Here is a 67,292-nt window from a genome sequence, read left to right as displayed (position 1 = left end):
CCTGGGTATATGTGATGTGCATAACTTAAGAAAGCAGCTCCTAGGCCTTGTATAAGGAAAGCAAAACAAACAACTTCAGTTAGTTTATCAATACTTTTCCATTGTCTCTTTTAAAACACTGTTTTGGATACTTTAACATGATTTAGTTTAAAAATTACAATCATTTTCTTCTTTGTTTATGCTTAAATTTTGTAGATTTATATATAGAAGTCTTTGGCTACTGTGTATTTTCTATGCACCATGTGCTAGAAATGGAGTGCTCAATCCTTTGGAACTGGAGTTATAGACAATTGTGAGCTGCCATATGGGAGCTAGCAATCAAAACTGAATGCTCTACAAATAAAACTAGAGCTCTTACCTACCGAGCCAGCTTTCCATAATATTTATGTTATTTATACTATGTTATACATAATATGGAAAATTTTATCATAAGATCTCTTGTCAATTTTAAGGCAAAAAAGATCACTAAGAAATATTAGATCAATGTGATCCATGTTTCCTAATAGAACAAACAAAGACATTTTGAACTGGAACTATGACCCTGCTCCCCTGTACTCAACTTGAGTACATGTTGTGTGTGTGTTGATACACATGTGAAGGACAGAGACTGACATTGTCTTCCCCTCATTTTCCTGTGCCCCACACATGTGGAACTAAGTGTGTGGTGGTCATAGGAGTCACCACTTGACAGTTCTCTCCTGCCACATTGTGGGTCCTAGGGACTGAGCTCAGGCCACCAGGCCTCCCTGTGAGTTCCACTCTGTGCTCCCTCAGTTTTGGGGACACATTCACTCATGCTGATTTTCAGCCACTGTAGCATCATGGATCAGACCACTAACTAACTTTGTTTTGTTTGTTTGTTTGTTTGTTTGTTTGTTTGTTTGTTGTTGCTTTTGGCGTTTTGTGAGTTTTTATTGGATGTTTTATTTATTTACATTTCAGATGTTATCCTCTTACCCTACTGCCCCTACTTAGAAACCCCTAATCCTGCCCCAGTCCTGCTGCTTCTATGAGGGTATGCACCCATCCATCCATCCACTACCCCCTTTCTGCCCTCAAATTCCCCCACACTGGGGCATCCCGCCTTCACAGTATCAAGGACCTCCTCAGGTACCAATGCCTGACAAGGCCAGCCTCTACTACATATACAGCTGGAGCCATGGGTCCCTCCATGTGAAATGGTGCTGGTCCAACTGGAGGTCAGCATGTAGAAGAATGCAAATCGATCCATTCTTATCTCCTTGTACAAATCTCAAGTCTAAGTGGATCAAGGACTTTCACATAAAACCAGATACACTGAAACTAATAGAAGAGTAGGTGGGGAAGACCCTCAAATACATGGGCACAGGGGAAAAGTTCCTGAACAGAACACCAATGGCTTATGCTCTGAGATCAAGAATTGACAAATGGGACCTCAGAAAATTGTAAAGCTTCTTTAAGGCAAAGGATATTGTCAATAGGACAAAATAGCAACCAACAGATTGGGAAAAGATCTTTACCATTCCTACATCTGATAAAAGGCTAATATACAAAAAAACTCAAGAAATTAGACCCAGACCATCAGATAAACCTATTTAAAAATGGAGTACAGAGCTAAACAAAGATTCTCATCTTAGGAACCTCGAATGGCCAAGAAGCACCTAAAAAATATTCATGTTGCTGGAGAGATGGCTCAGAGGTTAAGAGCACTGACTGCTCTTCCAGAGGTCCTAAGTTCAATTCCCAGCAACCACATTGTGGCTCACAACCATCTGTAATGGGATCTGATGCCCTTTTTTGGTGTGTGTCAAGAAAGTGACAGTGTACTCACATTCTTAAAGTAAATTAATAAATCTTTAAAGAAAAAAAAAAGAAAAAAGAAATGTTCATTCTGAATCATCAGGGCAATGCAAATCAAAACAACCCTGAGATTCCACCTCATACCAGTCAGAATGGGTAAGACCAACAACTCAGGTGACAGCAGATGCTGGCAAGGATGTGGAGAAAGAGGAACACTCCTCCATTGTTGGTGGGATTGCAAGCTGGTACAATAACTATGGAAATCAATCTGGTGGGTCCTCAGAAAATTGAACATTGTATTACCTGAGGACCCAGTTATGCCATTCCTGGGCATATACACAAAAGATGCTCCAACATAAAACAAGGACACATGCTCCACTATGTTCATAGCAGCCTTATTTATAATAGCCAGAAGCTGGAAAGAACCCAGATGTCCTTCAACAGAGGAGTGGATAGAAAAAAGTGGTACATTTACACAATGGAGTACTCAGCTATTAAAAACTATGAATTCAAGAAATTCTTAGGCAAATGGATGGAACTAGAAAATATCATCCTGAGTGAGGTTTACCCAGCCAAAAAAGAGCACACATGATTTGCACTTACTGATGAGTGCATATTAGCCTAAAAGCTTAGAATACCCAAGATATAACTCTCAGACCACATGAAGCTCAAGAAGAAGGAAGGCCAAATATGGGTGCTTTGGGTCTTCTTAGAAGGAGTAACAAAACACTCAAGGGAGCAAATATGGAGACAAAGTGTGGAATGGAAACTGAAGGAGAGGCTGTCCGAAGAACTGCCCCACTTGGGGATCCATCCCATATACAGTCACCAATGGCAAACACTGTTGTGGATGCTAAGAAGTGCTTGCTGACAGGAGTCTGATATAGCTGTCTCCTCAGAGGCTCTGCCAGAATCTGACAAATACAGAGGGGGGTGCTCACAGCCAACCATTGGACTGAGCATGGGGACCATTCACTAACTTAAGTGTGCTCTGAAGTAACTGGCAGGGTCCAGTGGAGACCACATAACTTGTATGGATGTTGATCTTTTGCCTAGTTGATTCCTCAACCATAAGAGAAGCTCTGTAGGTAGTTCCCCATTGTCTAGCATAGTTCATATTCCTAGAACAATGGCACATGTCATCTCTGCGCAGATATTGGATGAAAGGAGAGTGTGTGGACACTGCCCTGACATGTTACGTCCAGTGCCAAGCAGCAGGCTGGCCTTTGCCTAACTCTCCTACCCTGCAGTTTCTCATTTGCCTGTGCTCTACTTCACCACATATAAGTCCTCATGATACCATAGTTAGAAAGTATCACTGGAGCTAAATCCTCAGCAATGTGCCTCATGCTGCGATGGTAGTCATGAATATTTAGTGAGACAATAATGTAATGTATATTATCTATACATAAGAAACATCACTCGAGACAATTTACAAGCTTGTTAGTGTTCATTGAAAACCTGGTGTTTGCAAAGAAATATGTGAACTTTATGCCAAAGCAAAAGATAGTAAAAATAGAGAGACAATCAAAGCTCCCTGGAGCATGAACAGAAAACAAGATTCCACTAAGACAATCAGATGAGTGAAACATAGAAGGTTTTGTGTGTGGATACTTCAGAGTGAGAGTCACAGAGACAATTCAAAGAAGGCTGAGCATACTGAGCTAGGTCTAACCTTAACTATTACAATGGGTGTGACTTTAATGTGGCTTCATAAAGTGCATGCAGGGGGGGAAACAAGATCACATTAGGGTAGAATGTTCTTACTGCAGCTTTGCACTGGCTCCTTGCCAGGCCGACCTTTGTAGGAGGAGCTAAGGTGGGAGGAATAAGAAAAGGAAGAGGAGGAACTAGGGAGAGCAGAGATGTAGAAGCGATGGAGAACCATGCATGTGTGGAGAGCAGTCGTGAGTAACAACTTTTATTTAGGTTAGCTAATTATGAAACAACTCTCTTTGTATGGGCATATTGTTTTTGAGCACTACTAAATATATAAGCCTTTGATTAATCTTTAATCATTAGAGTCCCTTTTTTTTTTTTTTTTAAACTGGGCCCGCATGTATGGTGGGATGGTCTGGGCAATGCCCAGCCTTGTGGAGACAGCCTGGAAGATTGACAGAGCCATCTCCCATGCTGGCTTCTCGTGGGTGGCAGGGCTGGTTTTTCTGGCTGTCAGTTTCTAGCTGCACCGTGCATGTGCCCTCCGGCCACAGAACATGGTGGCTGAGCTAGGCAGAGCCACTGCAGCTTAAATAGTTGGCTTGACTGGTGGCCACTTTTTAAATAATTGCTACAACAGACCTTTCTTCTTTAAGTTCACTTGGATGGGCTACATTCATTTTCCTACACAAGGTTTTGATGTTCTTTGCCTGGAACATACTCTTTTGTCTCTTTCCCCTGATTCATACAAGTTTCCTTTAAGTTCTCCTTAGAAACATTACTCCTTCAAAAATAAACTCCCTGGATCTACTCTATTCCTCTCACACCAATAACCACTGACTTTATTCTGCCTGGCCAGCTTTTCTTTACAAAACTTCCTGGGATATTTATCATAGCTGTAATTATAGGTAGTTACAATGTATTTTTAATCTATTGTTTATAATCTTAATGTTTTTATCCCTTTCTGATGGCTATCCCAGCAGGCCCACTGATGTCCACATCCTAAAATTCCCTAATGGAACTAAATTCCAGTATACTTGGTCAAGCTGATTGTACACTGGAGAGTCTTTTAAAAGTGGAGGGTCAGTCCTACAAAAACTGAAAATCAAGGGAACTAAATCGTTTTCTGACAGCAGTTTACAGAAGTAAATGGTGGTGGAAACTTTAGAAGATGCTAAGACATCTCAAAACATTCCACTTTGAATAGTAAACAGAGTTTTGTCTTCTGAATTCTGAAGTTCACACTTTTTACCTGACTGCCACCATTCTTTATCCTGTAGGAGAGTGAGGTCCACCTAATTTCTTCTCTATCATGCTTACTGATCAAGAAAACAGCTCTGTCTTGTTAAATTCCCTATGTCTATGAGTCTAGAACAAGTTTGTTGTTTCTTTGGTTGCAAATACTCCATCCTCTAACACTCCTATGCAACTCTGAGATTTTCTGTGTACTTTTAAAATTGATCCTATAGTATTTTATCCTTTAAATATTTTAGGACTGGAGATATGGCTCAGTAGTAAAGCCACTGACTAACGGCTCTTCTTCAAGACCTGAGTCCAATATCTAGCTCTACATGGTAGCTAACAACTGTCTGTAAGTACAGTTTGAAGGAGAGCCAGCATCCTCTTCTCAATTCCATAGGCACTACATTCATGTGGTACACAGAAATATGTGCAGACAAAATGTTCATACAGGTCAAAAATCAAAATAATAAACAAAAGTTATTTATCCATGTGTGTCTGTGTTTGCCACCTATGTTACATCTATGTGACATTACCGTGTCACAGTGTAATCATCTTTTGTTTCCTTCCATGGCAATTGGAGCTCTTCAAGATGGCGATATGTCCCAGGTCAGACTTTCTGGCCCCTGAATTTTTCAATTAAAAATGGGGTACAAAGCTAAGCAGAGGATTCTCAACAGAGGAATCTCAAATGGCCAAAAAGCACTTAAAGAGAACTTCAAAGTTTTTAATTGTCTTGAAAATGAGAATCAAAATGACCCTTTACACTCCATTTACACTCCTTAGAAGAGCTAAATCCAAAAGCTCAATGATAGTACTTGTTGGTAAGGATGCAGAGTACAGGAAACATTTTACATTGTTTCTAAGAGTGGAAACTAGTACAATCAATTAGAAAATCAATTTGGAGGTTTCTCAGAAAACTGAAGATAATTTTCCCTTAAGACCCAGCTATACCACTTCTGGGCATATACACAAAACCTACTATAACCTACTATACAACAGGGACACTTGCTCAACTATGTTCATAGCAGCTGTGTTCATAATAGCCAGAAACTGGAAAGAACCCAGATACCCCTCAAACAAAGAATGAATAAAGAACATGTGGTACATCTGCACATTGGAATACTATTCAGCTATGAAAAACTAAGACATCATGAATTTTGTAGGCAAATGGATGGAAATTGAGAATATCATCCTGAGTTTAATAACCTTCACCCAAAAAGACATGCATTGTATGTACTCACTTATAAGTGGATATTAGCCATAAAATACAGGATACTCATGGTGCACTCTATAGACTCTATAGATGCTAAACAAGAGGAAGGCTCAAGAGAGAATACTTAATTTTCACTTAGGAGGGAGAATAAAATAGTCATAGGAGGAAAATGGAAGGAGGAAACTGGGTAGGAGAGGGTTAGGAAGAGGAATGTGGAAGGGGTTCAGTATAAGATGTGAGTAGAGATGGCCAGAGAGCCAGGAGAATGAATGGGAATCTACAGCTGGCATGTGTGTATGCATGTGTGCCTGTGTGCCTGTGTGCATGTGCGTGCATGTGTGTGTGCATGCGTGTGTGTGTGTGTGTGTGTTTATGTGTTTGTGTTTGTAGGGTGGGGGCATCTTGAGGATGTGCCAGAGATCTGGGTTGGTGGGGGCTTCCAGCATAAATAGTGGTGGCATTAGCTGATACTCATACACTGGAGGTATGGAAGCTGAAGAGGCCATCTTCTGTTGCTAGGCAGGAACTCCACTAGAAGGATAAGGACACCAACTCTCAAAAGGACACAAATTTATCCAAATTTGACTCCAAATTTATCCTTCCTACAAAAAAATGCAGGGACAAAGATGGTGAAGAGACTGAGAGAATGGGCAACAAATAATAGGCCCAACTTAGGCCCCATCCCATGGGCAAGCCCCTAACACTATAAATGATACTTTGTTATGCTTGGAGACAGAAGAATAGCTTAACTGTCCTTTGGCAGATTTCAACCAGCAGCTGAAGAAGATTCAAAAACCCACAGGGAAACATTGGATGGTGCTCAAAGACTCTTATGGAAGAGTTGGGGGAATGATTGAGGACCCGGAAGTGGGATAACAACTACACAGGAATACCAACAGAGTTACTAACCTGAACCTTTGGAGCCTCTCAGATTCTGAACTACCTATCAAAGAGCATCCATAAAGCAGACCTAGGCCCCACACATATGTAGCAGATTTGCAGCTTAGCTTTCATTTCAGACCATAGAAGTCAAGTGGGAACTGTCCTATTGTGGAGAGATGTTTCTGATGATGAACATCATGAATTTTTTCTAATAGCTTTATAAAAAGCAATCTAGGGAATGGAAGAGAAAGTCTCAACTCTCAACATCTACGCTCCAAATGAAAGGGCACCCACATCCATAGAAGAAACTTTACTAAAACTCAAAATACGCCGGGCGGTGGTGGCGCACGCCTTTAATCCCAGCACTTGGGAGGCAGAGGCAGACGAATTTCTGAGTTCGAGGCCAGCCTGGTCTACAGAGTGAGTTCCAGGACAGCCAGGGCTACACAGAGAAACCCTGTCTCGAAAAACCAAAAAAAAAAAAAAAAAAAAAAAAAACCTCAAAATACACATTGAACCCCACACTGTAACAGTGGGAGACTTCAACACCCCACTCTCATTGATGAACAGGTCATTGAAACAGAAACTAAACAGAGAAACAGTGAAACTAAAAGAGATTATGAACCAAATTGATTTAACACATATCTACACAACATTTCCCCCTAAAACGGAAGAATACACCTTCTTCTTAGCACCTCATGGTGCCTTCTCCAAAATCAACCATATAATTGGTCACAAAACAATCCTCCACTGATACAAAGAAGATTGAAATAATTCCATGCATCCTATCAGATCACCATGGCCTAAAGCTGGTCTTCAAAAACAACAGAAAGCCCACATTCACATGGAAACTGTACAACTCTCTACTCAATAACAACTTGGTCAGAGAAGAAATAAAGAAAGGAAATTGAAGACTCTCAAGCTGATAAGCAACTTCAGCAAAGGGGCCAAATATAAAATTAACTCAAATAAATCAGTAGCCTTCCTTTATACAAATGATAAACAGGCTGAGAAAGAAATTAGGGAAACAACTCCCTTCACAATAGCCACAAACTTTATGTTAATAAAGTATCTTGGTGTAACTCTAACAGAACAAGTGAAAGACCTGTATGACAATAACGTCAAGTCTCTCAAGAAAGAAATCGAAGAAGATCCCAGAAAATGGAGAGATCTCCTACGTTCATGGATTGGCAGAGTTAATATAGTAAAAATCACCACCCTACAAAAGAAAATTTACAGATTCAATGCAATCCCCATCAAAATCTCAACACAATTCTTGAAAGACATGGAAAGAGCAATTCTCAAATTCATCTGGAAAGGGAAAAAAAAAAAAAAAACAGAATAGTGAATACAATTCTTAACAATATAAAAACAGCTGAGGGAATCACCATTCCTGACCTCAAGCTATACTACAGAGCAATAATGATAAAAACTGCATTTTATTGGTACAGAGACAGACATGCTGATCAATGAAATAGAATTGAAGATACAGAACTAAAACCACACACTTACAGACACTTGATCTTTGACAAAGATGCCAAAAATATACAACGGTAAAAAAGAAACACCTTCAATAAATGGTGCTGGTCTAAATAGCTGTCTATATGTAGAAAAAATGAAAATAAACCCATATTTGTCACCTTGTACAAAGGTCAAATCCAAGTGGATTAAAGAGTTCAACATAAAACCAGATACACTGAATCTAATAGAAGAAAACGTGGGGAAAAGCCTTGAACTCATTGGCACAGAGGGAAATTTCCTAAACAGAACTCCAATGGCTTGTGCTCTAAGATCAAGAATTGATAAATGGGACCTCATGAAACTACAGAGCTAGCCGGGCAGTGGTATCGCACACCTTTAATCCCAGCACTTGGGAGGCAGAGGCAGACAGATTTCTGAGTTCGAGGCCAGCCTGGTCTACAGAGTGAGTTCCAGGACAGCCAAGGCTAACAGAGAAACCCTGTCTCAGAAAGAAAGAAAGAAAAGAAAAGAAAGGAAAAGAAAAGAAAAGAAATGAAACGAAACTAGAAAGTTTCTGTAAGGCAAAGGACATAGTCAATAAGACAAATCGGCAACCTACAGATTGGAAAAAATCTTCACTAGCCCACATCCAATAGAGAGCTAATATCCAAAATGTATAAAGAACTCAAGAAACTAACCACTTAAAAACCAAACAACCCAATCACAAAATGGGGTATAAAACTAAACCGAGATTTCACAACAGAGGAATCTTGAGTGGCTGAGAAGCACCTAAATAAATGTTCCAAGTCCTTAGTGATCAGAGAAATACAAATCAAAATGGCCCTGAGAGTCTCACCTTACACCAATCAGAATGCCTAAGGTCAAAACCTCAGGTGACAGCACATGTTGGCAAGGATGTGGAAAAAGAGGAACTTCTCCATTGCTGGGGGGGTTGCAAGCTAGTAAAAGCACTGTGGTAATCAATCTGGAGGTTCCTCAGAAAATTGGAAATAGATCTAAGTGAAGACCCAGCAATACCACTTTTGGAAACATATCCAAAAGATGCCCCAACAGGCCACAGGGGCAGGTGTTCCACTATGTTCATAGCAGCCTTGTTTGTGATAGCCAGAAGCTGGAAACAACCCAGATGTCCCACGACAGAAGAGTGGATATAGAAACGTGGTTTATCTACACAATGGAATACTACTCAGCTATTAAGAAAGAGGACGTCCTAAGTTTTGCAGACAAATGGATGGAACTAGAAAATGTCATCCTGAGTGAGGTAACTCAGACCCAAAGGGATATGCATGATATGTGCTCACTAATAAGTGGATATTAGCCAAAATAAAAAAAGTACAGAATACCCAAAATATAAGCCACAAAACTCAAAAAGGTCAATAAGCTGAAGGGTCCAAGTGAGGATTCATCAGTCCCACTTGGGAGGGAAAAGAAAGCAATCACAAAAAGGGAAGAAGGGGGGACCTGGGAGGGAAAGTGGACTAGGATGGGGAAGAGGGGAACCTGATCTGGTATTGGGTGACGGAAAAGGACTGAAGCCCTGAGGGCCAGCAGGAAGAGTGGAAACAGGCAACAGGAGGTAGGAGGTGGAGGGACTCTCCAGAATGGGACAGAGACCTGTGAGGTGAGAGATACTCAGGACTTGAAGGGGGGAATCTTAGATGAACTGGTTGACAGTAGGGAGGGGGAACTTACAGAGCCCACCTCCAGCAGAAAGACTGGGCATCAAATGAGGGAGGGTGTTGCCATCCCACAGTCAAAACTCTGACCCATAATTGTTCCTGACTGAAAGAACTGCAAGAATGGAAATGGAGAGGAGCCTGAGGAAAAGAAGGTCCAGCAACAGGCCCAAAGTAGGATCCAGCTCAAGGGGAGGTCCCAAGGCCTGACACTACTACTGAGGCTATGGAGCACTCACAAAAAAGGACCTATCATGACTGACCTCTGAAAGACTCAACAAGCAGCTGGAAGAGTCAGATGAAAATATTTGCACCCAACCAATGAACAGAAGCTGCTGACCCCTGTGGTCGAATTGGGGGAACGTTGAAAGAAGCTAAGGAGGAGACCCTGTAGGAGGACCAACAGTCTCAATTAACCTGGACCTCCAAGATCTCTCAAACACTGGACCACCAACCAGGCAGCATACACCAACTGATATGAGGCCCCCAACACATATACAGCAGAGGACTGCCAGGTCTGGGTTTAGTCAGAGAAGATGTACCTAATCCTCAAGAGACTGAAAGTCCCAAGTAGTTTATAAGTCTAGTGGGGTAAGGGGTGAAGGGTGGGGACATCTTTGTAGAGATAGGGTGGCTGGGAAGCAGTATGGGATGTGGAACAGTTGGAGGGTGGACCAGGGTAGGGGAATAAAATCTGAAAAAAATAAATAAATAAATAAAATATTTTTTAAAAGAAAGAAAATATTCAAAAAAAATTATATATATATATACATATATATATATATATATATATATATATATATATATATATATATATATTCCATGATGGGTAAGGAAGGCATTCTTGTCAGAACAACCTAAGACAGGCTCAGTCTTGTTAATGAAATAAAAAGGGGAAGAGGCAGAGGGCCTTTGGGGCTGCTTGGCAAGAATCTGACATGGACCCAAGACAAGGAAATAGGCTGCTTGGCAGGAATATGACATTGGCCAAGGACAGGAAAGTGGGCTCCAGGCAAGAATATGACATTAGGCTAGAACAAAGAAGTAATTTCAGGCAGGAATCTAAATATTAGGCTAGAACAAAGAAGTAATTTCAGGCAAGAATCTGAATTTTAGGCTAGAACAAGGAAGTAGGCTTCAGACATGAAAATGACTTTGGGGTAGGACAGGGACATTGGCTCAGATATTTTGGTCATCCTGTTAAGCCCTTAGAAACAAAGATCACAGGAATGTTCACGGAATTTTGTTTATTGCCTTGCTTGTTCTTTGACTATTTGTGTTTATTGTCTTGCTTGTTCCTTGACTATTTGCATCTATTGTATTGCTAATCCCTCAACCTAGAACTGACCTTAATACTTGCATGTAATTAAAATGGTATGAAAGCAAAAAGGAAGAGGGGGGATAGGATAGGGGGTTTTTAAGGAGGGGAAATGGGGAAAGGGGGTAGCATCTGAAATGTAAATAAATAAAATATTTAATAAAAAAATACTCACATCCAAAAAAAAGAAAAGACAATGTACTGTACCTACCTACATATATACATACATACATATATAAATATATATTTGAAAATTGCAAATACTTCAGAAACTCTGTAGCATTTATTGTATCATCATAGCTGTTGAGGAGTTTCACTTTGAACCCCTCTCTGTTGTAATCCCCTCACTATGTCCAGCATGCCTTTTACAGATAATACAGGATCACTCATTGCATTTGATCACCCCTCATACCATTTTAGTTTGTTTCAAACTCAAAGATATGCTTCCTTTCCTATGACAGCACAGATCATACTCTAGCCTTGAAACAAGCAGACCATGTGAAAAATAACATCCTATAAGCCACTGCAGAGGGAATAGGTTTGTCATTCCTGCTTATACTCTCTTTAGATAGTTTGTGAACCTGATCAGTCTAGCAACTCCTGTAAAAAGATTTATTTATTTTTTTCGGGCAGTAGTGGCGCACGCTTTTATTCCCAGCATTTGGGGGGCAGAGGCAGGAGGATTTCTGAGTTCAAGGCCAGCCTGGTCTACAGAGTGAGTTCCAGGACAGCCAGGGCTATACGGAGAAACTCTGTCTCAAAAAACCAAAAAAAAAAAAAAAAAAAAAAAGGATTTGTTTTTCACCATATCCCAGCCTACAACTCCAGTGGAAACTCCCTGCTCTAGAAGAGGCCATACTGGTTCCAAGAACCCCAGGTAAGACCCTGCCTACAGACCACCAAAACTGCCTCAGAGCTCGCCAGCATTCCCCCAACAATCCCCCTTCCCATGTCACTAAATTCTTGAAACCAAGGTATTCCATGGCAAAATCAAATTTAAACAATATCTTTCCACTAATCCAGCCCTACAGAGGACAATAGAAGGAAAAGTCCAACATAAGGAGGAAAAACTACACCCAAGAAAAAGCAAGAAATACATATTTTCACAACAAACCCAAAAGAAGAGAAATAATTCTACCTCTAACAACAAAAATAACAGGAAGCAACAATCATTTGTTCCTAATTCTCTCAACATCAATGGACTCAATTCCACAATAAAAAGACATAGACACACACACACACACACACACACACACACACACACACACACACACAAAACCCACAGAATCCGTCAATCTAGGCCCATAAGGGCTCATAGAGATTGAAGTACCTACCAGGGAGCCTGCATGGGACTGACTTATTTCCTTTGCCCACTGTGGCCTTGAGATGAATATTGTTGAATTTCCAAGTTTGTTTAAAAAAAAAAAAAAAAAAAAGATGTTACATTTATCCTGGAACAAATCTTTGGCTTTTAAAATGATGCAAATTTAAAAAAAAACAATTTAATTCCATAAGGATATTCTTACAGAGATCAACTGGACAGTTAGACTTTTAAAAGTAGGTAAGTTACAAACTAGAACTAGCTAACCACAATGGGATGGAACCAAACATTTGTGCACTCAATGCAAACAAATTTGTAGTGTAAAGATAACATTTTGTAAAATTGTCATGTTGATTTCTTTTTTTCACTTTCAAAGTTCTACAGTGAAATCATAGCAGTTTGAGAAAGTTCACATTAACAACAAACACTTTCTGCATAGCTAACAGCTCTGTAACTCACGCCATACTAAGGTTTGTAAATCTCTAGAGTTCACACTTGAGTTCTTCTTGGAATCCTGCATCACCTCACTCCTTGGGCTCTTAAGGCTAATCCAGCAGATGGTCCCAGAGCTGTATCTGTAGAATCATGTTTTATGGGAGTGAGATTTATACAAGCAAATTGGCTCTAAACATTTATGTTTTTCGGGCTTTTGCCTTTTTGTTATTTATTTATTTTGCTTAGCCAAGTTGTTCAAATATCCTTAAGACCTTGACACCACTTAAAAATTCTTATTTCTTCCTCTATCTCATCTACAAATACTTACTGGAGACCTACTGTGCTATGCACCTCTTCCGAGAGTTTGAGAGATATCAGTGAAGGTGACTGAGAAAACGGCTCTACCCTGTAGAGGTTATTGTTAAGAAAAATATACAGATTTCTTAAAATCTTCAAGTTTTGAAGCTGTATAACAAATTACCACGAACTGAATAGCTTCAAACAGCACAGAAACAGTGTCTCTCTGTCTTCCCTGGTTATCAGTTTAAGTGGGGATTAGGTGGGCCTTCTAAGGGGCTGCAGTGAAGATATCAGACAAGCTTCTGTGTTCTGGGGTCAGAAAGGAAGCAGAGGGGCTGGTGTTGATTGAAGGATGAGTCCAAATGTTTGGACAGCATAGAACCACACTTTGGATGGGCAGGCTAAAGCAAATATTGATGGTGACCTTTCTGCTTTTGAGATTCCAACTACAGAATGATGAGACACCAGCTGCGCAAATGATCACATCCTTAGAAGGGATGGAAGACTCTTTTATGAAGAGCCACCACTCATGACTCGTACCAAGTTCAAGACTAGGTGTGAGTCCATTCTCTTTTGTTCCTTACAATTACTCTCTGTGTAGCATTCCATTGTCTTTCCCCACTTGGCAATAAGAAAATGAGTCCTGGAGAGATTGATATAATTTATCAGTTTACATGGGTAGACTCAGTCCCAAGACTATTACTTAATTCATTGTTATACATCTGTTATTAATTCAGAGATAATTTTAAGAAATAAGGAAAATTATAGAAAGTGACCAAAATTGTCTCTTTAGCTCATGCTAGTGAAAAGACCCCAAGTAGGTGGTATGTTCTATTACGAGCGCTGCCACCTGGAGACCTGGGGAATAGGTGTCGTGGTTGAAGAGTACTAGGGCCTTGACAGGTGTCAAGCTTATTCGGGTCCTGGAAAGAATACTAGTGTGGATGGGAAGGAACGAAGGATGTGTGAAGAGGGGAGAGGGCAGGATGAATTGAAGCAAGGTTACGGTAAGAGGCAGATGTCATAGGGTCATCTAGACTTTGCAAATGAGTTTGGATTTTCTCCTGTTTAGAACTGGAAGTTATTGGAAGAGTGAAGCAATGAAATGCGGTGTTCTGGCTCAGGCATTAGAAAACTCACCCTGTGGGTGACGGATTCTTGTACAGGTCAAGAGCAGAGCAGGAAAACCCATTACAGTTGAGCACTCATCTCTGTGAGGAATGACGGTGGTGGTTTACATAAAGATCCTCAGCAACAGACATGAGAAAAGTTCTGATTCCATGTTTCCTGAAGGCATGTGAGACATTTACTAATAGATTGGTGTGAGGAATTGCAAGATGCCAAAGGTAAGCCAAGGTCTGAGCATCTAGATGTGGTGTGGTGTTAATTCTTGTCTCGGGACTTGCCAAGAAGGTGTCATGATGTTTCAGATTTGAGGACTTGCTTTGTACCTGCCCCTGGCCCCTGGCACCATTTAATTATGAATATTCATATTATTGCATTTATTTACTTGTTTGTGTATTCACTAATTTATTAGGGGTGTGTGTGTGTGTGTGTGTGTGTGTGTGATATGCACAAGTATATGTATATAAGTGGTAGCACCCATGCCACAGCACACCTCTGGAGATCAGAAGACAATCTCAGACGTCAGTCCTCACCTTCCACCTCCTCTGAGACATGGTCTCTCTTGGTTTCTTTTCTGCTGCATAGGCTAACTTGCCTATTATCTTCTGGAAATTCTCTCATCTCTGTCACCTATATCTTTTAAGGATACTGGGATTTTACACACACACACACACACACACCTGCATCCAGCTTTACATGGGGTTTTAGGGATTCAAACTCAGGTCCTCTCACTTTCACAGCAAAATCTTTCCCTGTGGAGCCCACTCCTCAGCCCTATGTTCTGTGATTTTTATTACTGTACAATATTCTGTAGTGTATCCCGCAGCATTTACTCGATGCTGGATTCCCTCAGAGGTTGTGCTCACATGGAGAAGATGCTTACAAATCTATTGTGTTGCATTGTGAAAAGGAAGTAGAATTACAGATAGATTTGTTACTCAGCTGAGTGAGGTGAAGAGATTGTCTGGGATAATCCGAAGGGGCCAGTGTGATTATCAGGGTCCTGAAATGAAGAGGATGGAAGCAAGAGAAATGTGTCAGGTGATCAAGCAGGAGAAAGGCTGAGTCACACTGTTGTTTACTTAAAGATGAAGTTGGGTCAAGAGTCAAGCATCAGGGCATTTCTAGAATATCCTCCCTACAGCCTCCAGATATGGCCCTCCTGGCATGCTGGTATTGGCCCAGTGGAACTCCATTTGAACTTCTGACTTCTAAAGCTTGAAGTTAATAAACCTGTGTTGTTTTAATCCACCACATTCACAGTAATTTGTTAGAGCTGGAAACTAGCACAGGAGGTATGTTGATGCTTGTCTTCTAGTTTACAGGAATGCAGGACTATCTCTGGGGTGTATGACTGGAATTGAATAGCTGATGCTTTGAGTTTTGGAAACTAGATTTTTCTAAGGTAATTCCAATTACTTTCCACAGTAGCTGAATCATTTTGCTTTCTCACCAGCAACATATATGAGTTGTTATTGGGGGGAAAAAAACCAATCTTCCTCAATATTTTGCAATGTTTGAAGTGTTAATTCTTTGTATATACCAGTATGTACTGGTGGTGACATTGCACTTAGAGTCAAGATCAGAGTCAGAGGTGAATGCATTCATTGCTTGCTTGCTTGCCTTTGCTCTACTCATTGTTTCCACTCATACATTTCAGGAACTTCCTGCCTAGGGAATGCCGACGCCCAGAGTTGGCTTAGTCTTCCCACATCAATTAACTTAAGACAATTGCCCACAGGCATGCCCACAGACCAACTCAAGGTAGACAATGCCTCATTGAGTCTCTTTTCCCAGGTGACACAGTTGTGCCACATTCAGGGGTGAAGCTGACCATCACAGATGTACAGGAGACTGAGCTCCAGCTCATTCCATCAACAATGGATAATCATTTCATTTTTTCTCCATTTCTTCACCATTGATATTTCATCATCTTTACACACTGGATCTATTTTGTGGCTCTGCGCTCTATTTCTGTCTCAATGATACATTTAAATTATTTATTTTATTTAATGTTTGTGTTTTGCCTCTCTCTCTCTCTCTCTCTCTCTCTCTCTCTCTCTCTCTCTCTCTCTCTCTCTGTGTGTGTGTGTGTGTGTGTACATGTACCCACACACTAGTGTACCTGGTGCCTGTGGAGGTCAGAAGAGGACATCAGATCCACTGAAATTGTTGTGACAGATGTTGTGAGCCATCATATGTGTGCAGGGACTAGAACTCGGGTCTCCTAGAAGAGCAGCCACTGTTTTAACAGTTGAGCCATGTCTCCAACCCAGGACCACGGTTTCTTAACTGCTTTGTCTGCATACATTTGGTATCTGTAAAGGCAGATTTTCTTGCCTTACTCTTCATGTTTAAAAATATCTTCAATATTTTTAGCTGCACTTCCTTATTTTAACTTCCAAAGTTCTTTTTCAAGGCCCATGAACGTTTTATTTGGAATTTAGGCTACAATTATATCCAGTGTGCCATCTGCAAAGATCACCCGGAGAGAGTGAACATCTGTATGATGGAAAATGTCTCCATAATGTAGATCTCTGGTGATTTATTTTGTTACCTTTAACATACTCTGTCCTGCATCGTTTTAAGATGACTCAACGGTCATCACTGTGGCAAATCCTTCCAGTGAATCACTGGCTTTATCCTGCCTCCCACGTATCCTGAGGACTTGTAACTATGCTAGCTAGTTCTCACTCTTTAAAAGACAGATTCGTTTTTGAAAGTGTGGCGTCATGTGTGGGCATCAGAGGACGAGCTGTAGTAACTTTTCAAGACATTTAAAGCTTTAAACTATGACTTTTTACAGATGATACATCAATGTAAGATTATTTTGTTTAAGTCCAGGGACTAGAAAATTATCTCTATAATTTCCAATGTGCATCCTCGGGCCCTGACAGGAGTCAGTGTTGCTATAGCAACCAAGCAGGACGGTTATTTCTAACCATGACCTTAATCATTATGAAAAAAGGTTCTGATCAAAATGGTCTATACAAGAGGTTTCAGAGGTCTGTTTTAAATTTATTGGTATGTAAAAGAACTGGGATGTATTTGTACTTTAGTGTTTAAGGAAAATAACCTTGGAAGCATCAACTTTCTCATAGGTTTCAAGTATCTCTAATTTGATAAACTTTGGGGAAGATTAGGTCTTCCCTGGGAGAGGGCCGGAGCTTCTGCTACTCTAGGTAATTCTGGCCAAATTCAGGCCATAACCTCAATCCTGGTGTGCAGGTTCAAGGCTCAGCTTCCCTTAAGTTGTTTTCTTCGTTCCCATTTTTATTTCATACACTTGCTTCCCCACCCACCTCTAATTCTCAGAAAAGGCCTTGGAGCTGAAAAAGTGACTGAATGGCAGGTCACGAGGAGCTTTAGGTCATGATGAGCTTTGAGAAATGCCCCTCTCCTTCTCACTCTGTGCGTTATCCAAAAGCAAATAGACCCGGGCGTCTGAGTAGAATCTATGTAAGTAGCTGGTTCTTGTTCATATCGACCCCCACTAACATCCATTGCTCAGGATGTAAAGAACGGGTTTCATTACTTAAGTGTGTAGATATTCAACATTTACAAGATATTTTTCCTTTCTAATTACTAAAGTGCATTATTATTATAAATTAAGCAACTAAAAAACTAAGGTATATTTACCAAAGGAACCTTGGGGTCCAGAGATGCCCTAGGGTAAAGGGAAGCTCATATTCAGCAAGCTTCAGTTTTCCTTTCTACAAGATGGAGATAGATAATTTGTATTTTATCTGCCACACCAGCTTGGTTTTTTGAGTATAAAGTGAAGTAATGCAGAATTTCTATTTTTTTAAAAATATTTATTTTGTGTGCATGTGATGGCGGAGCATATCTGTGTCACAATGTGTGTGTGGAAGCCAGAGAATAATTTGAGAAAGTTGGTTCTCTCCTTCCACCATTTAAATTCCAGAAATTTTAGTTAGGTCACCAGGCTTGGTGGCAAGCTCCTTTGCACCCTGAGCCATCCGGCTGGCCCTAAAGCAGTATTCTTAGGATTGTTTCCTCATAAGATTGAATTAGTCACCTGTTCTAAAAAAAAAATACAAATCACCCAGATTCTAATTCTTCCAGGATACTGGTAATTCTTACCATCAGATAAATCTTGTCATAGTGAAATAAAGAAAAGACTACAGAGTCTGAGCCAAAAAAAAAAACAAACAAACAAACAAAAAAACAAAAAAATCAACAACAAAAAAAACTTACAGAAATATAAGACTCTTCTGAATGCATATGTGTACAAATAATTTTAAGACATTTTTATGTGTGAGTCTTTTCTTACTTGGGTGGAGATTGTTTGGTGTGGTTCTTGTTTAGGAACCGAGTTTTAGTCTCCATCCTAATGCAGGCAAGCTGGGTGACATTGACTTCTGTCACTTCTTGAGGCTGTGACCTGCATGGTGACTGGATGGCTCCCTCTCATGCGGCTCTGTTTTGTCTCCTGGCAATTCTATCCTCAGCTCCCAGTCTCTGTGAACCTGAGGTGAGTAGTGTTCGACCATTACAGAATTCAGCCCAACATTCGTGCAAAGTAGAGTCATAATCCATAGTCATTATAATGGGAACAATTATTATTTATGAGACCATCAGTATAAAAAGTCAGAAGGCAGAGAAGCTAAAAGTACTGAACAGTCTGGTTGGGAGGATAGAGATTCTCAAACAAGTGCATGGAAACTCACAAGAAGTCACTGGATCGTTTAAAATGGGAGGTATGAGGGACATATGCTGTGGCCACAGATGGGAAGGTGGCACTGTGGGCAGACTTGCCTCAAACATGGCAGGAAGCCTTCATTCTAATCATTGTCTATCACAAAGGTTTTATTGGTTTTAAATGAAAATGAAAGCTGGACACGGTGGCAAATTCCAGCACTTGGGAGGCAGAGGCAAATGGATCTCTGAGAGTTGGAGGCCAGACTAGACTACACAGCGAATTCCAGGACAGCCAGTGGGGTTATAGAGAAACTCTGTCTCAGAACACCTAAATATATATACATATATACATATATATGTATGTATATATACACACATGCATACACACACACACATATACACCCACACATATGGAAAGCATGTAAATTTTTCAAATCTAAGGGTATTTGTATACCATATGCAATATTAAACATATCTTATATTCTATATAAGAATGTAGCAAGTCATGTAACCGACATGTTTTATATATTCAGTATAAACATAATTATATACAATATATTTTATATACTTTATTATGTATATTATACATAATCTATTCTTAAAATCTCGATGTCAGTCAGTGCTGAAAAGAAAATCCTTTTCCCCAAGTAAAGTCCTAGTCATTTCTACTCAGAAGCTGAACTGGTGATATCAGCATCATTTTCAAGAAACACCATCCAAGGGCTGGAAAGATTGCTCAGTAGTTAGAGCACTGGCTGCTTCTCCAGAGGACCCAGGTATGATTCCCAGCAGCTACATGGTAGCTCCCAATCATCTGTAACTACAGTATCAGGGAAACGCATTTCCTAGTCTGGCCTGAGAGGATATGTGGTGCACAGACATAAATGCAGCCATAATATACATACACATAAAACAAAATAAGAAACATCTGCAGTGCCCACACATATCCACAGATGGACACTCATACACGAGCATCACACACACGGCTCACAGGTTTCATTGTCTCCCTTGGTATATTTTATAAAGCATCCCACTAAAGCCCATATAAGCTGACCATGCATTTCATGCCCACTGAGTTTTTACCTGTGATTATACAATCCCTCACTCTACCATTCCTCATGTTGATGGGCATCTAGTCCCCTATGGCACATATCACATATGAATCCACAAGATGGATTCCTATAAATACAGTGGCTCGATATGTGTACTTAGAAGGATAGTATGGAAGTGGGATTTCTTTAAAGGGTACCAGGAGTGTACTACCGTGCGTGTGCGTGTGCAGTGCACGTGCTCGTGCGTCTGTATTTATTTTTCTATTGCTACTATAACATATTCTACAAACTTGGTGGCTTAAAACAATAAATTTTTAAAAAGTCTTACTGTTCTGTAGAATAGAGATTCAAAATAAATGTCAATGGGCTAAAATCCAAGAGATGGCAGGAGGCGTTCTTCTGCAGGATGAGCATTCTGAAGAGTCTGTGTCTAAACTTTTTCCAGCTACCTGAGACTTCCATGTTCCACAGCTCACTGCCCCTTCCACCTTCAGATACTACACTTGATCTTAGCCAACAGGCCCAGGAGTGATGCCCTTCCACCTTCAGAATCCTTCTGACCCTTCTTTGGCTGCACTTCAGACTCCCATGTCGGCTGGGATAGTTTCTCTTCCCTTAAAGGTTCCATTGCGTAGATACAGTCTATCTCCCCAAAACCCAGAATAATAAACCCATCTTAAGACATATAATCATACCTGCAAATCTCCTTTATCATAAAAACGTATTATATTCTCAGGTTCCAGGGATTTCCATGTTGTTGAGACTCAGGGAAAGATACCCTGGGATGGTGCTTCGAGCCACTCTCAGGCCTGAGAAGTTGCTCAGAATTCTAGTTCTTCTGACCTTGTCTGGTTTCTCTCCTGAGCAGAGGGTCAGGCTCACTCTGGAACTCACTTATCTAACCAGGGGGAGAAGTGCAATAGTCTTAAAACCCCTCCCTAAGCATCTTATCAAATAACCAGGGAAGATTAAGTACTGGGGACTAGCCTTGTCCACACCTCCTCCCAGACAGCTTTTCCAGTTTTTCCTCTCTAGCACGGGGATGAACTCCACCACTGAGCTGCACCTCCAGCCTCCCCACACCCTTACCTTTTCATCCATTCTTCTGAGGACAACTCCTGGAAATTTCGTAAGAGCCTTTGCCTACCCACCAGGCCGACCTTTGTTCCTCCTGCACATTCCTTTCCTCACATCTTTCACAGCTTGCTGACAACACCCTCCAGAGGATTCCAAGTTTCTTCCTATCCACCTCTCCTGTCTTCTCTCTAGCAGGGGAATTATGAAAGACATAACCAGCAGATCCTTGAGAGGAGACTAATCCTTTGTTCTGGTTCTGCCCAGGCATGCACTTCTTATCTGCTCCTTGCAGCAATACGGGACAGCCAGAGTAGGTTTGGTTACTAAGACACATAAAAGGCCTCTGCTCAGGCTCTTCCATGACAAACACCCATCCAGATTAAGTCTGGATTCTAGGCCTCTGTCCATTGTGTATATCCTAGTTATCTCCTAAAAGGAATGTACCAGAAACAATTACTGTGTTACCTATTGATATCCCCTAGCCAAATCTGTAACCCCACCCTGTAACCTTTCAGAACAGGATTTCTGAAAGCCCAAAGATAGGTTAACCCCAAATACCTGGATCCAAGATGGTTGTCAGAGTGGCCACCAAACAACCTATAACTTCATTATAATATAAATTTCATACTTTGTGACATTCAGTTGGCATCCGTATGAAAAGTGCCCATTGAAAAAGCTGTTTGCTGTTGTTATTTTCTGCTTCACTATGCTTCCTTTAAAACTCCTTTAGATATGGCAGGGCAGTGGTGGTATATGCCTGAGTTTGAGGCTAGCCTGGTCTACAGAGCATGTTCCAGGACAGACAGGGCTATACAGAGAGAGCCATCCGAGTAGCACTGAGTTGATGGGAGCCATACCTGCTGCGCTGACATCAGGAGCCAGGTGTCACACACAACTACGGCTGTCAAAGACCCAGTCAGCCCCTTTTGAGAACTGTCTTAGAGAGAAGATGGCATTTGTAGAAAACAAAATTCCCGCTCATTTGCTTTGAGAACTGGGAGGAGGGCTGGGCAGGGATTGCTGTCCTGGCTTCAGCAGAAAGATCTAGACAAGGTAGCAGCAAAGAATGCCTATAGGAAACTCTGCTCCAAAGCCAGGATCTGGCTTCTACCTGTAACCCCAGCATTCAAGAACAGAAGTAGAACGTTTGAAATGTTGAGGCTATCCTGGACTAAATATTGAGTCCAGACCAATCTCAAAATACCACCCTGCCCTCCCCAAAATGCTTTTTACTCAAAACTTGTGTTAAACAATTTAGCATGTGTAAACTCCAAAATAATAAATAATAATCATTCAGTAAATGAATTACACCAAGTTGATCAGAGGGATTTGTTTGGTTTCCTTGTCGGATGCCCAATTTTTTGTGGACTCTACTGTCCTCTTCTGGAAAAAAATGAAAATTAAGCCTTACTTGTGCTTGTGCACATGGACATCTGAGGCCAGTTTCACTGTGGACATGAGATAGAATAGGGAGGTGGCTCCAGAGGAAGGAGAAGCAAGACAGAAACACAGAAAGGTTGCAGTGCTATGGCATATTTCTTAAAATAGGAAGAACGACTTCTGTGGCCCATTTAAACTTAAATAATAATTCATTCAAAAACTGGAACTTGGTGCATAAAGTCCTAGATGTAAAAGCATGAAGACCTGAGTTCAGATGTGCAGAAGCCACACAAAAGCTGGCACATCTGTGTGCCTCTAATCACTGTGCATTTACATGGATACTGGCTTAAAAGAGAAGGTGCTCAGACTTGGGAGCCAAGTTGGTCTGAGTTCAATAAGGCTCTGCTGTTTGCTGTGTGTGAGAAGTGACTATCTGAAATCTAGCTGATCGTTTAACATCTCAGACTCAGTTTTTCATCTGCAAAATGGTACCATCATGCCAAAGCCAGTGGGATGAAGTGAGAGGCCCTTTAAGAGTACCACATATCATGAAGTTCATTTTGAGGAATGTAGTTAAGGAAAATTATTTAAAAAACAAAAACCCTCAGGAGAAAAAAAATAAAGAGGAATCTAAGTTGAGAAATGGATGAAAGTCAGTATTTTTTTTGAAAGTCAGTACAATTAATTAATGGGAATAGAATTCAGATACTTGCAGGAGTGGGTGAGTGATTGGGAAAAAAATGTGGGGAAACTGTTGTCTTTGAATGCTTACAAGTGTGTGTGTTTTCTTTCATCACACACACACACACACACACACACACACACACATGCTCCAAATTTATCAAGTAAACACTTGAAACTTACACATATTGGATATGTTACACTCCAATTATTTTAAAAAAAAAAAATGAAGAGGAGAGAAGCAAAGGAGACAAAGAAAGAAAAACACTTGGGAAGCTGGGTGGGGTGGGGAAATCTTAGCTCCTGAGTCAAGACAATGTTCTCAGCTCTTTAACCCTGCCCCACCACACCCTTCTAAGTGCCCTTGCACCCTCTGTGGATTTTGGAGCCTAAGAAAGAGAGAGAGCCTCATGCAGAAACTATGAGGACCTTTCCGCTGGTGCCAATACGAGCAGACAGTAAAAGCAGATGAATCATGACGTGACCCAGAGAAAGGGAAAGTTGGTGGAGAGAGAAAGGAGCCCCTAAGACAACAGAGAGATTCCTGAAAACTTTCTTGAAAAACAAAATGTGGTAGAAGCAATGAAATCAGATTCCGTACCTCCAGTTCAGCAATGAGCAGCCGTCATGCAGAAAAGTAGCATAACTTTAGAAAGTCGGAGTAAAACTATATTTGAAAGTTGAAGAGCAGAAAGGGGGCCAGCAAATATATTCAGTGTCTATCTACCACTAAAGAGAAACAGTAGATTATAGAAAATTGTTGTCAAGTCGAGGAAAAACCGGGCAAATTCTATACTGTAATAACGTTTCTGTGATATAATAATAGTAGTACAGGAAACTGTGAAAATACAGGCTGGGACCACAAGCCAGAAAGAGTGGCTCAAAAACTCAAAAGGTTTAAAAAAGAATTTACTTATGTATATGTGTGTGCATCTTTGTATACTATAGGCATGCATGCAGGTGCCCATGGAGGTCAGAAGGAGGTGCTTGATCCGTTGGAAGCGAAGTTATAGGTGATTGTGAGCTGCCCAGGGTAGGTACTGGGAACTGAACTTGGGTCCTTTGGAAGAGCAGCAAGCACTCTTTAAATGCTGATCAATTTCCCCAGCCCCAAATCGTCCAAGTCTAATATGTGCCTGTTGGTGGAATAGTGACACACTCTTGTTATAGGGGCGACTAACTGCTCTCTGGTTGGACGTAGGCCTGCTCCGCAAGACAAGATTTCATATTTGTTATCCATACATATTCATATATGTAATCCGTGCCTAGCATTGTCAACCCAGTCAAAAACCCATGACTGAAGAGGTCTTAGACCCTAAGTCAGAGCCTACTACTGCTACTGCACAGTTACATTGACTTAATCAAAGAAAAACTTCCTTTTGTAGTAAGTGGAGCTGAACATGGAGACCCATGAGTTCACACGATGCTAGATCTAATTGTTGAGTTCTCAGCCCTAAACAATGCATCTACACCAACTCATTAAGGCTTAAAATCATCTTGGAAGAGGGGTGAACAGAATCTAAGATCTGAAACAGAGAGAAGAGCTATGACATGCCATCTTCTAAGCATGATGTGAGCACAGCAGTCATGAACCCACAGCAACAATATTTACCAACACTAGGCCTACACAAGACTGTCCTGGCCAACAGTCCATGGGGGAGGGCCTCTTGTGGCTCTATCATTTACTGATAAACTACTGGCAACTAACAGATCCTAGAGGGGAAGGTATAATATTTAATTGCATACTGAGTGATGAGCCCACCAGCATTCAAACCCGTGTTCACACAGATAGCCCTCATTAAACTCGGTCAGAAACAAAACAAAAGACAGGCATAAAACAATGAGATTTATAAGAAACTGGGACTTGCAAGGCTGGCAGTGATATAAGAGAGTGTGGAAGAAAGTAACCAGTGTGTATTATATAGCATATATAAAATCGTTAAGAAACAAAAGTTATTAATAAAAATGTTATAGTTTTCACATGTAAGATGTTGTTTTAACTATGGTCATGCATTGCTCAATCATTACAGTCTATCAATCCATTATGAAGAAAGAATCATTTGCTATTTCCTGGTTTTATAAGCATGAACTCAGATAGAGCCTAGCCTAGTGGTGCAGGCATGTTGTCCTAGCTTCACAGGATGGAGGCAGAAGGATCATAAGTTCAAGTGGTATGTGGGATATGGAATAAACTCAAGATTGGCCTGCACAACTGAAACAAAACAAAAAGTAAAACACAAGGGCTGGAGGTACAGCTAAGTACAAGAACACTGCCTGGCTCACAAATCCCAGAGGTGTGACCCAACAGACACCTAGGCTACATGGCATGGCCATCTTTGTTCCCAAGCCACCAATGTGTAGGGCTCACTTCTGTAACTGAAGACTAGAGGTAATTATAGAACAATTCAGGCAACTCCAACGTGGTCAAGCACTTGTGGATCTAAATAAAGAAACTGTACAGCAGCAGCATAGTATGAAACCACAGTGGCACACCCATGCAGGGCACTTCATTATTGGACCTGCAGGACCAGCAGCTTCCACGGGAGTCAGAGACTGGGTGGGGGAGGGGCTGTAGATGATTTCACCGTAAGCTGCTGCAGACTTGACGAGCACTGTACACATGGGCTGTGCTACACTTATTTTTTAATTCTGTTTAATAATAAACAAATTTAAGTCACTCTAACATCTTTGTTTTTAAAAGCTTCAATTTTTTTCTAGTTGTCTGTCTGTTTTTACTATTTTGTCAAATAATACTTGACTAAAAGACAAACGCACTCTACAACACTACAAAAATATTTTTTCTAGAGGACCGTAGTCTTGCATGACTGTGATCACAGCATGGAGCTGTCATCGCCTCTAGAGTAACAATGCCTGAGTTCATCTGAATTCATCCTAAAGGACCTACCTGGAGCTGTTTTCAGTATATTAAATAGGGGCTGCAGATGGAACTGAACTGTTTGAGTACCTGACTAGAACGTACAAAACTAGGGATCCCATCCCTAGTGCCAATGTAAAGAGAGTGTGATCGAGCGTTCCTGTAATCCCAGCATTCACTCTGGAGATTAAGGAAGGAGGATCAGAAAGTCAAGATCATTCTCTATTATATAGTAGGTTCAAGGCCAGCCTGGCTACATGAGACCCTGTCTCAATTGTGTGTGTGTGTGTGTGTGTGTGTGTGTGTGTGTGTGTGTGTGTGTGTGTGTGTGTGTAAGCATGATAAAAAGTATATGTGGGGCTGGAGAGATAGCTCAGTGTTTAAAAGCACTGGCTGCTCTTTCAGAGACCCTGAGTTCTCTTTCCAGCAAAAAGAAGACAGTTCACAACCTCTGTGACTCCAGTTTCAGGAGACCTGGTGTTCTCTGACCTCCAAGGACATCAAACACACATGTGGGTTCACAGACATACATGCCTGCAAAACATTCATACACTCGAAAAATGAAATAAATGAATCTCTTAAAAAGTTCAATGTGGTAAATACATGAGCCACTAACATGGTTGTTTATTTTTATTATTAGGTATCACACACATAACTGTGCTCAACTTTAATATGACTGGCATAGCAGGTTTATATACACCAGTATCTCCACAGACAAGTGAGGGTGGTGTGTAATTAACACTAAGACATCAGTATCACTGGGAGATGGGAATATCTGAGATTTATTATAATCTTCTCATGGGACCACTATCATATGTTCAACCATCATTGACTAAAACACCTTTATTCAGGAGACTATATAGGGACTCAATCTGAAGGATAAATCTGAACAGACCTTGGTCATTCTCCTGCCTCTGATAACTCTGTGTTCTTTATTCTCTGGAACAGGAATAAAAGGAGGAGGAAAAGGAAGGAGAGCCAGAGGAACCCAAGGAGAAGGAGGGCAAGGAAAAAGAAAGAGAGGAGAGGAAGGAAGAGATAGAAGAAAGCAAGGAGAGGAAAGTCGCAGTTGTGTTTCTGAGGTGGCAGTACAGGGCTTGCTGCTTCTCACTTTGCCAAAGGCCCTATCCCTGAATCTCTGAAAACTATTCCACAATATTATACAAGCAAAATATTAGGTTTCAGACCCAGGACAGGTGGCTGAGGTGCCTAACTTTCCAGTCCAAGGGCTGGGCTTACCTTTCCCCAGAGACTCTTCCCTATGCTATCCATTTTGTACACTCTCTCTCTCCTTTCTCTCCCTCTCCTTCTCCCTCCCTCCTTCTCCCTCCCTCCCTCCTTCTTCCTCCCTCCCTCTCTCCCTCTGTCTCCCTCTGTCTTTCTCTGTCGTCTCTCTCTCTCTCTCTCTCTCTCTGCATTTCTGTCTCCTTTCATGTCTCATCATTGTCATGTGTGTGTGAGTGTGTGTGTGAGTGTGTGTGTGTGAGTGTGTGTGTGTGTGTGTGTGTGTCCATTTCTCTGTCCGAATGGGCCTTGGGACCAGTGAACCCAACCAAGAGCTGCCCCCCCCCAAAAAAAAATCCTGCCTTTTCTACTTTCAATTTAGCTTGAATCAACTTATTTTGTTAGCACAGAAAACCTATTCCAGAGAAGCCACAGAAAGTCATGTCTTCCCAAGCTGATGCTGTGGCACAGAGATGTGAAACGACATGTCCAGGTCACACAAACTAGCAGGTCAGGTAGGACAGGAAGATGTGTGAATTAGTCAGCTCTCTTACTACTGTGACTCATACCTGCAAGAACAGCGAAGGTTCCTGGTTTTAGAGGGTTCCAGCGCATGTCTAATAGCCCGACATATCTGGACAGAACGTTAGGATGGCCTGTGGTAGAGGTCCTTATTCCCCTAATGGTGGACATGAAGCAGCAAAACAAGAGAAGCCACTACTTGACATCCTCTTCAAAGACGCCCATCCTGTGACATACTTCCTCCAAACAGGCCAAACCTTACAGTCTTCAGAACCTTCTAAAAATAGCACCATCAACTAGGAACCAATCATCCCATACAAAAGCCTTAAGGGGAGATTTTATATTCTAACCTAACACTTTGTTTACTCCTACCCAAATTACTTATGGTGACTCCTCTTTTAATCCCGGCATAACTGGAGAGCTGTCTGGTTGTACTCCTCCCACGGTCTAGAGAATGTTCCTTTAATACACAATGCCTTAGTTTGGTGTGGGAAGCGGCTCCACTCTCACCATTACAAAGTGGCACTTGGCATAGGCATTGCTTGAGAGAAAAGACAACTCCATATATGGAGTTGTATGTGCTGAGAGGTGTGGTTACCCGATCACCCCACCTCGCGTGATTGAGAGTGGCCAATTAGTGACTTCGTGGCAGCTGCTGATAGGATCAAGGCAATGCTTATAAGGGGCTGTGGGAGCTGGGGAGAGAGAGAAGAGAAGAGAAAGAGAGAGGAAGCGTGCTGTACAGGGATAGCTGAATAAACCGCTTGAAGAAGAACACGGTTGCTGTTGCTTTATTCCACTGGTTGGACGTGGGTAGCGACAGTTTGGGTTTTATTGCTGTGAAGAGACACCATGACCAAGGCAACTCTTAAAAGGCAAACATTTAATTGGGGATGACATTTAATTACAGCTTCAGAGGTTCAGTCTATTATCGTGTTCTTCAGGCAGCCAGGAGGAGGCTGTGGCTCACACTGGGTAGAGCTTGATGGAGCACAGGACCTCAAATCCCACCTCCACAGCCACACAATTCTCCAAGGCCACACCTACTCCAACAAGGCCACACCTCCTAATAGTGCCACTCCCCATGGGCTGAGCACATTCAAACCACCACACACAAGGTTGTAGGGTGAACTCGGGAGGCCTAGGTTGTATAATCTACATGGGACTGGTGATGGCCCATGAAGCTCTGCCTACACAGGTACAACTAACAAATACTAAAGATCCCTAAGATTTCCTGCTGCATACCGTCTGTGGCCATGGTCATACTGCCCTTTCTTCATGTCAACATAAGAGGACCTACACAAGAGAGTGACATAGTGCATGCAGTCCTTCTCTAACAGTCACTTCCTCAGCTCAGGCCTTATCACAGAGGAATGTATCTCATAAGATGACACACAGGGAGAGCGTATTCTTCATCACCCTAGACTCAGCTCACTGATGTGATAAGGCTACCCTACTTTCGCAGCAGGCTGAGGCTCTGAGGTTCCTTGCCCATATGAATTTTCCTGTCTCTTCCACACCACTTTCCCTATCATCATCCCACATGTTGTGTTTTGAATAGGAATGGCCTCCATACTCCTGTGTTCGAAGGTTTGGCCCATAGGTGTGGCACTATTAGGAGGTGTGGCTTTGCTGGAGTGGGTGTGACCTTGTTGGAGGAACTGTGTCACAGTCTCCTGCTTCCTGTGGATCAAGATATAGAACTCTCAGCTCTGTCTTCCAGCACCATGCCTGCCTGGATGCTGCCCTGCTTCCTGCCATGATGATAATGGACTGAACCTCTGAATCTGTAAGCCAGCCCCAATTAAATGTTGTCCTTTATAAGAGTTGCCTTGGCCCTGGGGGTCCCTTCACAGCAGTAAAACCCTAACTAAGACAGTATTTCTCTCACTCCTCCTGTACTGTCTGCCTCTCAATGAGATGTATAAGTGCCACACTTTTGTACTGGGCAATGAAAGCGTTTGGTTTGTCTCCTCTCTGAGAATGCCCAACATTCTTCGGCACTTTGAAGCTCTCCTGCCTTCTCCGTCTGACCATCATTGGGAGGTCTTCCTGTTGCCTCCTTTTATGAGGAGAAAACTACATCTCAGATCATGTGCTGCTTGGAACAGCTGCTGCTTTTACAGAAAAATCCTTGAGTCTCATTTTCACTGGATCGACATGGTCATTTTTGGAAGACCATCACGACCTGCCAGTGTTCGAGTCGTACCATACAGTCTTTTCATGCTGCTTACAGGGCCGCTAATAAAGACTAAGTTTATCCTTGATAACTTCTAGTAAATTCTTCCTTTGTTTTGAAACACACATTAACAGTTTCTGTAACAAGCTAAACTTTTTTTTTAAATTTTGTATTACTCTTTGTTTCTTTTTATGTATGTATGTATGTATTTTATGTAAGTACAGTTGCCATCTTCAGACGCACCAGAAGAGGACAGTAGCTCTTATTACAGATGGTTGTGAGCCACCATGTGGTTGCTGGGAATTGAGCTCTGGACCTCTGGAAAAGCAGTTGGTGCTCTTAACCACTAAGCCATCTCTCTAGCCCCGCAAGCTTAACTCTTATTATAAACCCCACTCACATGGATTGGTCCTTCTCTTCTGTTTTTAAATGCTTGTGGCCTACATTATTCTCTCTCTCTCTCTCTCTCTCTCTCTCTCTCTCTCTCTCTCTCTCTCTCTGTCTCCCACCCCCTCTCTCAGCTTTTTCTGGGAGCTATGGCTTAGACATTCAGGTAAGTCATTTGCTGATTTTACCTGTAGGTTTCTTTAAGACATGAGAAACATGTCATATGCACTAAATGATACAAGTCTATCTGCTTCTGCAAATCAAAAAAGTCTACGTTAAAGCTAAACTCCCCAAAACACATCCACTGATCAGATAATCTTTGTCCAAGTGACACGGAATCATTGAGAGTCAGCCAAAATTGAATCAGAGTTTGTCCTGAAGTTATCCAACTCCCAGGGAAGAACATAGAAATCTGGGAGTCACTCCAGGTCAAGGATGAACACCCCTTTCTGCAATCAGGAGACCTCCACAGCATTCTCTCTCCACCTCCATCTCTGCTGTCACCCCCCAACCAGACCTGACCATCCATGCCTCCCTGTACATGTATACTAACTTGAGTTGCTTATAAATTTTATTCTGTTTGCTCAAATAAATGAGAAGCTACTTAGAATGAGCGCCATAATTCCCCAAGTTGGAGACTCCATCATCCAATAACCATTTCAAAAAAATGTAGCCAAATGACACGTGATTTACAACACCCACTGTATTTTCCCACACTCTCCTGCCACAGACCATCTGCTTCATCATGTCTGAATTGGCTACTTGACTTACTCATTGACATGTGTGAACAATGAACGCCTTGTTCTGCTCCTACTTTTAGGAAACACACATTTGGGAGAAATTTCAAGGGTTTCTTTTTACTTCATGCAAGGAACCCTTGAGTCTAATGCAATGTTGTTTATTTGGGTTTTTTTTGTTTGGTTGATTGGTTTGGTTTTTTTGTTTTGTTGTTTTGTTTTGCTTCTCTCTGTACTTCAACCACTTTTATTTATAAGTGTTTAAGAGGTTTGGGAAAGAGAAACATACATGAGAAATCATCAGAACAGACATAACTCAAACCTAAGAAGGCTGCTTATTTCCTTTGATTGGATGATGAGGAAAGCTGGAAGGCCTCATTTAGTGAAGGTAAAGTAATTTTAGCACATACAATAAGCAAAAATCCCTACATGTGGAAGGTCAACTGAACAAAATAAGGGGAAAGCATATCACAGGACACAGGTCAAATTTTTAAGACATATTGGTAATATGTTTTTAAAAAACAAAGAAGACAGGAAGGCTTGGCATGTGTGCCCCTGGTCTCACAGACACATTGCTCAGTCTGAAGGAAGTGAGTCACCCCTTGCACAACTCAGCTTTAATCAGCTTCTCTTTGGCCTGGCAGGAAGTAGCATTGTCCTCCCACAAGAAGTGGGCCACCCGTGGTGTCAAAGCACAGAGGGAGAGTGGTGGGTCGCATTTACAGGTGAGTAAGGGCAAAGTATCAATAAGAAGGGAGTCACCCAGAGGAGAGGAAGGTGAAACCCATTGAGCTCCAAGCCTCATGAGATCACCTAGAATGAGGCCCAGATATCACACTCTGCAGCTAGTCTTCACTGACAGGATCATCACTGTTCTCTCCCAGTGGAAACTCCTTTGTGGGCTTCTGGACTGTGTACATCTGGGTCTCTGTGGCGCATTCCTGGTTCAGAATTGCCTGGAGCAAGAGGTAAGTATAGAGATTACTGTGTATCCTAGGCCATCCTGTTTCTTGTTCACACTAGCATATCCAAGCTTAGTGTTACTTAGAACAACTCAAGATGCAAGTATAGTGCACTCTTTCTGCCTCATGTGTAGGCTCAGGCCTTCTAAGGTACCTGGGCATATCAAGTATAATCAGGGCAAACATCTGATATGCTTGTGCTTGAACCCTAGCATCAGTAGGTGTAAGGCATAGCAAAAGACTGGCTGGGCACTCTTCTCCATAGGCCTTCCTGCCTTTGATCATCTTCTACGTCTGTCCTGAATCCATGAGGCACCTAGGGCTGCTGAGACACAGTGTGCAGGATCTTTTACCTGGAGACTATTTTTTAACTTTAAAAGACAAGGCCTGAGCTAAGAGATGTCTCAATAGGAATGAAGACTTACCCTGCAAGCAAAAGGACTGAGCTGGAGTCACCAGCACCCATATAAAAGACTGTTTTGTTCACAGTCATATGACTGTGATTCTATAACTGATGGGTAGAGGCAGACAGGTCCATGGGAGCTCACTGGACAGCCAGCCCAGAATAAAGGGCACGCCTCTAGTGCACAGAGACACCCTGTCTCAATGTAGTAAGGCAGAGAACAACCAAAGAAGTCAACATTCTCCTCTTATATGGTAACTTGTATGCACCATACACACAAAGAATGAAAATATTCTCATTTTTTCTTTCCTTTTTTTTAAGTTTAGTTTAGTTTTGTTTTGATTTTTTATGAGTATGTTTTATTAAGGGCAGGCTGACCTTTAACCCGATATGTAGCCAAGCATTACATTAAACTTCTGTACTACGCCTGTGTCCCAAATGCTGGGATTTCAGAAGTGTGTCACCATGTCTGCTCCTTAGTTTTCTTCCTTACTTAAGATTCAGATAATAGGGGGCCTGGTTGTTTAGAGAAAGATGGGAAAGTGGAGGGTGGAAGAAAAGAGTAAGTTGTTAGGAAGGACAGTAAAGTTACAAAGCAGAGAAATGACAAGCAGAGGAAGAGAGCTCAAGGGGAAAGACAGAGGACTACAGGGAGGAACAAACATGTATTCTAGTCACTACGTAGGTGCCTTACAAGCTTCTCCTCCTTTGCTGGCGGGTTCTTCAGGAAGCAGCAGAGAGGGGCATAGAGGATGTTGATGGTACCAATGATGACCATGAGCCAAGGGAAGCCGATGACCTGTACAATAACACCCCCAGTAGATGGGCCTATGGAAAAATAAACCAAATTCTAAGTGGTTGTTGAATCAGTAGCCTATAAAACACTATCCTAGACAGTGGGTAACCACAGAGACTGAGGCAGATTCCACTATCATCAGATCCCTAAGAGAATGAGGTCTCTGGTTCGAGATCCAGGCAAACTACAATGGAGATGGGAGACTGGGTCACTCAGGCCTGGGAGCTCCCATCCACCCAACCAACATACCAATAGCAAAGCCCACGCAAAAAGCCACATCAGCGATGGCGTAGACACTCCCATACACAGAGGTGTGGCGTAAGTCCACCAGGTATCCCATGATGGGCATCAGAGAGGAATCCACCATGCCTGTCGCCAAAACAAGCAGGATGCTGTCAGTCAGCTTACCCATAGCACCTCCCTCCACTCTGCCCCCATTTACTCTACTCTCTGGGCCTACTGTCTCCACACTCAGCACCGACAGAGGACCAGGTAGGAACCATGAGCCCACTCTGCAGCTTCTCTCTCATCCCTGCCTGTCCACCTGCCTCTTCTGATGGGAAAATGGGGAGGAAAGGAACCTGACTCAAAGGACATTTTCGCAGGTGTCTTTTTCACTTTGATGTCACTGCTTACCTATAGCAAAGCCAAGGCCTGCATTGGGGCCAATGAGACCAAAAATATTGTGAGCCAGAGGTACCTGGAATGGGAAGGAAGAAGAGTTCCTCAGAATACCACTGGCCTGGGAAGGGCCGGGTGCAGAGTCTTGGCATGAAATGCATTTGTGACATCTGCCACATGCTTTACCTCTGATTTCTCATACCTTCTTTTGAAGAATAATCTTCCTCTCCACTTCAATCACATAAAAACTGGGCTGGTATTGCCCGAAGTTATAGTAAGTGGCAAGATCAAGTTCTAATCTCGGCCTCAACTATATTATATCATAGCAAGGATCCTTTCCTATTCATGAACTAACACTCTCTACCAAACACACGCTTTTGTGTTCATTCATCACTGTGTGTTGCCATCATAGGCACTATCAAACTTGCTTGTTATTTATTTTACAGTACTGGGGATCGAACATAGGGCCCAGTGAGGCTAGCCACCACCCTCCCACACACACTTTTTTTTTTATTTCTTTTTGAGATGAGGTCTCACTGAGTTAATTGCCCAAGCTAGACTTGAACTCACTCTGTAGCCTAGGCAAGCCCTGAATCCCTGATCCTCCTATCTTAGTCTCCTGGAATAGCTGGAATTAAAGACCACCAAATTTGGTCCCAAGGGTTTTATTTGAAACCCAAACTTGGTAGCCATTTTAGCAAAAAGACAAAAAGTAAACCCAACATTTAACAGCTCAACAACTGGAGAGACATTGGGTGCCACGAGAGCAAGCAATGGCTTGCATTCACCCCTTTCTGAAAGCCTGGCCTTCCCTTTTAAGCAGTGTCTCTACCCTTTTTGTGGTACCTGTTACCCAATACCACTGACCCATCACACAGCCATCGAAAGGTTCAGCATGCCATTCAGCACTGGCAGCTCTCTATGCTTATGGAGCCACACCTCAAGTGGCACTCATATTTGTAAATGGCAGGGCTGACTTACTGAGGGCTTTTCATTTGCCCTCTCCATTCTGCAGTCTATTGTAGATTACTTCAAACACCCTGTGAGGTGCAAGCCAACTCCTCATAAGAGAATACTGAGCAGAGAAGTGGTGTGAGTAGCTCAGGCCCACACAAATGGCAAGTAGTAAAGCTGGAGGAGAGCTTTGAGCTCATGCCCATCACCAGGGGCTTTAGCTCAACCTGGGTGCAGTGCTCAGAGCCTTATACCTCTGTTTTCATATCCTTTTAGCTGGGAGCCAAATGGACTGATGGTCTCCACTGAGGACAGGTGACAGGACAGCCTGGAAGTACAAAGGACTCCTCAAGATGAACATCCCTACTTTCTTTCTTTTACCAAATTTTCTGCTTCTTGAAACTTGAGCCATAAATGGTGCACATCCTGGTGGCTAGTGGAGATTGCCACAGTAGATTGAATAAGTGGATTTATAAAATACCATTGGCTGGCAAGCTCCAGAAATAGATCCCAACACGCTTCAATTCACATGTGTATGCACAGCCTCACACCTCTTGTTCCACTGCCCTATTCCTCTCCTTTACACCTCCTTCTGATGGTGCGCCACTTCCGTTCACAGCATCCCCTTGGGCACCAATTTCTGATCATGCAGAAATTCCTACCACGTCAGCCTACTGCTCATTTGAAGGAGAAGATCTTAAGCTCTGTAGTGTTCTTCCTTTATCAACTGGGTCTTGTACTTACACAGAGCAAGCTGATACCTACAGTCACCATTCCAACAAGGGAGCACAACCACCTGGAAGAAAAACAGGTATTGTCACACATTATCTGCAGAGAGTTGGCTACTACCTGCCACCTTGGCCAGTGCTAAATACCCTAATTTAAGTAACCCCTTAGATTCTGGAAGGAACTGCATCTCTACAGGAACAGATTGAATCCCTTTCTGTCTGGGTCCTTTCCTTGGGAAAGATGCTGTAGTGACAGCTAAGCTAATGAGATTTCCCTGCTCTTTCTGCAACACTGTCCTCTCTCTTTCTCACATCCAAATTTTAAGGTACACTGTCTCTTTAGGCAGAGGGTAATTTATTTTATTTTATTTTATTTTATTTCTTTTTTATTGGATATTATATTTACATTTCAGATTTTATCCCCTTACCACATTCCCCCCACCACCCAGGAACCCCTTATCCCATCCCCCCTCCTCCTGCTTCTATGAGGGTGTGCCCCCACCTACTCCCCACTACCACCTCCTCACCCTCGAATCCCCCCCACTCAGTGTTCAGCCTTCATGTGACCAAAGATCTCCTCTCCCACCTATGCCCAACAAGGCCATCCTCCCCTACATATACAGCTGGAGTCATGGGTTCCTCCCTATGTGCTCCCAGGCTGGTGGTTTAGACCCTGGGGAGCTCTGGTTGGTTAGTATTGTTGCTCTCCTCATGGAGCCACCAACCCTTTCAGCTCCTTCAGTCTTCTCTCTAACTTCTCCATTGGGAACCCCATGATCAGATCAATGGTTAGCTGTGCGCATCTGCCTCTGGGTATGTCAGACGCTGGCAGACCTCTAAAGAGACAACTATATCAGGCTCTTGTCAGCATGCACTTCCCGACATCCATATCAGTGTCTATCTTTGATGACTGCACATGGGATGGATACCCAGGTGGAATGGTCTCCAGATGGCCCCAGAGGGTAATTTCTTATTGCCATCCATGACATACGAGTTCAGGGCAAACTCATAGCTCTTCTCATGGCAGTGTTGGGAATACTGTGCTGAGACCTATGCTTGTATCCCTTTAGAACTGAAGGCTGCTGCTTCCAAAGGCACTTGGCTCTTAGACTATGCTCTCGGACTGAATTATTGGTGTTTGCCAGTTCAGGTTGCTTCTTTTTTGTAGATTTTATTTATTATTATTAATGTACATGAGAAGAGTGTTGAGAGGGGTTGTGGGAGGGGGCACACCCCAGCATGCATGTGGAGGTCAGATGACAACTCTGTGTAATCAGTTCTCTCTATCCACCTCTACGTGGGTCTGGAGATTAAACTTCAGGCTTTCGTGGCAAGAGCCTTTATCCACTGATCCATCTCTCCAGCCCAGTTCAAACTCTACCTACTCATAACATCTGTGGTCTTACAAAACCTCCTGAAAACCCACATGAAAATCTACAATTCTTCCTCATCTCTATCTCCTATAACAGCGGTTTCAAATGCATTTTTAAAGCTTTGTACTGAGTTAAAGGTAAAAGTAAAACCAAAGCCATTTCATCATTGTAGTAGGGGAAGAGAAGATAAGTTCATACTTCTTACCCCCTGAACTCAAATCCCTTGTGCATTTCTGATGCTCCTGCCTAGAATTCCCTAGGGTTTCACGGAATAGAGTTTGGCGACATTTGTTCCAAAGTACATACTGATTTTCTTGCTTTGTTTTGTTTTGTTTGTTTTGTTTTGTTTTACAGCTATTACCTCTTGGCATAACATTACTTCTTTAACTGTAAAGGAAGGCCTATCTCTTTGTAACAACTGTCTCTTTCAAAGTGGCTAGTTAAGGATAATCACCACCTACCCACTGGCCTCCTGCACGGCAATTTTTACCTCTGTGTCCCAAACTATCCCAAGTATAGGGACAAGCTCAAAGCTTAATTGATAGTTCAATCATTCTTCCCATTTCCCAGGCTACGTACCGACCCATCTTGTTGGCCAACACACCAAAAAGGTTCGTGCCAATGAGGTAGGCAACACTGGCAGGCAAGAAAGCCAGACCTGCGAAAGGACACAGAAGCTCACCTTCGGAGGCACTCGACTTAATCTAAAGCATCTTATTTCCTACAGGTCAGCAAAGCACTTCTGATACCCCCAGGTCTCCAAACCACTCTGTTGTATATTTTAGAGATCTTTGTACGACTCATGAGCAGAAGTATCAGGACCCCACTTCCCTGCCTTCCCCAATAACAAGGCTTTCTTTGGCCTTAATATTAAATATATATGTGCTCTCAGCTCCCTTTTGGACTTTCAGACAAGTGACTGGGTAAGCCACTGGCATGTAAAAGATTCACTCAGTTATCAGCACAAGAGTATGAGCTTCCTGGGAAGTCAAATTCTAACTTGCTTATGACCTGTCCTCTTGTTTGCTTGCCCATGGTCCTAGATAAGCCTTTCTGAGCCTTGGTTCCCATATCTTACCACGGAACAGTGGGGCATAAGTTGGACAGAGATCATGAAGGCTTTTCATTAACTACTGTCCTGGCTGCACGCCTTTGTGACAACAGATTGGGATGACCTGGATCAAGGATATTGGGTCATCCAGTTTGGGTTCGGTATACAGTTGGACACTTGTGAATTATGTGACCTTAGACATTTTATTTTTTTATTTCTAAGTTCTTCCTTCCTCACCCTCCCATCTTTTTTCCTTTTTTCTTGTTTTTTTTTTTTCTGATGTGCTTTTGCCATATGCCAGCTATTCTTAAGGACAGTAATTGAGCAGTAAATAAGATAAACACAGAAGGGCCAGAGAGATGGCTCAGTGGTAAGAGCCCGGCTGTTCTTCCAGAGGACCCAGGTTTGATTTGCAGCACTTACATGTCTGTAACTCCAGTTTAGGCACCAGGTATGCATAGGGTGCCTAAAACATGTATATGGGTGAAACACCCATACACATGAAATATAAAGTAAAATATTTTTTAAGGCAAACATAGAAGCAAACACAGTACAAGTCTGTAATCCTAGGACTAGGGAGGCTGCGGGAGCCACAGAGAAACTGCAGTCATCTCTTTCAAAGCAATAAGTGAGATAGCACAGCATTGGTTTAATAGAAAATTATAAGCAAGAAACATAAAAGATGCAAAAAAATTGGCATTTTCCCCTAAAATTAAAACATATGCACAAATGTTTCACCCTGCTCATCAGTTACACCAGTGTCCGCTAGCCAATCGGGTAAGAATTCAAAGCCAAATCCTAAAGCCTCCGAGTGAGCACAGGATGCCTACTGGAGGCGTGTGCTTGCTTAAGCATGGTTAGCAGACAAGCGCTCATCTGCCTTTTTGGGTTGCAGACGTACTTTGGATTTTGTGGCCACATCCCTGAGAGCTTTTCTACTAGGCTAAATAAATTCAAGGCCTACACGCCAAGACACTATCTTAAAATAATACAAGTACAAGCAAATAAACACAAAAGATGATTATAACCCAAACAGAACTCACATTCGAGGAGAGATAGACAATAAAAGTAAATGGCAAAGATTAAGTGAAGAAAATACTCTTGAAAACTGTGACCCCAAAAAAATGTCATATATCCAAATGTCAGAGTGACCAGAAGGTTACTGTACATTTGGGAAGCCAAGGAAAGATTGAGGGGGTAGGGCTTAAGCTGAAACCTTGTTTATAAAGAGAGAGAGAGAGAGAGAGAGAGAGAGAGAGAGAGAGAGAGAGAACAGAGAAACACGTGCAACACCAAACACAAGCTGAAAGGCTTAAAGAAGACACCACTTAGCGTGATACAGGAGCAGGAAGGATGCATGAATGGCTGAAACGTGTGAGCAGAGAGAACATGAGAAGCTATGGAGATGAGTGGCATAGCCCAACTGTGTATTCTAAAGTCTCTTAGAAGAACGGCTTCACGGGATAAGAGGCTGTTGCAAGCCCAGGAGAAAACTTAAGAGTCTCTACTTGGAAGCCGTTACCAAAAAGGGGGAACAAACTTAGAAGCATTTTTAAGGTGGAGTTGTAGAACTTTCTCTCATGCTGTGTGGGGACACCATGGGACTGAGGAGATAGAAATAGTGCGAACTAAAGCTTTTTATTTCAGTCAACTGGATGGCAAAGATGGGAAAAATCAATGGAGAGGAAAAGTCAGGGGGTCCACAGAGGGCCTGAAACAACCGCATCCAGAGGTCAGACAAGCAGATACACAAGGGCAGAGCTCTAAGGAGAGGGCATAAACACAGAGTTTTTAAGATCATGGAAATGGGGATTGAAGAGATAGCTCAGGAGTTGGGAGAGCGTACTGCTCTTGCAAGCATCTATGTCCTAACAACCACGTTGAATGGCTCACAGCTGTCTACAGCTCCAGCTCCAGAGGGATCTGACCTCCAACCTCTGCAAGTACCTGCAGTCACATGCGCATAACCTTGCCACAAATGTAAATGGTTGGCCTGTGACCCCCATGCTCAAAGATTCATGTGCTAGCGGCTTGGTCCCCAGCATGATGTTGTGAGTCTAGAAGAGACTTTTAAAAGAAAGGCCTATGATGCAGATCTAGCTCAGTTAGTAGTGCCTGCCTAGCACACACAAGAGGCCCTGGGTTCTGTCCCCAGCATCATATAATCTGGACATGGTCACACACATCTGTAATCCCAGCATTCTGGACGCAGAGTCAGAAGTTCATTCTCAACCTGAGGTACACAGTGAGTTTGAAGCCAGACTGGGCTACATGAGACTCTGCTGGAGGTTGGGGCAGGTCTCTTGACCATTGGAGGGGTTTGCTCCGGGACATACTGAGGTGGCTCCCATTGTCCCCAAGAACTGTTCTGAGAGTGAGTTGCTATGAATATGGGATTGGACCCTGAATGGTACATGCTACAACCATCCACCAGAGTTCCTTAGAACCAGCCCTGTGTTATTTGGACCAATCAGCTCCCAAACTTCATAAGTTTATAAAGTTAGCCTGCCTTAGGTATTTTGTGATAAAAATAAAATCAGCTAACAGAGGGAGATGATGGTTGTAAGTCACCAAGAATATACTGCTTAGGCTCTCAGCCCTCATCATAAAAGTTTCTGTTTGTAGCAGACGGAAGCTACTACAAAGAGCCACTGGTCAAAACAGAGAGTAAGTGACTAAAGTACCCTCCGACGAATGGGCAAAGTAACACAACTCTACTCCCAGAGCTCAGGGGATACTGTGAAGATCATAACGAGCCTAAAGACAAGGAGACTATTACTAAAGTGCACTCTGGATGTGAGGGGAAGCTGCACCCATGAAATCTCAGTAATATGGTAATCCTCACAAGACCATGTCAGTCAGCATTCCAATGTACATGGGGAAGTGGCTCACAGGCTCTACCCACACCCTCACACCCAGTTGAAGAGCTACTGGTGTCAGAAGGAAGGAGAATCAATTTTCTTCAGGGATCACCATTTTTTTTAAAAGTTTCCATGCCCAGGTAATCTGTCTGACACCTGTGAACATGTAGACTCAGTAGGACACACACACAGATAAACACACAAAACAATAATAATTGAAGATAAGGCCATCAATTTAGAGAGAGGATGGGGCAATGTAGGACGAGTTGGAGAGGGAGGGGGATGGCTATAGTAAAAATACATTTGCACTTATATAGTTATTAAAATTTAAAATGTCCATAGAAAACAAAAACTAAAAAAAAAAAAAAAAAAAATAAGAACACCCTACTTATTGAGCATTTTACACTGGCTGGGCACAGATGACGTGCCCTGGAAGCATTTGCCTTAATTATTATCATGCCCGGTGATGGTCAGGGAGAACCCAGGCATCTCACTCCTAGGCCAGATATTCCCCCTACCGAAGCCCACCAGAGTGGCCGTCTCTATCGTGAGTTTCTCTGCGTCTCACTAGCCCTTCCCTGTACCACTTTAGACCTCCTGGAAACAATGTAACCCAATAGAAAGTATCATTGCTCTGATTCTAAGCCCAAAGTAAACAGTTGGCCAGGGCCTGGCTAGTGGCTTGTTTGCTTTTAATATTGTCTTCTATGCAGCAGAAGAGAAACATGGCCTCCTGTGTTTGTCTACTTTATCTGTCCAGGGCCGCAATCTGTTTCAAACTGTATCCGTTCATTTGTGTTTAACTGCTTTTGAATGTTTAGAGGTAATAACTACTGAATGGTTTAGCTGACACACAGAAAGAGGAAGCTCACTGGCCTAGCTACCCGTCTCCTTGACATCCTTGTAAACTGTGTGAAATTTCCTCAATGAGGCTTTCCCCAAACACACACTTGTTCCACAGCCGCTGAGCCCCGCTTGGATTTCAGCTGTACTTTGTATTCTATGCTCATCCACATCCACATACTTCTTACAGCCTGTCTTCAGGGGTGGATCACACACAACCATAACTGTCAGACACAGTATCACTTTAGTAAATCCTAGAATCCATGATCCCCAGTAACCTTCCTGAAATAAGTACAAAGACCAAAACAACGCTAAAAGATATCTTCATTTTTACAAATGAAGAAGGAAATCCAGGTGTGGTCACGCACACCTATAATCCCAGCACTCAAGAAGTTGACAAAAAGTCAAGACCAGTGTAACCAATGTAATGAGATCTTGTCTAAATAAATATGAGAAAAGAAAGAAGTACGGTTCTCCAACATGATACTTAGTAAATGACTGGGCATGAATTCAAACTGGGGTGCATCTGTTTCCAAAGCGAGTGCTGTCTTCTGCGCTCAGTACCAGAACCCAGGATCCATTGGTCATGTGGCACATGGTCCATCTCAGACCACACATCACTCTCAAGAGTTTGCTGCTGTTTGGTTGGGTTTTTTACCTGTGCTCCTTCCTACAATCTGAAGAAGTGGTTTTCGTGGCCAGTACTTTTCCAAGGGTGATTGGTGATGAATATGGGATATACCCTTGTCTCCTGGAAACTCATTAGAAACATCACTTGTTCCATGGGCTGTATGAGCACATGCCTTGAAGCCTAAGGTCCTAGCACTTGGGAGATGAAAGCAAGAGGATGAGGAGTTCAAGGCTAGGCCTGTCTACATATTCAGGGCAAGGACAGACCAGGCTATATGACCCAGTTTCAAAAGAAAATCAAAACAATACAGCAAGATTAAAAAAGGAGGAAGTGTAACCCAGGCTGGCCTTGAAGTAGTGGTCCTCCTGCCTCTGCTTCTTTCACCAAATCTTACCGACATATGCCAACAACCAGGAGTGGGGATGTCTCTGACTCTTTTGTCTGCTCCGGGGACCCTTTTCCTCCTACTGGATTAGCCCACCCTGCCTTGATATGAGGGTTTGTGCCTAGTCTTATTGTAATTTGTTATTCAGTGTTCAGTGGACACCCCTGGGAGACCTGTTCTGAGGGGAAATGGAGAGGTGGATCTGAGAAGAAGGGGAAGTATGGGGGGCAACTAGGAGGTGTAGAGGGGGGAACTGTACTTGGAATGCATTGAACAAAAAAAAAAAAATAAAGGAAGGAAGGAGGGAAGGAGGGAAGGAGGGAAGGAGTGGGGTGGATTTAATCTGTTTTTACTAACTTGCTGAGAAGTCCCAGTATCACAAGTTCTCTGAGCATGTGGCATCATCATTGGAGAATTATATTAGAATGTGTAGTGTGTAGAGGTGCAGGCAGTGCCGAGGAATATGATATAAGATGCTGGGACACGGTAACCAACTGACTTGCAACTGGTAAGTGAGGCTGCTAACTGGCTTGCTGGGGTAGGGCTGCTCCAGGCTACTGTACACTCACTGGTACCAGAAGGCAGAGTAGCCAGAACCTCCTCAGAAGAGATGTTATCTGCACTGAGAACTGCCTAACTCAATTCATTGTCTTGGTCAGAGGCAATTACAGCCCAAGAAATTCAATTTGAGTTAAGTGTACAGCTGGAGCCCTGCTTAGAATTGGTCCCTTAAAATTAGATTCTGTGTTTCTTATGGTACATTGAGCTATATCCGGTTCTTATCAGCTTCCCCTCTGGCACCACATGCGTCTCCTGCCTTGTAAGGACTGAATCATTTGCACGTAGCCTCTCCTGCCCCATTGTCCTCAGGTTTCCTGGAAGAGGCCCAGGTCTTTTCTCTAAGCTCACTCAAAGTCACACATGGAGGCTCCCAGCCTACATAGAGCAGAAGAGGCTGGGGTCCTCTGTTTTGGACCTGAATGGAAGATGAGCATAGAGTGTATAAGACAATGGGGGGGGGAGGGGCTCCAGTGAGAGTGTGGCTGGTTCTCATCCTGCAGAGTATACAGGCACAGAGTACCGTTCATTCCTGCAATAGCTCTTTGAAGTAGCTTTTGCAGATCTTACAAAGCATTTCCATGTTCATTTTAGATAGAAGTCAAGTGGTGCTCAACAGTGAAACCAAATTACTTCAAAATAGTGCAGTACAAAGTCATGGGGAAACTTTCCTAGGCACTAAGGCTTAGGGTTTATATCTCAGGGCTTACTAGATAAGAGAACAGGCTGGGGATGTAGCTTGGTGATAGAACATTTGCCCAGTTTGCATGAGGTTCCTGGGATTTACCCCTAGAAAGAGAGGGGGAGAGAGAGAGAGAGAGAGAGAGAGAGAGAGAGAGAGAGAGAGAGAGAACGAAAGAAAGAAAGAAAGAAAGAAAGAAAGAAAGAAAGAAAGAAAGAAAGAACATCATGTGCTCAGGTGTCGGTTAAGTGGAGCTGATATTCTCAGGCCCATCAGCCTCACTGGCTGAAATAAGAAAACAAATTTTTAGTTTCTCATTTTATTTAAATAAGAGACTACCATTCTTTAAATGTGATGCTTTGAAAGCATGGCAGTTAATCTTAGCAATTATCGGATCTAGAATCACTTAGGAGACACACCTCTGGGCAATCTGTGAGGCCATTTGTAGAGGGGTTTAAATAAAGGGAAGACCCATACTAAATGTGGACAGCACCATGGCTTGGACTGGGGCTTTAGACAAAATAAAAAGGAATTTTAAAAGAGAATTCAAGATGGGTGCAGGCATCTCCTGCTCTCTGCTTCATGGGCTCTCTAAAACTGAGGTGTTCCAGTGGCTGTAAGCCTTCCCCATCAAGATGGGCTATTTCCTCTCAAACCATGAGTAAAAGAAGTCCATCCTTTGTTACATTTCTTTTGTTGAATATTTAGTCACAAGCATGAGAAAAGTAATACGGAAAGATTATGTTATTTGCAGAAATTCATATTGCCAGTCAGTGCTAGAAAAACAAAACAAGGAAAAGGCCTTTGTCTGTAAATGCTGAAGTGTTTCACGTCAGTACCGGATCTGCTGCCTCTCCACTGCCCGCTGTTATTCACAAGGTGATTTGGACTCAGTTCATGGGTGTGGGTGTAGGGATGAGCCTATGAGGGGAGAGTACACCCTCCGAGAGGTTGATAACCTGGACCTGATGGTTGTTGATTACTTTCAAAAAGGCCCACAGCACCTTCCTGGTATCTGAGCTTTGCTGGGGACCCAGATCACTTACCTAGCTGCCACTCGGGGGAACACATGGTCTGCATCATCCAGATGGGTAGCGTGGGCTCTAGTATGGCGACTCCCATGTTGGCCAGGCAGATGGAACCTGAGAGACAGTTCTGTGAGCCAGTGTGACTACCTGAAGCCTGACTCCCACAGAGGGGGAGTACATGGCCAGCTTACCTGCTGCTACCAGGATGTAAGGGTCTTTGAGAAGTATCAAAAGTGGAGTCCCCATGGCACTCTGAGAAAATGAATAACATGAACCTTTATTTTTTAGAGTTTACAACACTCCTGTTTTCACAAGATCTGAGATGGGACCTTAAACATCTTTGGCTCCTTTGCTGAAGAGACCAGGAAACTCAGGTCTAGGGAAAGAAAGTGACCTGTCCAGTGTCTCTTCTAGGGCCGGAGCCCATTTTGTGTACAACTCCTGAGGCAATGAGAGTAGCATACCTTGTATTGGAACTAATGCCCACAGGGAATGGAAGCAAGGCCAGGATTGTCAGTAGGTGTCCAGGGCCTTTCACCATATCTCTCTGGAAATATCATTTGCCCCACCAGGCAGAGTATTTAACCTCAAGGTAAGTGTGGAAGTACAACAGAAGAAAGCTCCTCAAGTGAGGAGCCGGGGAAGCTGAAGACACAGGTCATAGTGACCAATCGTGATTGCTCCTCTCTCAGGACATTAGCCTTATACCAGCTACACCTAGGCAAGCTGGCATCTTTTTGTTACCTGTACCCAAATTAACATTCTTCTCATCTCCAGAGTTCTCCATCTTACCTGTTCTTCAAGATCAAGTTCAAATCTCACCTTTCCCACAGCGTTTCCTGACTCAGTCATTGGAACCACAGAGTATTTCCTAATCTCTGGCGTGCAGTGTGCTCTATCACATACGAGATTTAATAGTCTGGATATGGTAACTGCATATGATGAGCAAACAATGATGGACACACATAGAGGAACCAAAGCCAAACTTATAATACCCTTACTATATATGTAAATCAAAGTAAAGAAATTGATATAAGCCATAAACACACACACAAAGAGGTATGCAAGCATCACAATACAGGTATGGAATGGTTGTTGCTACACTTGAAGGGAGAGCTCAGTGAGAGTGTGTCTAGGCTGTGTTTAGTCCCCATTACAGTATTGCCGAGGCAGGGAGAGAGAGACCGAGGGACACACAGAGAGAAGAAGACCACTTCCAACATTATAAAGCACATGTACGTGCTGTTGTTAACTGAAGCGCTTTGTGATGTCAACACACAGAAAACCACCTAAAGGCACAGACAGGAAGCAGAATGAAACATGTTCTGCCAGTCACGTGGACCATACAATTGCAAAGCAGCAAGGTGGGTTATTTTTCCAAGATACATTCTTAACTGAGGGATAAAAGGAGAGTGTAAAGAAGCAGAGTATGGTGGCTCTTGTGGAAGAAATGGAGGACAGGAAGAAAACATTCATAAGTCATTTGGGAGGAAAAACATCAAGAAAAGAATTAAAGTGTCCACTTGCAAGAGATATAGGTGAGGGGAAGAAAGGGAAAATGGCAATAGAGAGATTAACATCCACTGAATACATCCCCAAACTACTATACTAATGTTGTGAAGTGACTGTGTCCCTGCCAATTAAAACAACAAAGTCCTAACCCCTAATGCACTACTTCAATGTGGGATTTAAAGGAAAGCATTATGGTGAAGGAAGTTACAAGGTTGGAGCTTTGATCGGAGAGAACTGGTGTTCTCACTAGAAGAGAAAATGGCCCATCCCTGGGCACACCCATCAAGGAGAATGTGATGATCAGTTTCAATTGTTACTTTGCCACAATCCAGACGAGACTCTCAATGATGGATTGTCTCGATCGAGTGTGCTTATGGTCACATCTGTGGGGAGTGTCTTGACTGCCCTAATGAATATGGAACTATCCAGCCTGTAAGTTGGTGGCACCTATTGCCCGGTTTTGGGTCCTGAACTGTAAACCAGAGAACCTGGCATGCATGCATTTATTCTGTCTGCCCTTGACTGTGGGGGATGATGTGATTATCTGCTTCAAGTTCCTGCCCTGACTTCACCACAATGATGGACTGTACTCTGAAATTATAAGTCAAATAAGTCCTTTCTCTCCTAATTTGCTTGTATGAGTGTATTTTATCACAGCAACAGAAATAAACTGGAACAGAAAGACACTGGGGAAGGGGACCACTGGGACAAGTTGACCAATCATACATCAGGAAGAGAGTTATCACAAAAGCCAATGCTGACAACCCTGAGGGATAGAAGTTAAGTCACCAGTCTGTACTGGGGCCCAGTACCCTAGTACAGTAAGCAAGAATGGAGGAAAGAAAGACAAAAAAACAAAACAAACCAACAAAACTCAAGATCAACAAAAGAACATAACTGGATTTTAAATGCATTATACATAATAGTCAAAATAAAAGTGAAAATAAAAAATGAATGTAAGTATTTTCTAAACAGAGTATGAAGGCCAAGGGCTGTATGTCTCATAGGAATTGCAAAAATCTAAGATGCTCCCTAGTAGGTGTGTGTGTATTTACACGTGTATGTATATATGTGAGTGTGTATAGAGGGTATGGGCATACAGATTATACACATTGTAAGATTGCACAAATATGTAAATACAATTTTTAAATATCCTCACTATAAATGTATACAGAGGAGATATAGACTGAGCAAACCAATTGCAAGGGCTGTGGAGTGATCTGCACCTGGAGGTCTTGGTGCCAACTACCCTGTGTATACTATCTCTACCATGGAAACAGTCATTGCACTGCATTGCCGTATCCATGGAAACTTACACTGGAGTGTAAGGAGACAAGGTGGAGTATGGGATCTCTCAAGGCTTCATGTGTGGTAATCAAGCATTCTACCAACTGAGCTACATCCAGCCTTCGAGTTTTTAAAACCTATTTATACACACTCTACTTTCCTATCGTCACAAGCTAGTCTCTTTGTTGAGTGTTCAGTGGGACTGCCATACAGGTCACTTAGTAAAAGAAAGGTAGAACCATCCAGTTGAATATTCCAGGCCTGGGCAGGTAGTTACCCAAATGGTGTTGGGACCAAACACCTTCCAGGCCTCAGAGTCTGCAAGCAGACTTTTGGTGCTTTTCTCTGAGGAGTTTTGGGTGGGTGGTTACTCCTACTTCTAGACACCTTGGCAGCAGACTGCAAGAGGCATCTGTCACTGAGGGGAAACGGCACTCCTAGAGCAGCCATTGTATCACAGTCCGTTTCTTTCAGGAGCTCTCTACATCTGTAAAATGTAGAAATAGTCACTCCCTGGAATTTGTAAGACAAACCACAGATGGTATGCTAGACAGAACTCCTGAGACATAAAATGCCAAGGACTTTTATATATGATTTTAATTACTTCTCAAATACCTTGATCTACTAAGCCTTTGAGTCAAACTTTCACTCCATACACATGTCCTCATTTTTCCTTCGTTTTTTTTTTTTTTTTTTTTTTTTTTTCATTATTTCTTCATAGTGTTTTTTATGTATTTGTTTGTTTGAGATAGGCTTTCTCTGTATAACAGAGCCCTGGCTATCCTGGAACCCGCTCTTAGACCAGGCTGGCCTTGAACTCACAGAGATCCACCTACCTCTACCTGCCAAGTGCTGGGGTTAAAGGCATGAGCCATCACTACCTGGCTTCGTGGTATTTTCTTTAACAAATGATACCTATTTACATTTCACTCACTCTACCTTCATTCTTGAAACCTTTCTTGGATAATTCATTTTTACTTCTACTGCACAGGTATTGTCACGTGACCAAGTACACATGCATGGATGGCTTTCTTCCCCGTCATATTTTCTAAAGTTTTCCTATATGTGTTAATTAATTTTATAATTAGTATTCAAGTTGTGGTTGATATACTAACAATTGCTTAACTGTTTTGCCCATTGCTAGAAAGATTTTTTTTTTTATCAGCATTTGATTCCTCAGTATAATACTGCCATAAACACCTTTGTTTTGTTCAGGAAATTTTACTGTATACCCCAGACTGCCTCAAACCCATAATCCTCCTGCCGCAGCTTCTTTAGTGTTGAGTTACAGTGACCTATCACACTCATTCTGCTATCTTTACTGAAATAGAACCTCTAAAATGACTTTTTAAAAATAAATCCCTCATGTTAGGAATAATGACAAGAAACTGATCTTTTCTATAGCCCTTAATAAATATATGTGTATATGCATGTTCCAAAATTTGAAACTTTCCATTTCAAAAGTTATTTTTTAAATTATTAAAATGACATCTGGAGACAAAGCTCAGTGGTTAAGAGCACTTGTTGCTCTTATGGAGGGCCTGGGTTCAATTCCCAGCACTACATGGTGGCTTCCAACCATCTGTGACTCCAGTCCAAAGGATCCAGTGCCCTCTGCTGGCTTCCACAGGCATCAGGCACAGACACACACACACACACACACACACACACACACACACACACACACGGGGGGGGGGGGAGAGAACATACATACATGTAAAGTGAAATAAATCTAAAGAAAATTATAATAGAATAAAATCTATTAAATGTTTTATAAGAATTTAAAATGTAAGATTAATGTACTTTGTGTACTTTTAAACAAAAAGAACTTGTATAGTCTTCTTAAAACACTGGAAGGAAAACATCAAGTAGGATGTAAAGGCTAATAAAGTAAGCATGGTGGAACTCTAAGCCTCGGCTGTAACACGCCACACATTACCCAGGCTGACCTTCAAAAATATTCCACTAATAAATTAGCCCTCAACTTCTTTTTCTTATTATTTATTTGTTTGTTTGTTTGTTTATCTTGGTTTTTGGAGACAGGGTTTCTCTGTGTAGCCCTCACTGACCTGAAACTCACTCTGTAGACCAGGCTAGCCTCAAACTCATATTCACCTGCCTCTGCCTCAGCTTCCCAGGTGCAGAGGATTAAAGGCGTGCGCCACCAGCACTCCACCAGCCCTCAATTTCTACTCAGAGTATATATCTTGGAGGAGGAAAAGGAGAAAAGGTAGGAGGAGGAGGAAGAGGAAGAGGAGGAGGAAGAGAAGGAGGAGGAGGGAAGGAAGGAAGGAAAGAAAGAAAAGGAGAAGAAAGGGTATGTGGGAGGCTTTGGAGGGAGGAAAGGAAAGGGGAAAATGATGTATTCATATTATAATCTCAAAAATAAAAGAAATAATTTTAAGCCCTGTTAAACAAACAAAACAAAACAAGTGAAAACTAGGTGTTGTGGCTCACAGTTATTTAATCCTAAAACTCAGGAGGCTGAGGCAGGAGGATTACCATTTAGTTCAATACCAGACAGACCTCACCAGAATCCCGAATAAATAAACCAGGAAAAGAAGAAAACAATGGAGAGGACAAAGTGCAGGTCCAAAGGCTTGCAAAAGCCCAGCTGTGGCAGCCTTTCCCCACTGCAGTAACTCCTGGGGGGTGGCAGGGTGGGGGGGGTGGGGGGGAGGGGGAGGGGTAAGGGTGGGGGGGAGTGGGGGGGTGGAAGTACTTCCTTAGCCTTTGATCCTTTCCTTCTCCACAGGACAGCACTGCTTTGCTCTGCTGCTTTTTAAAGATTTTCTTCACTGCCCTTCCCTCTGCTGCCGAGGGGGTGGGGCGATCGCTTCTCTCTTCATTCTGTTACCTCTGCGGGCCTCAGTTTGCTTTGCTTTTAGGTATAGCTTCCTTCTCTGTGAAAGCGGTCCTAGTTTTAGCTTCTTAATCTCTTTTGATTCCTTAGTCTTCCTGGCGTCTTTTTCCCACTTAGCTGGTCACCTGGTCACCTTGTTATTCGGCCCACTCCCACCTTCCCCTCACCCTGCCCCCAGCCTCACCCCGTGGCACTACCATCTGCCCTATTTGAGCTCTCTCCCTTGTTTAATGAGGGGAACTGCTCTCATTTTTGTCTATACATTTCTTATTTCAGCTTTTTTAACTATCATTAATTCCACGATTTAAATTTTTTATCTTCTGGAGACTTCTTTGTTTTCCTTCAGTTGTTTTTTTGTCTTTGACTTAAAAAAGAAATTTCAGAATCAGGCATTTTGATGGGCCCTGTAATCCTAGAGCTCAAGGAGGTAGAGGAAGAAGGGACAGGAGTTCAAGGTCATCCTCTGCCTCTACCGCATAGTGAGGTAAGGGCCAGCCTGGGCTACTGAGGCTGGGTCTGACTCTGATTTGGTCTTATTCAGTTTCCTAGTCCTTGGAAAAATCATGGCTTTTGCCTTATTTTGCTGACCATTCTTGGAGGCAAACAGTGAGGTAAATAAATACAGTTTCTGTGTGTCTGTCTTCATCGCTTTAGTTTGTTCTCCAAAATGTTCTTCCTAATTGAAGGAAAACATCTGTGTAGTCTTCCCACTGACCCTCCGGCCCCAGTGTCACCATCCCCAGGACATCCTTTCTGTCAACTCTGTAGAGCATCCACCTCCTCACTCTTCCTGCATAGAACCTCCTCCAGCTCAGACACACCCCTGCTTCCCAGTGGTGTCCATCTCTTCTCTACTTCTGCTGTACTAGTCCCTTCTCCTTTGACTTCAGGCATTTCGCCCATACTGAGAGGACCTGGCCCAGGAATGGTGGACACATTCGTTCCTTCTCCAGCTGACACCACTGCTTCTGTCACAGAAAAAATGCTTGCACCCCTATCAAGCATTCCTTGATCAGTGCTTACGCCCTGGGCACTCCTCCCTCACTGCTGCACCCATCCCCCTCATAATACAGCTCAGAGCCATCTTTGGCTTGGAGACAGATAAGGACTGACTCTGGTATTTATTAACTATGACTGGATGGTGTTCAACTGGAGATGCTCTTGGAGAAGGCTGTCGGGAAACCTGTGTCACCTTCTTCATCCTTTAGAAAACGGTTCTTTCTACAGCCACATTTCCATCTTTGTCCAATACCAAGGCCTTTGCCTTTGTCTTTGCCACCCTAAGTGTAGGCCTGCCTGGAATCTCAATCTGTGCTTCACTTTTCCTGACTTCCCCTTTCTCCTGGGCTCAACCATGATGAGGGTGGAGTTTCATGACTACTTACCTCGGGAGACACTTTCGAAGGCCATAGGATGCAAAGCTGGAGAGCTGAGAAAAAGAGGGAAATGGGGACAGTTCTGTTTATTCACTGGTTATCTGGGGTTCTACTAATGGCCACATAACTGCCACCTTAACTCCCTCAGTTTCTTTTTGCCTAGAATGGAGCAGTCCTTGACCCATCTAAGCATGTCAAGGCAGACACCATGGCATAACGCACTGCCAACCTGAGCTGAGCTGTCTGAAGGCACCAGCATTGACCTACCTCCATCCAGAAGTGCCAGGAAGGCCAAGATGAGGAATGGTGAGGCCTTGCCCACAAATTCATACATCACACTTCCGAAAGGTGCTCCCACTGAAAGGAAAGGCAGCACAGACACCTGCGGTGAGATGCTTCCCCATCACCTGCACAGCCATTACTGAAGGCCTTTAGGGGCTAAGCTCTACTGAGGCTGGGGGCTCAGGGGTCGAGAAGATTCAGTCTCTTCCTCGAGGACAAAGATCTTTCTAGTAGATGGAATTTAGCAGGGCGGGGTGGGGAGGTAATATGAATTGACATGTGGCAAAAAATGCTCAGCAGTAAATGGTCTTGCGCACAAAATACTGTTACACTAGCGAAATGATTCAGAAAGGCCAGGTGGCCACAAGCTCCTTGCCAAGTCTACCGCCCCTGGGGTGATGGGTAGGAGCAAGCCTGACGGCTCTAAAAGTGGGTGAAGGCAGATGTGAATGGAACACTTGTATTTTGAGGGGAAATGTGAAGAAGAAGATGGTTGAGGCAGCATTAATCAAGGGCTCTGGATGTCCAGAAGAGGTATCTACTGGGCTTTGCTGGTTATTGAGAAACATGAGACTTTTTAGCAGAGAAGAAATACCACCTGTTGTAAGCTCCAAAAGATTCTTTGGGTGGTATGTACCATGAAGGGAGGAGAGGGTATAAAAGAGAACCGGTAGGAGGCTAGTGCCACGTTCCAAACAAGAAAGAGGGCAAAGCTGACCTGGAAGGGTCTCTAAGGGATGGCGCATGCTCATTCTTCTGATAGTGACTGTGATGAAGGAGTCTAATGTGACCCACATCACATACCAACGGTGGGTATCATTGGCTGGTAACAAAGAACAAAGCTTTCTTCCCTCTCTTTTCTACCATTGGTGGCTGGTAGGGCACAGGTTAAAGAAGAGACTTGGGTCTTCCCTCAGCAATCTTGTCAACTCCCTGAGTGCAGAACACTGTTGAAACCTGTAACCTCTACGTCATCTGTGCCAGCCTTGTGCTTGGCATGGAGAGAGTGCTCCGCAAAAGGAAAGCTTGTTCAGTTAGTCAATATGAAGTCTATGCCTCAAGGAAAACAGAAGCATGTTGTTTGGAGCTAGGGCTTCTGAGTATAGAAGATCTGAGCCCTTATTCTTGGCTCTCGAATTACTTTTGATAGCTCCTAAATCATTCTTTTTCTTATCTTTTCCCTGGGAACAACCATTCATCCTTCACAAACTGGTAATGAGGATTAAAAGAGATGACTTCTGTGAATTCAGCAGAGACTCTGGCAAAAAGACCAGCTGTCCTGTGGAAAGCCCCAGCTGTGTATGGAAGTAGAGGTAAGGGGGCGTGGTCACTCATGTGCGGACATTCACTCTCTCAGACAGATTGGCCTTCAGGACATCCCCAGACCCTCCTTCATTTTGTAGCTTCTTGAGGAGAAAAAAAGCACCTTTTCCTAGTGATCGATCTCAAGGAGTGAACACAGTTGGGCCAGGGAGGCATGGAAAATACTTGTCTTCCACGACAGGAGGTACCTGCCTCCTGGAGCCATCTCTACAGAATGTGCAATGCCCCATCCCCTGAGCTCAGGTCTTTGTCTAGCCACTACTTACCCAGAAGCCCCAAAGCCAGGCCTCCCAAAGCAATCCCCATGGCTCTCCCTCTCTCATAATTGTCAGTATAGACACTGGCCAGCATCCCGAGCCCTGGATACAAAATAACAGTTAGGGTTGGCATATGAGAGGTTGCTGATTGCTTCCACCGCCCTTAGCCACAACCCTGTAATAACTTGAGCGATGGCCTTTACTGGATATTTTGTTTGAGGGATTTTTTTAAGACTTAGCTCACAGTATATCACAAATAATGTCCTCCACAGTTGCCTCTCCATCCTCCCCTACATACAGCTTATTACTTTGGTGCTGACATTGATAATATTGTTAAAAATGAGAAGCCTTAGAGAAAGGGTGATATAATAATACTATTGTCTAGTTATTTCATGTTTCATAGGGCTTTATCATCTCCTTCTGCACCTCCCTGCATGAAGAAGTCATAGACCAGGAAGTCAGGGGAAGGAAGACAAATGAGTGGACCATTGTAATCAGTATGGTGCTCAAAGAGGAACATGAAAATACTAGGCACCCAGGAGAGAGCATAGGCTGGCAATATCTGGCAAGTATACCGTCAGGCCATTCAGCTGTGTAAATGGCATAACACAGCAGCTTCCTGAGATACTGTGACATTTTTGCTTATCAATACTTAGAAAACTCCCATAACATTACTGAAATAACAATTCCTATTAAATTAAAAGCAAAGCAAAGGAAGGGCCACAAAGAAGCAATTGGTAAAATTCTGACTTTAGGCTTATTCTTACATGAGCTGGCCGCACCTGATAACGTCAGAAGTTAATCCAGGCCAGAATTTATGGGCCCTGCCCACAAGTCTACAATCAATTCAATCCTGAATCACAATTGCTACCTCCATGGATGACATTCTTCTTAATCTCTTCATATAAATTCTATGTAGTACCTAAAGTAGTGGTAAGAGGGGTGTGTGTGTGTGTGTGTGTGTGTGTGTTGCAGTATTACCTGCAACAGATGAAAATGAAGATCCAATGCCTTGGAGAGTTCGGGCCACAAATAGCAGGGCATAGGTGCCAGAGAAAGCAAACACTGGGAAAGAAAAGAGACAGAATGATCCAGGTTGGGGTAAAGAGACACACTTTTCTTATATACTAGTGGACTGCTTGGGTCCTGTAAATAGCCCCCAACCACTCATCTGTGAGTAACCCTAGTTCAACTTGTAGCAGGGCGGTTCCTTGGGAAGAGGAAGCATCATGAGAGTGAGGATGGATAAAAGAGGGTACTTAGGGAGGAGGGTGAACACAGTCAAAAATACATCATACGCATGAAACTCAAAACAACATTGTTAGATATTGGGTTAATTGTTAGATATTAGGGTAACTGTCACAGTTAGATCTGGTGATCAACTTAACATAGCCCAGAGTCATCTGGGAAGAGGCGACCTCAGATGAGGAATTGCCTAGACAAGATTGGCCTGTGGCCACATCTATGAGACATTTTCTTAATTGTTAATCGATACAGGAGGACCCAACCCAACATACGCAGAGCCATTCCTAGGCAGATGGTCCAGGATGGTACAGGAACGGTAGCTAAACAAGCTATTAGGAGCAAGCTAGTGAGCATCTTTTTTTTTTTTTTTTTTTTTCATGATCTCTGCATCAGTTTCTGCCTCTGGGTTCCTGCCTTGGCTTTTCCCAACCATGGACTATATACTCTGTAAGCCCAACAAACCCTCTTTTTTTTTTTTTTTAACCAAGTTGCTTTTGGTAAAAACATTTTTATCTCAACAACAGGAAACAAAATAGAATATTAACAAAACTCTTTTTTTAAAGAATGATGTTTTTAGTCCAGAGAGATAGCTCAGTGGGTGAAAGTGCTTGCTGCCAAGCCTACAGCATGAGTTCAATCCCTGGAACTACATGGTGGGAGAGAACCAACTCCTGTGAGTTGTCCTCTTACCTTAATGCACTCTGTGGCATACATATAGAGTAAACTAAATAAATAGATACACACAATAAATAAAAAATACACACATCAAGAATTCCTTTAAAAATATAAACAAGAGATGAGGAGGAGGAGGATGAAGAGGAGGAGGAGGTCAGCTCCATTAGCAAGCTGGCTCCATCGAAGATGTTCTAGACAGAGATGAGTCACTATTACATGGACCTTCCTTAAGCATACACGATGAGATGAGGCCCATTATTTCATAGAATTGACGTATTTAGGGGCTGGGAAGATGGCTCAGCAGTTAAGAACATTGGCTGCTCTTTCAGAGGTCTAGGGTTCAATCTCCACCACCCACATGGCAGCTTATAACAGCCTAACTCCAGTTCTAGGAAATCTGACACCTTCACACAGAAATACATGTAAGCAAAATACCAATGCACATAAAGATTAAATATATTTAAATTTTTAAGGAATTAACATTTAAATGTGACAGTTGGGATTTATTAAGTGACACTGACCGTGCTGCTCTGCTGGGCTGGGACCAGATGTAAAAACGAAAAAGCACATCCAACTCATGGTCTCAAAGACACACCATCTATTAGTAACTAATACAAACGAAACTGAGAGACAGACTAGAGAGTGCTGTCTCAAACTAAATTACAGGTTGTGGAGGTTGGGTTGGTAGACCCAGACATCCCTCACCCTCCACTCCCAAACAATATCTCCAAAGGGGGGAAAATCCTTCTCAAGATGTCTGAACCAGACAACCGTTAATCTTCCTGACCACTCATTACAGGTGTCTTTGGTTGCGTTTTATGACCTTAGTTGCAGCCCAACATGACCACACCCACCCACTCATCATCTCCCCAAAGCACACATTCTTGGTCCCTCCTTATTTTGGCCTAGAACGCCCATTCTCGAACTTTCTAATATCTAGGAAGCTCAAACCCCACCACTTTTATGATCTCAAAGAAGGGAGTGGCCAATTTGTCTTGCATTACCTGAAAGCTTTTTAGTTTCAGAACTGAAATCCACATTGAACAAAACCTCAATCATGGAAAAAAATCAGGACAGTTGGTCACACTATCGGGGCTGGAGAGGTGGCTCAGCAGTTGGGAGCACTGACTGCTCTTCCAGGTCCTGAGTTCAATTCCCAGCAACCACATGGTGGCTCACAGCCATCTGTAATGGGATCCAGTGTCCTCTTCTAGTGTGTCTGAAGACACAACAGTGTGTTCACACACATAAAATAAAAAATAAATATAAAAAAAGAAAGACAATCTTTTTCTTTTTTTCTTTTTCTAAATTAATATGGGCCATTATTTGCTACATTAACAACTCCCAGAGAGGAGTGATAGGCAACAGTAAACTCTTCTTAGTAATTTCGCTTTTTTTGAGACAGGGTCCCTTGTAGTGTGGGCTAGCCTTGGACTCCCTACAGCCAAGGATGACAGTGATCTAGCTCCCAAGTGGTAGGATTACAGGCCTGTGCCTGAACAGCCAGTTCTTGCTTGTTATTTTATTCAAACCCTAAGGTTTACACAGGCTATCCTAACACTCAAATATATTTTCTTTTGTACAGAATTAAGCTAACTCAATAGAACAACACTAGTGACATCATAGAAATCATAATTGTTATTTAACACACACAGTGAGGTAAATGAAAAAGCTTTTAATCTATTGTTTCTTGGCAGAGGAGCAGGCAAGAACTTTACACTAAATAGGTTAGGTTGTAGATACACTTCATGATCTTATTTGCAGGGTATGGTCACAATTCCCAAGGCAATCACCACACTTTCTCTACACACATGGATCATATTTTATTCTTTATATATGTTCCAGATATTTTTTAATGTTTATTTATTTATTTATTTATTTATTTATTTTTATGTATGTAAATATACTGTAGCCATCTTCAGACACACCAGAAGAGGGCATCAGATTCCATTACAGATGGTTGTGAACCACCATGTGGTTGCTGGGAATTGAACTCAGGACCTCTGGAAGAGCAGCCAGTGCTCTTAACCACTGAGCCATCTCTCCAGCCCCAGAATTTTTTGTTTGTTTGTTTGTTTGTTTGTTTGTTTGTTTGAGACATGGTTTTTCTGTGTAGCCCTGGCTGTCCTGGAACTCACTCTGTAGACCAGGCTGGCCTTGAACTCAGAAATCCACCTGCCTCTGCCTCCCAAGTGCTGGCATTAAAGGCGTGTGCCACCCCTGCCTGGCTAGAAAAATTTTTTAATGAATTTCTAAGTCACATTGGATAACTGAGATCCTTAATTTGCTCCCTAACACAAGCTGAACTTATGGAAGACTAATGGACACTGCCAATCTGAACTTCCTATTTTTTTTTTTTTTTTTTTAGTAAATTTTGTTCTTCTACAACTTCATACTTGTGTACTCTGGTCCCCACCTACCACCGTCTCCCATTTTCCTCCTAAACCAATCAGCTCCTGCAGCCCCCATAAATCCCTTGCCTTCATTAACTGGTTTTGGTTTTGTTTAGTGTCCTACAGAGTTTGATGAGGATCTTCTCTCTGACCCCAAGTTTAGAACTAGGCACCAGAGTCTGGTGACTTCATTTTCTTTCATTCAGTTATAATTACGCAAGTGGATTTCCTGTTGTCAGCTAGAGTGTCCCATCTCAAGTTCTTACATCCATAAATGCAACTACTTCTTGTTAACTTCGCATTGGGTCAGTTCTTAATCTGGGAGGGAAGAAAAGCTGAGAAGACAGATATGTGATAGAAAACTAAGAAAAGAAACCAAAAGAGAGCAGCTGTGGAGTTTGGAGCACAGAATCAGCAGGAAGCAACGGTGGGTTCCCAGGTGCCTTCCCTACATTGATGCTAACATGGACGTCCCGAGGGCTTCCCGTTTGCAATACTCAGGCTTATTCATCTCACTGTACTGAGTCCACCTCCATTTTATTAGTGACGTCAAGCTGATACTGGATGAGAGTTGTCATTTACTTTCTGGTTTCTGTAGCAAATTTACTGTCCTAAAGTATGACCTTTAAAGCCCTTAGCTGGGAAACACCAGACTTTGGGGACTTTTCTAGTTACTATGATCCAACATCCGTTTTTGTTATAAGTCACCCTTTACATAGCATACCAACAAAATACTATCTCTTCAAAGATGGAAGGCTTGCAGTAAGCTTGCTCAAGAGGTTAGTTACACACACATGTATACACACACACACACACACACACACACACACACACCTACCTCCCCAAACAAGTAAATGTACATACACACAGCCCTCATGATTTTCACTGAATTAAGAATCTGTTCTCCAAATACAGAGGATGTTTGCAGCCAACTATTGGACTGAGCACAGGGTCCCCAATGGACGAGCTGAGGGGGTTTGCAGCCCCATGGGGGGAGTAACAGTGTCAACTGGCCAGACCTCAGGAGCTCCCGGGGACTGGACCACCAACCAAAGAGAACATAAGGAGGGACCCATGGCAACAGCTGCATATGTGGCAGAGGATGGCCATGTTGGACATCAGTGGGAGGAAAGGCCCTTGGGCCTGAGGGGGTTTGATGCCCCAGTGTAGGGGAATGCCAGGGCGGGAAGGCAGGAGTGGGTGGATGAGTGGGGAGCACCCTCATAGAGGCAGGGGAAGGAAAGATGGGATAGGGGGGTTTCCAGAGAGGAGATCTGGAAAGGGGATAACATTTGAAATGTAAATAAAGAAAATAGCCAATAAAAGGAAGTAAATAAATAAATGAATATTTAAAAAAAAAAAAAGAATCTGTTCTCCTATAGGAGATGAGAATGATTGCAATTAGAGAAGGTGGTTACTGACACTATCCCAGTCCCTGTTCCAGTGACTGAAACATTCAGTCAATGTCTCAGCTGACTTGTTCTCTGGGTAACTCAATCCTGCTCTAACACTTCATTTCCATGATGGAATCAAAGATGCTTAGTGAAGGAAAGCAAATGACTTACTTAGTGTGGAGAGAAACATGATCACAAAGCCGACAAACATGGGGATGTGATAGCCAATCCTAAAACGAAAGTGAACAAAGAAAGACAGCATTGCAGCAGCCATTCATACACTTGGGTTTTTTAATCTGAGTGGGAAGAAAGATGGGGTTAATTTGAGAGAATGCTTTTAATATATAAATACATACTCATAAGTAAACAAACATGCAAATCTACCCACAGACAAGGCCCAAAGTCTTCTTCCCAGAAAAAGCGTCTCTCAAAACCTTGAGATCACCCTAGATGAAATTTCCAGGAAGCCAGAGCTTCCTTCACACTGTGTTCAGTCTGCCTTATGCTCTCCAGCAACCCACTCAATCCATGCTCACCAACTGCCAGCTGTTCACTGCCTCTGTTCTCAGCATCAGTATTCACATCACTAAGAAAATGTGAAGCCTGCAACGTTTCACCTATAACCTGTCATCCTTTAGGATAACAAGCTTCCATACTGCTGTTTCCCCTGGGGACTAGAGCATCCCTTCTTTGCTCTTCTAATCACCTATATCAGTGGTTTCCGACCCATGAGTCACAACCCTTTGGAGGATGAGTGACCCTTTCACAGGGATGGCATATCAGATATCCTGCATATTAGATATTTACAATTCATAACAGTAACACAGTTACAGTTATGAAGTAGCAACGAAGGTAACTTTTCGTTGGGGGGTCACTAAAGCATGAGGACCTGTATTAAAGTGTCACAGCGTTAGGAAGGTTGAGAACCACTGCCCTATGTGAAGCCTGGGCCTCTGTGCTAAGCCTGAGTCTGTACTTTGTAGATAGGATGTTTTGGTGTTTGAATGAGAATTGCCTCCACAGGCACATATATTTGGACACTTAGTTACCAGGGAGTGGCATATTAGGATTAGAAAGTGTAAGAAGTGTGGCTTTATTGGAGCAAGTATGTCACTGGGGGTGGGCTTTGAGGTTTCAGAAACTCATACCAACTCCAGAGTCATTCTTTCTCTCTCTGCTTGTAGATCAGGATGTAGTTTTCAGCCCCTACTCCAGTACCTATAAGCATGCTGCCATTTTTCCTGCCATGATGATAATGTACAAACCTTCTGAAACTGTAAGCCAGCCCCAAATTTAAATGCTTGGTCATGGTGTCTCTTCACAGCAATAGAGCAGTGACTCAGACAGGAATTGTAGCTACTGAGTTACCTGTTAGTAAGAGGTCCTACAAACGGGTTGACCAGAAGTTGCATCAAAGCCTTTGAAGCAAATAGAATCCCAATCCGGACGTTTTCTTCTTCCAAGAACTCTATCCCTTGCAAGCAGTTGTTTTTAGGTACTGAGCCAGCTTCGGTGACAGGAGGAGGGGTGGTACCATTTGTCCATGCTACATGAAAGGGTATGTGCTCTTCTACAGTCATAGTGGTGTTGTCAAAGAAGGAGAATATGGTGGAGAAGGCAGGAGAGGTGAGAGATTGCTGGAGCTGGGAGCTTCCAGAAGGACCCCGATGCAGAGAAGAGTTGACATCCTTGAACTCTGTCACATACAGGAAGGTGGGCACAATGGGCACTGAAAATCAATGAGGATATATGAGGAGAGTCGAGGACAGAGATCCTTTAACCTCTACTATGTGGAAAGAAATTACTCTGAGGTCCAATTTTATGTAGAAGGAAGTGACATTATTTAAAGCCTAATGAAGATGATACCTGCTCAAATCATCCTATTAGCTAAAGGACCAAATTCTATCCATGATTCAGTTAGTTTTCATGAATTTGTGTCATCCTTACTGGTTAATTTACCTACTCGTATCATGTATAACCTGAGCATCAATACTTGATGATGATCTATAATGATTTTTCACAGATGGGAGCAAAATGGGAAAAAATAGAGTAACCCAATGCACATATTCTACATATGCATAGTCACCCATAGAATATGTGCACATTCCAGCTGAAGTAGAACAAAGAGGTTCTGCCTCCTTGTATTAGGTACCAGATGACCGAGGATGGAGGAGGCTAAGTACCCAGGTGATGTGGTGTGAGAAGCTCTGACTCTGAGGGACAGAATTCCAGCCTCAGCACTTGCTAAGGGAAAGTTTGGGCATGTCAGTTAACATCTTGAACCTTGTTTTCCTTTTGTGAAAGAGACAGAACCTACCAAGATGCAATGATACTGAGACTTAATAATCTCTATGGTGGGATGGAGTGTATGTATCCATATTTCCCTTTGATGCAAAGATTCCATATTTGCTATGTCAGTGACTGTGAGTTTTCTGAATATGACTCTAACTATAGAACCACAAGAAATGGGGATCAACTCTATTGGATTATCTGATTGTCACAAGAAGCCTCTTCTTTAAAGCATATATTTCACCCAGGAGTGACGGCATGCTAGAACTTAGTCATACACTTCTGTCATGTCATGTAAAATTAATGAAGTATCAGCCAGAACATCATGTGAGGCAATGAACTGCAAACAAGACAGGGCTTGGTAAGGGCTTGGATATCCTATGTTTGCAAAGAAGAGGCTGGAGGAGCATCACAGAAAAATGACTCTCACTACCCCAGGTGACTCTAGTCATCAGTGACCATTGATAAAAATAATGGTGGAAAACATGACATCCTGGCTTAGGTCGTTCGTCTCTCCCTGCCAGGTGCTTATGAACTTGCTCTTGTTAAGAACTCTGGAGTCATTAATCTCAAAGACAGCCTTCAGACCCTTCTGTCTATAGTTCCAGCCAACCCTCAGTCAAGCAGGGTACATGCTGCCTGCTGTGACCCAAAGCAGATACACCCTCAGCACCAAAGCCCCAAACGTACCCACCACAGTGAGCAGCATGTTATCCAGGAGTAGAGCCACAAACACCACCACCAGCACCAGCTTCCGGGACTGCCTCCCTTCCTTCAGCAACCGCTGAGGAGCACCCAGAACAACCTGGAACATGGCAATGGCGGCAGGAGGCTGGGCTGGGTAGGGAGTGGGGTGGTGGGAGCCTTCTCCTCTGGGTGCTTAGGAAGGCCCCTTGACAGGTGTGGTCTTCTGTCACCTTTACAGGAGAAGGCAACGACTACCTGGTCCAGTGAAGCTCACTATTCAAATGAAAAACATGAAGGGTTGTAAGTAGCACAAGAGTTTGACTTTTCCATAGCTCTTTGTTCATTCCTTATGTAATCTCAATAATTCGACATTTCCCACAATGCCTTCCAGAGAAGTTTCGCTGTGCAGAGATTTAGGTCTGAAATTACACCTACAACATTAAATAGACTACAGATGAACAGCCTTCTTGTTTCTCAACTGTCAGATACCAGTCTCTCATCTAAATGACGTAGACATCTCCTGAGCCACTGCTCTCTCTCCCTTCTAATTTTTAAACAGTTTTAATTTTGAAATACCATTGTAAAAGGCAACTTCATGAGTCAGGCATGGTGGTACACACCATAATCCCAGCACTTAGGAGGTGAAGCCAGGAGAAGCATAAGTCTAGGGCCTCGTCTATACTACATAGAGATCCAGGTCACAGCTACATAGCAAGACCTTGTCCCAAAAGTCAAGTAAGTACAAATAAAAGCAATTTTATGACTATGCAAAAAAAAAAAAAAAAAAACCTCTTACATTTATCACCTCTCAAAAATTCTAATGTAAGAAACCATAGCATGCAAAAAATATGTCACGCTGTCTATTTGTCTACTGGCAAGCATTAAGCAGAAACAAAACAGTTTTTAAAAAAAAAAAATCAAAGACTCAGAAGCTGGAGAGATTTGTCCTGGTCTCAAAATTGATGTCAAATGGAGCTAAACATCCCAAGCCTCTTAACTTGTATATTCACACTCTACTTTTTCTGTGGATAGACAATGTCAGAAGTGCTCCCGAGTTTGTATTTAAGCTACAGAACCCTGTTCAGAGAGCTGTGTCGCTGTGTCATAAGACGTTAACTCTCACGAGGAGTTTCCTTAGTGGAGGAACCTGTATCAGCCGTCACAGTCATGTCACCGTTGCTCTTCTAACCTCAGGGAATCACCTTTTCTGAGAGGATTTCATTTGCTTTTTATGAGGCTTCTATGACAATGCCAACAATACCAATCATTGAACATTAAAGTGGTTCGCTATCATAAAATGTATGATACGTACACGATGCTGCATCATAGCTTGGCACATGTGTGTAAAAAAAGAAGCATGCTTCTGCGACACACTACAGCTTGCACAGTGAGATTTTTTTTTCTTTGTTGGGTGGGTGGTTGTTGCCAGGGTAGAGGGGAGGTTATGAGGGGACAGGGAGATGAGTGGGATTGGGATGCATGATATAAAATTCACAAAAAAAGCAATGAAAAAATTTTAAGGAGATTTCTTAAGTGTGCTTGTTTTTAAGACTAGAAAGACTCGCATCCAAGCGCTGGTTACTTAGAATCAGTGACTTCGCTCTTTACCTGGCTTCTGATTTTTAAATAATTCTATGATGAGCCAGTTTCATAACACAAGCAGTAAATGGTTTTGAGTGGTTATCCCTAGGATTAAACATCAGACTCAAATGGTAGAAGTACCCCAGGCACCAAGCCTTCTAAGCCCGGGGCCAGGAGAATATCCTCCATGCTCCTGCTCAGGGAGCAAGCTCTCAAGTGAAACAAATCCCTGGATAACTCTGAACCCAGAACCACATGCAAGTGATCTGAGACCCTTCCTTTCTGTGTATACTAAATTTCAAACTACAAACTTACTTAAGACACATAAAAATCTAAGTGAGAAATGACTAAAAAGAAAGCAACAGAAATAAAAAGTGGTTAAACAGAGTAAAATACATAGAGTGAGACTAAACATACAAAAAACGATATAAACATAATCACACAAAAACACACACAATAAACAAAATAAACATAAAATAAAACAACGAAAACAAAACAAGGAATCTGTCAAGCCATTCATAGTAAACCCAACAGTCAAAACCCTCTAACAAGATACAGAAATTTTAAGGAAGAATTAAACTCATCCAGAAAAAAAGAAAAAGAATCTTACCTTACAGCTCATCTTGATGTGAGGTACTCCGAGAGGAACTGGCAGCTGCTGGCACAGCAGCAGAGACTTTGTTCGCTGAAACTGAATGTACTGATGGATTTATTGCCGCCTGGATAGTGTGTGTGTGTGTGTGTGTGTGTGTGTGTGTGTGTGTGTGTGCACGCGCGCATGCACTTTGTCCACAAAGACTTAATTGGAGCCTCCAACAGGTTTCATTTAGACCCTTAGCTCTCTGCGTCAGAGGCAGACATGGCCAGGGCTGGAGAGGCCACAGGCAGTGTTTTCCTAAGCAAAGAGGCTCTGGGCTGTGCTGGTTTTCATCTGTGCTTATCGATCACATTACTCTTTTAACTCGTGCCTAGATCTGGATGCAAACTAGAATGCCAGGTAGAACCAGGGTGCATCTCCTTCCCTTTGCTTCTTAAATACATCTCTTGTGCCCCAGTTCTTTTCCTTAAAAGTAATAAACTGTGAAACATTTATGTGAAGAAAAAAATACTTGCTTACTGTTTTCTAGCCATAAAACCTAAAAGCTAGGGCTGGGAAGATGACACCACACACAGTATAAAGACCCGAGTTTGACTCCTAGTACCCACAAAAATAAATAAATAAATAAATAAATAAATAAATAAATAAATCAGAGTGACAGTGCAAGCCTGTAATCACAGCATGGGAAGGATGGAAACAGGTTTCCTGGGTCTTTCTGGCCAGCCAGTATAGCTGAAGCAGCAAGCTCTAGGTTTAGTAAGAGACTGTCTCAAAAACCATGGAGACAAATTGAAGAAGGCACCCAATATTGACTTCTGGCTTCCACACATATGTGCACACACATGTATTTGCACACGGTCATGTAGAAGCACACATAAATATACACAAATCAGACATCTGTGGTCTACATATAAGCACAGACTTTTCACTGTGTTCCCTCATTGTAATCCTACTTCAGTGCTGGGCACAGAATAGCCTCTTATAAATCTTCATTATGGGTGACTGGATAGATGGCTACAGGACAGACAGCACCTCATTGAGAGATATTCAGAGGCACCATCGGTCTGTAATGCATGAAGTGTCTTCAGTGGGACCTTGAATGTAAAGTTTACAAAAGGCCAAATAAGATGGACGAATGAGAGTAACAGAGGTCTCCTATTATCCTCTTTATGTGAGTTAACTTGGAGGATTGATTTAGGGCTAAAAAGGAAGAAGGAAAGAGCTTGAAAATGTAACCTAGAGAGAGAGAGAGGACAAGGTCACTAAAGAAAAATGTGTCATTCCTGTGGGTACTCTGAATTTAGTAGCACAAACCAGCAGGCAATGCTGTGGTGCAGTCCAGGAGGGCAGAAGTCCACACAGCTGTACCTGGGTTAAAATGAAGCTATCAGCAGGGCTTTGTTAATTCTGGACCTCTAGGTGTTGTAGGTCCACTTAAATCCAACATGCATCCAATATAACTCAAATGCCGGGTCAATGCAGATGACAAAAATTTATTGTAATCATGCCACTAGTGATTGATCAGGGCTGGAGAATAGACTCAGGAGCTTAACTATGACCCTGAAGGGACTTTGTACACCATAGTTAAAGGGTAGGTAGAGCTAGGAGGGTAGGAGGTTATAGGATTTTCCGATCATATTTTGACATAAAGGGTTGAACAAGGGAATTTCCATCAGTCAGGATAGGAGTTGTTCCCTGGGCCTGGGAACATGAACTGATTTGACTGTGCTAGCAAGATGGAAAAGTTGCCCTTAAGATGTCTGAATTCAGACACCTGTCTCCTTACAACACAAGCTGTTCAGCTATTGGGAAGCTCCCCTAGGGACTGGGACCTTGAATCTAATTTCTCCCTGTGATTAAATGAAGTCTGAAAACAAAATAGTAGTACTTAGAATAAATTTCTTTTGCTTGTTCCCAACACTGGGGACAATTCAATTCAAGAGACCACCTATAAATCTTGGCTCCCAGCTTTTACTTTCAAAGCCAGAAGCACACATTGAATTCTTCCTGTCATTCACTTGCAAGAACCCTTGTGGTTATACTGGTACACCCAAATAGTTCAGAGTCCTGACCTCAGGACCTTAAAATAAGATTCCCTGCATCATCTGTACTTTTTAGCACTCAGAGAAATAGTCACAGGTTCATGACTAGGATGTTAGCATGTCTCAGTGCCAATACCTGCCCTGTTATCATGGGATGTGGGGGCAAAGCACATGGGTTCCCCAACTTGCTTCTATACTTGTGCCTCTAAGGATAAAAGGGACTGTGGTTGAAAGTTAGAGAGATGTATCAGTAAACATATTTTCTAGTTCTGAGCAAAAGGCCTTTTGGGAGTCGAGTTGGCACTTCTGCCAACATGTTCCCTGGCAAGTGTACTTTACATTCTCTGAGGGTTTGGGGATCTCCTGCAGAGTGCAGCTGTCTAGTAAAGAACACTCACATGGGG

The 67,292-nt window shown here is 42.5% G+C and overlaps 1 protein-coding gene across 1 annotated transcript; it reads right to left on the bottom strand.

Moving 5' to 3' along the window:
• Positions 1 to 31,191: 31,191 nt before the first annotated feature.
• Slc18a1 (solute carrier family 18 member A1) lies at positions 31,192 to 65,105 on the bottom strand. The gene is made up of 16 exons (XM_034520728.2): positions 64,859 to 65,105; positions 62,671 to 62,940; positions 61,060 to 61,420; positions 59,863 to 59,921; positions 54,966 to 55,049; positions 53,994 to 54,086; positions 52,390 to 52,479; positions 52,132 to 52,175; positions 45,276 to 45,336; positions 45,103 to 45,198; positions 37,625 to 37,703; positions 35,689 to 35,740; positions 34,006 to 34,069; positions 33,619 to 33,738; positions 33,268 to 33,401; positions 31,192 to 32,164 (listed from the first exon to the last, which is right to left on the bottom strand). The coding sequence occupies exons 2-16, from the start codon at positions 62,792 to 62,794 to the stop codon at positions 32,054 to 32,056; spliced, it is 1,572 nt and encodes a 523-aa protein (XP_034376619.1). The 5' UTR covers positions 62,795 to 62,940; positions 64,859 to 65,105; the 3' UTR covers positions 31,192 to 32,053.
• Positions 65,106 to 67,292: the final 2,187 nt, after the last annotated feature.

The sequence above is a fragment of the Arvicanthis niloticus genome, chromosome 16 (genome assembly GCF_011762505.2).
Source record: "Arvicanthis niloticus isolate mArvNil1 chromosome 16, mArvNil1.pat.X, whole genome shotgun sequence".
NCBI classification, from domain to species: Eukaryota; Metazoa; Chordata; class Mammalia; order Rodentia; family Muridae; genus Arvicanthis; species Arvicanthis niloticus.
This window is presented reverse-complemented; position numbering and strand designations above follow the sequence as displayed.

Coding starts and splice junctions, on each gene's coding strand:
- Slc18a1 (XM_034520728.2), bottom strand. CDS start 62,794: ATGTTCCAGGTTGTTCTGGGTGCTCCTCAGCGGTTGCTGAAGGAAGGG. Junction 59,922..61,059: donor GTAGGACCTCTTACTAACAG/GTAACTCAGTAG, acceptor CTTTCGTTTTAG/GATTGGCTATCACATCCCCA. Junction 33,402..33,618: donor TTGCGTGGGCTTTGCTATTG/GTATGTTGGTTG, acceptor ATTTTTCCATAG/GCCCATCTACTGGGGGTGTT.